The 60948-nt window shown below is 43.1% G+C and overlaps 1 pseudogene and 4 gene segments (V, D, J or C); 1 reads left to right on the forward strand and 4 right to left on the reverse strand.

The window, feature by feature from the left end:
• Window positions 1–7285: 7285 nt before the first annotated feature.
• LOC132655363 (immunoglobulin heavy variable 3-73-like) lies at window positions 7286–7850 on the reverse strand. The segment is given in 2 exon segments: window positions 7286–7665; window positions 7760–7850. Coding segments are annotated over 2 exon segments (426 nt in total).
• Window positions 7851–18895: 11045 nt separating this feature from the next.
• LOC110542851 (Ig heavy chain V region VH558 A1/A4-like) lies at window positions 18896–20117 on the reverse strand. The segment is given in 3 exon segments: window positions 18896–19035; window positions 19575–19955; window positions 20039–20117. Coding segments are annotated over 3 exon segments (567 nt in total).
• A 12125-nt stretch (window positions 20118–32242) lies between these two features.
• Window positions 32243–32859, reverse strand: LOC110542852 (Ig heavy chain V region 108A-like). The segment is given in 2 exon segments: window positions 32243–32691; window positions 32775–32859. Coding segments are annotated over 2 exon segments (495 nt in total).
• Window positions 32860–52332: 19473 nt separating this feature from the next.
• On the forward strand, window positions 52333–54424 carry LOC132655364 (uncharacterized; annotated as a pseudogene).
• A 241-nt stretch (window positions 54425–54665) lies between these two features.
• On the reverse strand, window positions 54666–60675 carry LOC132655365 (Ig heavy chain V region 108A-like). The segment is given in 3 exon segments: window positions 54666–54716; window positions 60133–60506; window positions 60589–60675. Coding segments are annotated over 3 exon segments (468 nt in total).
• Window positions 60676–60948: the final 273 nt, after the last annotated feature.

Raw genomic sequence — 60948 nt, forward strand, 5'->3', positions numbered from 1 at the left:
CTCACTGCCTGTGCTTCTGGCCTGAGACCCAGGACTGCATGAGAACTGGGCACCTCCTGCAGCACAGGCACTCCTGTCCCCTGGCAGAACATTTATGTCTGGACTCCCACTGATGTCCCATCCCTGTGTCTCTTGCACAGTAATACACAGCTGTGTCCTCAGTGGTCACAGAGCTCAGCCTCAGGGAAAACTGATTTGTCTACTATAATTATAGTTATTCAGCTCTTGAGGGATGGGTTATAATAGGTATCTCCAGCGTAATCAACGTGACCCATCAACTCCAGCCTTTCCCTTGATGCTGATGAATCCAGCTACACCAGTAACCACTGCTAATGGAGTAACCAGTGACAGCACAGGTGATGGACAGTGGCTGGGAGGGCTTCAGCAGAGCAGGCCCTGCCTCTGTCAGTTGCACCTGGGACAAGACAACTGAAACAAAGAACAGCAGAGAGTCAGAACCTCAAAGCTGGGGACCCGGGTTTTCCACTGCATTGCTGTGGAACTCACAGCTGGGAACCATCAGCAGGAAAAAGAAGACCCACAAGTGTGTCATGTCCTTGGGGAATTCAGTGCCTCCACAGAATGTTCTCCAGGGGGTAGAAGGCTCTGAACTTGAGCAGGTACTTGGCTTCTGGTAGCACTGCTATGAATTTGCATGTGGGATGTTCCTATAAGTGAATATATACTGGTGAGTTGTAAATCCCACTTTGATTGTCGTGGGAGGAAACTGCAAGGCAGTTTCTCCAGGAGCTCAGTTCTCTATGATCAGTTAGTTTCACAGGCTCTTGACATTCAAGGGTGTGATGAGAAAACTGGTTTGATCTGGAGCCAGAGGAAATATCTATACATTTAATAATAAATGTATCAAAATTTGCCCTTCATATAAGGTCTTCCAGACTGCCAGTGAGTGGCCATATTGGAAGCACCAGCTAAACATTTAATGTCATTATATCTCCTGGAACATGGAAATGAATGGAGGACTCAATTCTGTGTATTCTACACAGGCAAAGATGTCACAGTTCTGCTCAGGACACAACTTACTCTCAGGCTACTGACATGAGCTGCCATTACACCCAGAGTCCTCCCTACAGCACTGACTGTTCATACACAGTCCTATGAGGGCCATGTTCTGGCTACTACACGCTCGTACTGCACTTGGCTGTCAGCACTATACACTGAGCTGTAATAAAGGAGAGAGACAGCAGCAGAGAGTGCAGAATTATCAGATCAGCAGTGGTAGAATGAAGTAGATCAACACTACAATGGAGAACAATAAAGTACTCACATAAAAAATCCTCAAAATTATACACAAATAAATAAATCCGTGCTGGTTAAAACTGAGGAAGAAGCAGAGAAGGTGTTGGAAGAGGAGGGTAGGAGGAAGTGGAGGAGGGGGATGATGGTAGAGAGGGGTTAGTGTTGTGAGGAGTAGGATGAGGAGGGTGGAAAGAGAGGAGATGGGGGAGGATGAAGGAGAACATCTCCAGGACAACGTTCACAGCTAAGTACTGGGCATCCTAGTGAAAGTGTGCGTGGAGAGAGGATGACACCCAGAGACACAGGACGTTTCTGTGAGGTTATTCTTTCCTGGGAATACAGACCCTACACCCATAGGGTCTCACCACAGGAATGTCTAAGCAGGAGCTGAAGAAGCTTTGCAGATTCATAGCCAACGTCTTGTGCCTCAGCCATGCTGAAATTTGGGCCCAGATAATTGCTTTTCAGGGCACTGTGCTGTGCACTGCAGGGTGCTAGGAAGCATCAGAGGTCTCTATCAAAGGAGAACCAATACAACCCCACAGTGATGCCAAACATGCTAATCTACTTCTATACATTGGCCGTTATCCTTGTGTGCAGAGTGCCATCCAGAAGGCAGCTGCCAAGGTCCACAGACCGGTGGTGTCCACCAGAGCCACCCAGAAGGCAGCTTTTCTCTTACTGGGCCCTTCAGAGAGATGCTTTCCCTTCACCACTAGGTAGTTCAAAGCCTTCTCCCTCAGCTGTGACCTCCCTCCCTTTCCAATCATATCGTTTAGATTTTCTCATCTCAGGTGGTATTCTCCATGTCCTTGCTGAAATAAGTGAAACCACCCAACTATCAATTAAGTACATCACCTACCCAGGGAGTATTTACAGATGAGGTTAAACCATGCTTACCAGGATGCCAGGAGAGTGAGACACATCTAAAGGTGGAAGGAGTGTGCAATTAAGACTGAATTGTTTAGTATCACAGGCTGCCAGTTTGTAATAACCTCAACAGAATAACCAATTTTATTTAAAAACTTATACACTGAAGTCTGTCTTGGGACCCTTAGGTAGAGGCAGAGAAAAGTGATGCTATGAGCAGAGAGAGAACTGAGTTGCCAATCTCTATTCCTGAGGTCAGCAGGGAGAGGACAACCAGGGGAGCAGAAAGTCCTCTATAGACTTTTATTAGTTTCCTTTCTGAGAATTGCATACAACAGCACTGCCTCAGCAGCGCTTCTGCCCCCTCTTCCTTCCTCCACCCCAATATTCATGATCGTTTAAAATTTATGTTGTATGTGCATATGTGCTTGTGCACTCATGATCATATAACCCACTGAGCTTATTCAGCTTTTGCAGCGTTTGTCTGCCTGAGATTGGAGGGCTGATTACTTGAGATTGGAAACCCCATGAGGGAGTTTCTCCATGAGAGCAACCGATTCTCCAACCCTTGGGAAGGTTTCTACTGCACCAGTACTGGGGTTTCTGTTAGATGATTCATGACTCCTGCTGTGAACGTTATCCCCACAAAGGCTGTAGCATCTTTAAAGTGTGTTTCTAGCGAATAGAGAAGCAATGAGCATGGCGGAGGAAGGGTCTGAGAAATCTGATGTGGGAGTTCCTTGCTCCTATTCCAAGGAATGTTATGGCTGAGTCATACACTCCCTTTACTTGAGAATTGTCAGGGTTCTCCATGCTACTTTCTAGTGAATCAGTGTTTCCCATTCCCACTGCCTAAATCTTGAACACTTTTGTTTTCAGATAATTTCTGGATCTGTCGTTTGAACTTGGGTAAAACCAAATCTCAAAGTCATCCTTTCATCACAAACACTCTGGAATTGACTTCCTCTGCTTGGTGTGTCCTGAGCGCCCCCTGATGGTCCTGAGTTCCCTTGCAGGGAGAATCCCACAAGAGGCTGGAGCTGCCTATTGGCTACATCTGTGTAGGGGGTCTAGGTACAGCCATGCACAGCCTTTGGTTAGAGCTTCCGTCTCCACAAGCCCCTCTGCACCAAGGTTAGTTGCCTGTTGGTCTTGTGGAGCTCCACTCCCTCCGGGTGTTTTAATCCTTCCACCCACTCTTCCACCAAACTCCCTACACTTAGCTTAATGTTTGGCTCTGAGTCTCAGCATCCGTTTCTATCCTCTGCTGAGTGGAGCCTCTCAGAGGACTGCTATGCTAAGCTCCTGTCCGCAAGCATAGCAGGGTATCATTAATAGTATCAGGGTTTGCCTCTTTCCCTGGGGTGGGTCTCAGGAGGGCTAGGTATTGCTAGACATTCCCCCCAATCTCTGCTTTATTTTTGTCCCTGCACATCTTGTAGGCAGGGTAAATTTGCAGTAGAATTTTTGTGGGTGGGTTTGTGTTCCCCTTCCTCCATTTGGAGTCCTGTGTATTTAGAGAGTGTCCTCTTCAGTCTCACTAGGAGTGTCAACTAGAATCACCCCATTTCCTCCCAGAATCATACCCTGTCTTAGCTCTCCAGCTTGTCACAGAGATGCCCCCACCCATGGTTTCCTTTCTCTCTCTGGACACTCTGTTCTCCTGCCCCCTGCTCTCCCCAGGGCTGATCTCCACCTTCATTTCTCTCAGCTCTGTCTCCTACCTTGTTCTCTCTCTTTGACTGCTTCTGCTGTCTGTTCTAGTTCCCCCTCTGAGTGAGATTTAATCATCCTCCTTTGGGTCCTCCTTGTTGTTTATCTTCTTGGTGTCTGTGAGTTAGAGTATGGTTATCCTGTACTATATGGGTAAAATATACTTATAAGTGAGAACATTCCCTCTCTGTCTTTCTGGGTCTGTGAGTGCTCACACAGGGTAATCTTTTCTGCTTCCTTTGCCTGCATCTTCAGGAACTAACCCTGGATAGTTCCACCTTCAGAGGATTTTCTCAATAGTCCAACAATCGAAGGGGTGTGGTCCATGAAATTGGATCTCAACAGGCTCAGAGCAGCACTGGAGCCTCCTGGAATGTCACTGTTTAGTCCTGTTGGAAGGCTGGAGGAGGTGAAGTCAGAAATCAAGGGTGGATGGGAGCATCAGGAGCAACAATAGATGGAGGAAGCAAGGGCAGGCAGGTCACTCAGACAGTGACTCAGTTTACACATCTGACCACCTGTGGGAAGGCCACTGTAAGGGCGGGTCTTCTCCTCTCAGCTAATTCTCTGGGGAAGTATCCTTGCAGGTGTTCCTCAGAGTGCCTTTCCTGTGTTGATATAAAATCTTTTCAATCGCAAACTGAAACCAACCATCACAAATCCAGGCCTTATTAATTTGACATCAACCATTCCCTCCTGTCACGCTTACATTGGAATCTGACAGTAGAAAGTTCATAATTCTCCTCACATGGCAGGTCTACACACACAGAAGTAAATTGCTCAAATGAATTTTTCCAAAATAATAGGAATGTTGCCTGAAGTACACTTACTCTTTTTAGGTTCCACAAACTAAAAAAGATACTACAAATTTTAAAACCCTTAAGTATCAATATGAACTTGATTTCATAACACAGGATAAAGGACCAGAAGAGAAAAATGTAAACAGATTTCTGCCTAATAAATGTGTATCCAAAGTATAATCATTAGTACAAAAAACAAAACATCATTATTGCCACTTAGAATAGTTGTTCCTATACTGTGTCATGTGACCATAGCTATATTTATGAGCATCTTCTTCTACTATGCATTCTGGATGTTTTTTACCATAAGCAATCACCTCAGGTGTCCTTGCATCTTATCTGGAAGTTTAAACCATAAATTCATTATTAAATTTCTGAGCCAGTTGCCCTCTTACCTAAACTAGGTTTATTGTAGTTTTACACTGAATCAGAGATTCCCACTTAGGATATGTTCTGAGTCTCAAGATGGAAAAGGGTCCCCAGTTTCATGAGATGCTTTTGCCTTTGATGCTGGCTTCCAGACAGAGTCATTTCTGCCTTCATCAGTAAATTCTATATTTGGGGGGAATTGTAAGATATTATTATAAAAAACTTGCATCCAAGATTATTCATTTTCATGATAACGCATGTTTCTACAACCTTAGATATGAATCTGATCACCAGGAAATCTTCAGAAAGAGAGGCACCCCAGAGAAACAGATCAGTTATGTTTATTCCTGTTGTTGGGTTGACCTAGATGAAAAAAAAATGTTCATCTGTATGCTGAGACATACCTACTCATTCTGAGCACCTTTCATTGAAGCTTGTGTCCTGGCCCCCATGATGTCCCATCGCCATGGCTGAAACAGAACGATATGTCCTCAGATCTCGCGGTGTTCAGGATGAGATAGGCACTGCTTTGGGATCATCTCTAGAAATGGGGAATCTTCCTTTCCCAGAGGAAGCATATTCTGAAGTGACACCACTAACTGGGTTTTTAGTGAAGTCAAACAGCTGAAGATCATTTCCTGAGGTGTCAAGACTCAGTTCATACAGTAATCACTGAAGGCAAGTCCAGAGGATGAAGGGGAGAGTCTCAGGGAACTCCAGGCTGCACCAAGCCTCAGTCAGACTCCACAAGCTGCACCTCACACCAGACACCTACAACACCAGAGAATCATGTGTTCACCGTCCCTCTTATTGAGATACACTGTCAGTGCTGATCACTTAATTGGAAGGCCTAGGATCTTGGGAAGCAGCTGTGGCTCATGCCTGGGCTGCTTTTCATGAACACAGTGAAGCCTTCTCTCTATGTCCTTCTGCCATAAGCAAGGAAGTGGAAGCCTTGGGGAGAGGAATAGCCAGGATAAGAGGACCTATCTCCAAATCTTTAGATTTTAATATATGACCTGAAGTAATCAAGGAAGACAAGAAATCTAAAATGGATTGTGATCTTTGTTGTCTTCCAGAACCTGAAGGTAAGTTGATATTTTTGAAGACACCAGGCACTGTGGACAAAGGACTTGGAAGAATATAGCTGAAATAGTCGTGGAATCCTCTTGCCGCGAGGACAAGCTTTCCTAGCACTAGAAGGTCTGTACAGACTGTTGGGGAGAAAAGCGATCAATAGACACACGAAGCCCTGAAGCCTGTGAAATACAGCAAGAGCTGGTCCTTTACCCAAAGTTATAGCACTTTTGTCTTTTGTGTATCAAGAGTTTAATGCCAAAGTCTACTTGGACTTCAGGCCAGTTCAATAGGAGGGAAATAAAGCTGTCACCAAGTACCTGTAACTGGAGAGTTACAGAACTCATTATTACAGTTATTCTAGGCAAAGATAATGTCTTTTTCTATTTTTAATGAAGATAGATTTGTTCACGCCATATATTCTGGTTATGCAGAGAACAAGAGTGACCCTGGGATGTCCAAATACAGCTAAACCTCCTTCAGTGCAAGCCCTACAGTTACGGCTCACAGAATTTCCTGGAAGAGGGGGCAGAGAGATCCCAAGATCCAGAGGACTAAGAAGGCACTGTGAGAAGGCATCTCCTCTGTAACACAGGAATGCTGCACACATGAACTCTCATATTGCTTCCTAATCTAGATGCAGAGTGCAGGGGGACGTCTCACAAGTCCCAACCCCTAAATGAAGAGCTACAGGTAGCAATGGCTGCTGAGAGTGGGGAATCAGTGGCTTTCAAGGACAAGCTCCCTAGTAGTTCATTCACTCCTGAATGGACTGCTCCGAACACCTGTACATACGCAGAAATATGCCTGTGCTGAGTAGACTAAACACACAGGAGCACACTCACAGTAATCTATTAATTAAGGGCGAAGAAGACCTGAATCTGAGAAGTGATGGATGCATGTGAGAGTAAGTTGAGTGGAAACATTGGTGGATACAGTATTCACATAAAAATTTTCTCGAAAAAATGTATTTAGGTTTTTTAAAATATCAAGGAAATCTCAGCTCAGTTCCACTGTCATGCTGAGAGGTATGAGTTCAGTGCTATCACTGAATGGGAGGACCCAAGAATCCAAGGCTTCCTTCCTCTTCCAGAGGTGCAAGGCTGGTTTTTATGAGCAGAAGGAGGTCTTACTTGTATTTCTTATTGATGTATGCTGAGCTCTGAACTGACACCCTTGCACCTGGTGTTGTGCTCTCCCTACCGGTGCTCAGTGTTCCTGCAAGAAGGTTTTTGTCTGGGTTCACACTGAAGGTGCCTCACTGTGTCTCTAGCACAGTAATAAATGGCGGTGTCCTCGGCTCTTAAGCTGTTCATCTGCAGGTAGAGGCTGCTTGTGGAATCGTCTCTTGAGATGATGAACCTGCCTTTCACAGACTCTGCATAGGCTGTTTCATAATTATTAGGTTTGTGCTTAATTCGAGCAACCCAATCCAGCCCCTTCCCCGGGGCCTGGCGGACCCAGTGCATCCAGTAGCCACTGAACTTGAATCCAGAGGCTGCACAGGAGAGTTTTAGGGAACTTCCGGGCCGCACCAAGCCTCCGCCAGACTCCACCAGCCGCACCTCACACTGGACACCTGCAAACACAGAATCCTCTTGGTTAACCATCACAAAGGTCCACGGTCCCTCTCACGTCCACTCACACACTCAGTATCTCTTATCATACATTACCTTTTAAAAGAAGAACAAGGAAAACCCAGCTCAGTCCCAACTCCATGTCGGATGTTCTATATTCAGGGCTGATCAATGAATATGAATCCAGAGCGACCGGCCTTTGTCAGAGCTGTAGCATCACAGCTGGTTTTTATGAGCAGAGGGGAACTTCATTTGCATATCTCCCTGCTATATCATGAGCTGAGGGGTGGGAGCCTTTGAGGGCACAGTTAATGGTGCAGATGTCTGTGATTAAATAAGGGTAAAGTTGAGATTTGTAACATCAAAGAGTCACTATTATCTTGGCTACTTAACTCAGCTGGTAGACAAAAAAATTTTGTGCCTGAGCCCTGTGTTTGAATCCAGCACTGCATGGACAAAGAATGGGTAGATACAGGAGGGTCATATGTGTAGTTATGCTTGGGATACATGAAGAGTCTCAAAGAAGAAATCAGAAGGAAAAAGGAAAGGGAGAAAAATGAATCACGTCTTCATATGAATTTTATTTATAAATAGTAATATAAAATTGCACCCTTAATTTGTTATGCTTTGACATGTCAACTCCCTGATTTCTTAGCAGAAAATATCACACATTTTCCATAGGAAAAAAAGATGAGGTACGTAATTAAAACATTAAAAACAGGGTAGTGCAGAAACTTGGGCAGATGAAATTGAGTGTTGTTTCTGGTGTCTCTGATATTTTAGGGCACATTGTATACAGTTCATTGAATCATGAACACATACATTAAATCGAATTAACCAAATATTGCTGAGGACATAGCTCAACAGTATAATATTCCATCCATAAATCTCAAAGTTTGAGCCTTACAAAAATAAATGAACTTAATTACACAAAGATAAATTCTGAGATTGTTCTTTGATTAATAATAAAAACACTTTGAGACTTCTGTTTACCACTTTAGTCATACAGGGCTGACCTCCCCTTACCTCCATGCAGGCCCAGGCCACCTCCTCCCCATCCCACCTCTTCTGTGTCTTTGCTCAGGTTCCTGGTAGGCCTGTTTCTCTCCATGCCATATCCTCCTGTCTCACAAATCCTTAAAACTTACCCTTCTGTTAGCAACATCTACTTCTGTTCTTTCTCTCACACACACACATAAAAGATCCACATGTCCCTTCAGACTATGAAGGTAGTCCATCTCCTAACAACTCCACAGCCTACTCTCTTTCTATGACCTCCCTCCCCTTCCCATCATGGTGTCTCTGCTCCTTCCCCCATCTTAGGCAGCCATCTTCATGGAATTACTTCTCTTAACTGCTCAGTAGACATTCTTCTTGCTTATCAAGTAGGCTTCCCACTCTCCAAGTTCTTGCCTCCAAGTGCAGCTAGACTTCATTGCTTTTCCAGAATCTTCCATCCCTATACCTCCAACTGTGACTGTACCTTACATGTGCAAGGATCTTAAAGGCCTGTGTCTCCTGACTCTAAAAGCCTCATGACTACACACCCTACAGAGCTTACCCAAAGTAAAGCAACCAGACTTGGAGAGATGCACAAGAATGCAAGATAGAAGAGGACAATCAAGGGGTGATCTGGTCCTTGGATAATGACTGTTCCTATAAACAGTAATCCTGGTTACCAGTGGAACAAAAGAAAATAATATGTCAACTGTCCCATGACTAATTCTTTCCTAAACATTGTCCACAACAACACCAAAAAAATGAAGATGGATTGAACAAAAGGGAAAAAAGACTCAACAAACCATATCAACTGTAGGAGTTTCAGATAAAAATGGAGTTTTTAAAAGTAAGGAAATCATGAAATTCGCAGGTAAATGGTGGGATCTGGAAAGGATCATCCTGAGTGAGTTGTCCCAGAAGCAAAAAGACACACATGGTATATACTCACTCATATAGACATACAACATAGGACAAACCCACTAAAACCTGTGCATCTAAAGAAACTAAGCAAGAGAGAGGACCCTAACTAAAATGTCCAATCCCCATCCGGAAAGGCAAAGAGGATGGACATCAGAAGAAGAAGAAAACAGGAAACAACCTAGGAACCTACCACAGAGGGCCTCTGAAAGCCTCTGCCCTTCAGACTATCAAAGCAGATGCTGAGCCTGATGGGAAACTGTTGGGCAGAGTGAATGGAATTTTAGGTAAGAACTGGGAAATAGTAAGAGCTGGAGAGGACAGGGTCTCCACAAGGAGAGCAACAGAACAGGAAAATTTGAACACAGGGAACTTCCCAGAGACTCATACTCCAACCAAGGACTATTCATGGAGATAACCCAGAACCCCTGCACAGATGTAGCCCAGGGCAGTTCAGAGTCCAATTGGGTTACATAGTAATGTGAAGAGGGACTGCCTCTGACATAATCTGATTGGCCTGCTCTTTGATCACCTCCCTCTGCGGGGGAGAAGCCTTACCAGGCCGTAGTAGAGGACAATGCAGCCACTTTTGATGTGAACTGACAGACTAAGATCAGAAAGGAGAGCAGAACCTCCCCTATTAGTGGACTTGGGGAGTGGCATGCAAGCAGAGGGAGGAGGGAGGGTGGGATTGGGAGGGGAGGAGGGAGGGGCTTATGGGGGGGATGCAGAATGAATAAAGTGTAAATGATGAAAAATTTAAAAAAAAAGGGAAAAAAATAATTTAAGAACCTTAAATGACTTTCAAAAGTGGAGGAAAACATGGAGTTAGTCAATTGGCATGGAGCACGTCTCGCCCCTGGGGGCAATGGTCTCCTGAACCTACTCAGACCTCGGACACCACCACTGCTAGTTCTAGAACTGACGCAGGATGTTCCAACGAGGGGGTTAAGGCTTCTCATAATATTTCCTATAAGCCCACACCTGTTTGTCTATATCCCCCATTTTTATTCATTATTAGCCAGATAGAACCAAGTAATTGTGGTGATGATACTTGCTTTTTTGCCCAATGCTGGAATGCTAGTAAATTTAGGTATGCCCTGGTTACTCGCATGCCTCACTGCGTGCCTTTGCCCGTTGATGCCCCTCACGCTATGACTCTCTTCAGACAGAAAAGGGATCTTGGAACTAAAGCCACCATTGTTACTACCATCTCATTGGCGGCTGTTGAAGCTACCACCAGGGCATTAGCCATGAGTCATCCTGGGCACACTGCTCAGACCCTGAACAATCATTTAGCCAATGTAGCTCATGCCTTAGTTGTATATAAAGGAATTAATGCTCAACTAAAAGGAGGCTTGATGGTGTTCAATCAGAGGATTGACCTCGTGCAGGAGCAAATTGATACCCTATGGCAAATCGCTCAACTTGACTGTCAATGAAAATATGCTGGATTTTGAGTCACTAGCATATAACATGAGAATTTTTCCTGTGCTGCAAATCTGTCTAAACAATTGTCGAGCTATATTTTAGGTAATTGGACTGGAGAATTCGATACTACGATGGAGCAGCTGAGAGTGGCCATTGTCACAGTAAATTCTACCAGAGTGGACGCAGGACTAGCCACAGGATTATCATCATGGATTGCTGCAGCCATGAATCATCTGAAGGAATGGGCGGGCATGGGAGCATTAGCAGGCCTTCTGGTGTTGGTCTCCTTGGTTTGCCTGTGGTATATATGCAAGATTAGAGTCTCACAACAGTGTGATGCAGCCTTGATCATTCAGGCCTTTACAGCCATTGAAGCAGGACATTCTCCCCAAGCATGGTTGGCTACCATAAAAAGCTAAAATGTTATGCTCAGGATGTGAGGCTAAGCACTGCTCTCAGGGTCAGCCGCTTTGGACCCAGAGAAGAGCATGTCTGGTTGCATGCGGGTTGATGCCCCAGGTCCCGCCTCTGAGAAAAAGGTATTAGACGGGTCTGATGCTCTTTGGGTGGATGACACCTAAATGAACATCGGTACAAAGTCCCAATTTATTTCTAATATCAGAGATCAGACCTCTACTCTTGCCTGATGAGTCTAAAACAAAAAGGGGGAACTGTAGAGATCTGCGGAATGCTATGCCTTAAAGATGGAGCTGGTTTCCGCCTTCCACCTTCCCGATGGTGAGTGCTCTCTGTCAAGAACAATTCCACATTTGGCTAAGGCTGAGGATCTGGCTTGCTTCCATGTATGTGGACCTATCTGCATTGCCCACGTGGCACGCCTGGGTTGGCTACCCAGAGGCTATTTAAGCTGTGGGCTGGCTTTCCCCAGGGTCCGAGGATTGTTCAAGGTTCCTGAATAAACTGCATTGAAAAAAAATGGAGTTTTTACAGCTGTAATTCAGAACATCATTAAAAATTATTGTGAAAACAAGAAGACAGCAGAACATCAAAGGGACTATAGAATAGCAATTGGGAACAGGAAAGAAGATTTTTTTTTAGTTTAATAATAATGATGTATTTAGTTTAATAATAAAAACAGAATAAGGAAATAATCTTGAAAATTATAATAAAGCTCAAGTCACCTATAAAGCTATATACATCAGAATAACACCTGAAACTTCAACAGAAAGACTTGCAGTCAGGCAGGCCTTGAAAGATGCACTCCAAGTTCTTAAAGAACATCGGCCAACCCAGACAATTTTTACAGCAAAACTGTATGTCAAAATTGAGGGGAAAATAAAGACTTTCCACATGAAAAAAAAATGGATAAAGAAACGTATATTCTCTAACCCAGTTTCACCAGAATCATAAATAACGGAATGTTCAACCTGAAGAGAATGAACATGGTAATGGTAACAAGAAATTAATAAATAACTCCAGAAGAGTTGATCCAGACTTCTAAGAAAACACCACGAACAACAAAATAACAGAAATTATTACATGCCTACCAAAAATGACAATGTTGGATTCTTTCACAATGAAAAGATTCAGTCTAGCAGAAAGGATGAAAAAAATAGGATGATTCTTGTTCATGTCTTGGGAAACAGATTTCATCACAGCACATGCCCCCTTAGGTTGAGGGCTGTAAAAAGGTACCCCACACAAATGTGATTAAGAAACAAACAAACACGATAATTTTCACATGTGAGTGAATTCATATCATTCCAAAACTAGTTAGTTGAGATAAAAGAGGCATATTACATATGTATACATCTATGTGTATGTATAGTTTCATATATATGTATATATATATGCATATATATATAATGTATACATATATGCTCTTATTTATATAAACTCTCATATATATGGCTGTCAGAATTATGAGCCTTGCAATTGTGTCTCCATGAGACAAGATTGTCAGGTCCTCATTTTCCAGTTGAGGCATTCATTCTTCTCTGCCTTTGTGGTAACTGAGAGGGCCTATGGACAGTATCATCTCTCTTTCTGTAGCTTCCCAGGAGAGCAACATGGATTTTAGGAACTAACTGCAGTGATCTCTATCAGATCTTGTGTCCTTCATGACAAGGGTTCTGACTGACACAGGACATGGTCTCCTGGGGATTGTGTGTGGTTAACTCAAAGGAAAAAACTCTGTGCAGAGTCAGGAAAGATCCTTGCTGGCCGGATGCTACACAAGGCTCTGCACAACTAATTTATTTTGTTTTTCCCTTTTGATGCCTCATGGCAAAAAATATTTATCAGTGCTGTTGATTTTATGAACCTGATGTCATTGTAAAATGGTAATACAGGCTAACAGACTTGTCTTTCTGTATTTAGCCCATGTAGAGTTTGGATGAAATGTTTATTGAGAGTATTAAAGTCTCTCAGCAGTCCCTTATACGGGAGGAAGATTGGCCTAGCAATCACGTGTCACTGTGATACATCATTGCAGATGTAAGGTGGATTTTGTGGAGGACAGAAGCTTTGTTTCTCCTTGAGAAATAGAGCTTGTACCATGTGATGCCACCTTGCATGGGCCCAGCTAGCTCAAAACTAACGACAACCCAACATCACATCTGTCTTAGTCTTTCTGTTGATGGCCACCCCAAATTCACAGGTAAGAGAAACCCTCTTTCCTTTCTACCATGACTGAGTGGCTTATATTTTAAAAACAGAATTTATGATGGTCTTGACAGTCTATATATTATAGAGGACAGAAGAAGAGCAGTGGGCCTTGGAGGACAAGAAATTTCTGTCCACTTTACCTGGTGAAGTAGGCACTTAGTATCATGTGCTCAGCAGGGATCCAGCAGAAATAAAAAGTCCTTGACCCAAGGTCTTACAGCCACTTGGCTGATGCATCCCCAGGACACTGTAGAGTCTCATTCAACACAGTGGCCTGAAGTGCATGATACCAAAACTTCCATTACACATCCTCCTCTTTCTTAACAGAATTGCTTTCCATATACAAAGACTATACAAAGACAGCCCTGATGAGACCTGATAGGCTAGGGTCAGATGGAAGAGGAGGAGGTCCTCAACTATCAGTGGACAGGGGAAGCAGCATGGGAGGAGCTGAGGGAGGGAGAGAAGATTGTAAAGGGAGGAGAGTGGGGTTGCAGCTGGGATACAAAGTTAATAAATTGTAATAAATAAAGTTTTATTAAAAAGTTAAATGTTTTTTTTCTCTAACATTAATAAACTAATGCAATAAGAATAATTATGATAATTATCAAGTAAGAATTACATTTACAATGTCCCATCTATTCATATGTGGAATCCTTGGAAAGAGTTTTCCATTATCTATCCTATCCTGGTGAGTCCAAAGTTCTGTACCTAAATCACTTTCTTATCAACCTGAAAGAAAAATCAATTTCGACCTTAAAACATCCTTTTAGCTTAAAACATTGTCTTTGTCCCTAAACAACTGAGCTTAATTGTGGTAGACTAAGACTGTCTAGTCCTCTACCTCATCAGAGACCTTAGAAGGTAATAATGTTACCTAAGTATGTAGGAAATGTAGAGCAAACAGCTTCCAGAAGGATAGACATGACAGACAGTTGACTTCCTGGACAGTCACCAGATATTTCTCTGTGTCCTTGGATCATTCAAGCTTCAGCCTACTGGCCCAGAATATCTGAAAGGCATTTTTGTTTCACAGGAGTTTTGAAGGCCTGACCACTTGGACAGTCAATTTCCCCGTGCCCTGCTTGCTCACAGTTTGCTCAGACAGCCAGCTATCAGCAGTTGAAGGACAGGTTTTGCTCCAGTGGCTGTCTTGCCACATGTTTTCCTATGATGCCCATCATCTTCTTTGAAGTAGATTAGATGTGCTACCAGGAGCAGATGTTTCTCTCTGTCAGAAAAGCCTTTTATTATTAAAGTATACATAAGTGCAATGTTCTGTAGATCTCTGAATTGTTTGAAAAACTTCTATCTATCTATCTATCTATCTATCCATCCATCCATCCATCTATCTAGAACAAGGTTGCTTGTTTCTAGCTATGTACTATCTAATCTTGTAACCATTTAACCTTGCGAACATATACAAGAGACCAAATAAAGCTCATTTCTCTAAATAACTAAACTAGTATCTAACAAGACTACAAGTAAGATTATTTATAGGAGACTAAGAACTAATTTTCACTTCCAATCATCCTGAACTATTTGCAATAGTTAGCCTTCATAAAACTAGAACTTACACCACATTTTCAAATAAGTTTCATATGTACAATACATTAAACAATGGTTGAAGAAAACAATCTTAAATCTATATCAATATCCAATAATCCATACCAATACATAATATTGGACACTAGTAGATTCAGTAATCTACCTTTTGTCCTATAACTGTACTCACCCTCCTTTCTACCATTTCCTTTTTTCCTCCTTTAGAGGAGATATAAATAAGTGAAAAGGAAAGATAGAGGGGAGAAAGAGATCCCTGATTCCAACATTCAACTTGTTTTTTTTTTTCTGCTTATCATGTCCAATTCATAAACTACCAAATGACCAAAAGCATCCACCCCATGATCGAACATGTGAACTAGCCCTTTTGACTTTCATCTGTATGTATATTCTTGAGGAAACAGTAACTGAGGTAGTCTATGAGACTGAATCATCTGGGATATTTGCTTTGTCTTCATTATTATCTGGCCTTTTGCTCTGAAAATAAACCAACTCTTTTTTTTTTCCCCTTAAACTAATTTTCTTTCAATGCAGTTTATTCAGGAACCTTGAACAATCATCTGACCCTGGGGAAAGCCAGCCCACAGCTTAAATAGCCTCTGGGTAGCCAACCCCAGCGTGCCACGTGGGCAATTCAGATAGGTCCACATACATGGAAGCAAGCCAGATCCTTAGCCTTAGCCAAATGTGGAGTTGTTCTTGACAGAGAGCACTACCATTGGGAAGGTGGAAGGCGGAAACCAGCTCCATCTTTAAGGCACGGCATTACGCAGCTCTCTACAGTTCCCCCTTTTTGTTTTAGTCGCATCAGGCAAGAGTAGAGGTCTGATCTCTGATATTAGAAATAAATTGGGACTTTGTACCGATGTTCATTTAGGTGTCATCCACCCAAAGAGCTTCAGACCTGGCCAATACCTTTTTCTCAGAGGTGGGACCTGGGGCATCAGCCCGCATGCAATCAGACATGCTCTTCTCTGGGTCCAAAGCGGCTGACCCTGAGTGCAGTGCTTAGCCTCGCATCCTGAGCTTAACATTTTAGCTTTTTCTGGTAGCCAACCCAACTCTTAAAGGTAATATTTATAGGTACATTTCTGCACCATGAGGACCCGGTAACCAATAAGATTAATTTGCCTTTCTGAATGAAGATTTTGCATCTTACCCAGGGTTCTCCGTCTTGCTCAGGTTCCTTAGGTGTACAGATTTTAGCATGATGATCCTATATTATATGTCTAATATCCACTCATAAGTGAGTATATACCATATGTGTCTTTCTGCTTCTGGGATAACTCACTCAGGATGATCTTTTCTAGATCCCACCATTTGCCTGATAATTTCATGATTTCTTTGTTTTTAATTGCTGAGTAGTATCCCATTGGGTAAATGTATCACAAATTCTGTATTTATTCCTCAAATGAGGGGCATCTTGGTTGTTTCCAGCTTCTGGCTATTACAAATAAAGCTGCTACGAACATGGTTGAGCAAATGTCCTTGTTGTGTACTTGGGCATCTTTTGGATATATGCCTAGGAGAAGTACAGCTGGGTCTTGAGGTAGTACTATTCCTATTTGCCTGATAAAGTTCAAGACTGATTTCCAAAATGGTTGTACAAGTTTACATTCCCATCAGCAATGATGTAGGGTTCCCCTTTCTCCATATCCTCTCCAGCATGTGATTTCCCTTGAGTGTTTGATCTTAGCCATTCTGCTGGGTGTGAAGGTGAAATGTCAGGGTCCTTTTGATTTGCATCTCCCTGATGGCTAAGGACTTTGAGAATTTCTTTAAGTGTTTCTCTGCAATTCTGTATTCCTCTACTGAGAATTCTCTGTTTAGCTCTGTACCCTGTTTTTTAATCGGATTGCTTGATTTGAATCTTCTTAATTTCATTAGTTCTTTATATATTCTGGATATTAGTCCTATGTCACATATAGGGTTGGTGAAGATCCTTTCCCAGTCTGTAGGCTGTCATTTTTGTTCTGACAGCATTGTCTTTTGCTTTACAGAAACTTTTCAGTTTCATGAGGCCCTTTTTGTTAATTGTTGATCTTAGTGCCTGTGCTGTTGTTCTGTTCAGGAAGTAGTCTCCTGTGCAAATGAGTTCAAGTCTCTTTCCCGCTTTTTTTTTCTAACAGGTTTAGTGTGTCGGTTTTTATATTGAGGTCTTTGATCCACTTGGAACTTCATTCACAAAGGCAAATGAGACAGACATTGGAAGAGAGACAAAACAGGGAACAGGACAGGAGCTTATCACAGGTGGCCTCTTCAAGACTTCACCCAGCAGGGTATCAAAACATATGCTGAGATGCATAGCCAAACTTTGAGCAGAGTAGAGGGAATCTTATAAAAGAAGACAGAAATAGAAACAACTGGAGGGAACAGGAGCTCCACAAAGGGAGCAACAGAACCAAAATATCTGCACAAAGGTGTCTTTTCTGAGACAGATACTACAAACAAGGTCTATGCATGAAGATAACTTAAGACCCCTGCACAGAAGTAGCCAAGGCAGCTCAGTATACAAGAGGGTTACTCAATAATAGGACCAGGGACCATCCCCGACATGAACTCAGGGGTTGGCTCTTGGATCACCTCCACTTGAAGGGGAAACAGCCTTACCAGGCTATGGAGTACGACAAAAAAGCCAGTCCTCATGAGACCTACTAGACTATGGTCAAGTGGATGGGGATGAAGAACTCTCCTGTCATTGGACTGGGGGAGGGGCAAAGGAGAAGAAGAGGAAGGTAGGGTGGTATTGGGAGGGGATTGGGGACAGGGCTACACCTGGGATACAATGTGAATAAACTGTAATTAATTAAAAAAAGATTAGTTTGCTATGCAAAGACATTTATGTCTCAGCTAGAGGGAGGTCTTCCCTGATCAATTCTAATCTTTTTAAGTTTTGATGGTAAACATATATTTCATTCCCTGTAGATACATAAACATAACCAAGTCAACATGTCAAAACTCTTGCAGGTTTCCATTCTGCTGTCAACACATCCTTTATGGTAAGTGGCCTGATTTAATGCTCCAGTTTTCTTTCTATGACCCAGTATCTTTGAGCTACTGTTCTTCCTTTTTCACAAATGTTAAGAAAATTTAGAGTTAACAAAGCATTTTTTAGTCTGTCCCTGGGTGTCTTTACTGTCCATTTTTGTTTAATAAGCATCTCTCTTACATTACAATCAGCTCTTTCTCTAACAGTTGTCCTGTAGGCATACCAGTAATGCATTTAATAAGCAAGTCAGCAACTTCTTTCTTAAACAGAGGATATTGATGAGCAAAGTTTATACAACATCATTTGGTGTATGTGAGAATGTGCTACTCTGAGCTGTAAACAGACCATGGGAGTCAGTAATTAACAATTGAATGCGTAACACCAGACCAAACCCCAACAAAATCCTACCTCTAAGATACCAGCAAAATGTAAAATTCATTTTCAATGGTTCAGATTATGTCAACCTATAATTATTGACAAACACAATCCAATTTCAGTAAACAAGAGAATGAGCATGCAGGGGTGCTAATGCCAGGATTAGGCCTCTTTTTAAAATTTGTTTATTTATTATATATACAATGTTCTGCCTGCATGTACACCTGCATGCTAGAAGAGGGCACCAGATCTCACTGTGCGTGGTTGTGAGCCGCTATGTGGTTGCTGGGAATTGAACTCAGGACCTTTGGAAGAAGTGCTCTTATCCTCTAAGCCATCTCAGACCTCATCTTGGAATCCCACTGCTCTGGCCTCAATGCTGTCTGAGCAGGAGCCCAGCTTGTTGCCAAAGCACCAGACTCCACACTCTGAGGACTCCACAGTATCCTAGGCAGCTCCATATCCAACCCTAAAACAATAAGAAATTTAATTACTGCTACCAAAAGCAATTCATAATCAGGTGGATCAATAAATAAAGAAATAAAATTAGATTGTATAGAAGAGGTAAAGTGTCTCTATGGGGGAGTGGATCTACGGAGGCCATTATCATCAAACTGCCTTTGATTGCTTTAGGAAAATCAAACTGAACTATGAAAGGGGCTTTTCTTTGCTAAAGTGTTGGTGATTTGTTTTTACTGGTCAAATTCATATTGTTATTACTGGCTGAACTAATATTCTAGTTTATTTTATTCTTAGATACCCAAGCAAAAGTTCTAATCTCTTCGATTTAAAAGATATTTATATTGTAGGGTATTGTCACAGTTTTGTTTTATTAAGGAAACACGTCAATGAAGAGGGTGACTGATAAAACTGTAAAAAACTTTAGGAGGGTCCTGAATCAGCATCACTTCATTCTCATATCAGTTAGAAAAGCTGAAATAGACCCTATAAGACCCAGAAGTGACAGAAAAAGGGAAACTCTGATTATTTCTGAGCAAATAATCAAACTTCTCAGTCCCAGGGCAGCTTCCTGCTCCCCCAGGGTTTCTGACACACTCAGGATGTGGGTGCAGCAGTGTGCATCTCTCGCACAGTAATAGACCGCAGAGTCCTCAGCTGTCAGGCTGCGGAGCTCCATGTGGGCTGTGCCGGAGGATGTGTCTGCAGTCAGTGTGGCCTTGCCCCGGAACTTCTGGTTATAGCTGGTATCATCACTTCCAGGATAAATCCATCCAATCCACTCCAGCCCCTGCCCAGGACTCTGCTTCACCCAGCCCATATAGTAGCTGGTGAAGCTGTATCCAGAAGCCTTGCAGGACAGCTTCACTGAGGACCCAGGTCTCCCCACCTCAGCCCCAGACTGCTGCAGCTGGACCTCAGAGTGGACACCTGTGGAGAGAAAGGCAGAGTAGATGGCATTGTCATCTCAGTCCTTGTCTCCTCTTCAGATTTGGAACTGGTGAGTCCCTTACCTGCAGTTACTGACAGGAGGAAAAGGATGACCCAGCTCCATTCCATCCTGAGGGACAGTGCAGCCAGTGACTCTGCAGAGGGAACTGATCATTTGATGTTTTGGGGGCATGGACATCCCTCTATTTACTACCCTAGACTCCCATGATTTGCATATTCATGAGCAGGCTCTTTCTTAGGTAAGGACCTAGTGCAGCTGGAGAAGAAGGAAGTGGGGAACACCTGGGTCAGGAAGCAGGATGCTGAGGTCCAAGTCCTAACCCTGTCCTAGGAAATGCATCCCACACCCTTCCCATCCTTCAGTTATAGTCAATTAATGTTTGCCTTTCCAACAGGTTATATACTGAAAAAGTCACTCAAAAGACCAAAAGTAAACATACTTCAGGAATATTTACACATCAGTGATTATTGCAGCAATATATACAATAACTGTATAATAGAAATGAACTATACATGTGCAAGAGCAGCAAAGGATTTGTCAAGAAATCATTTATATGTATGTTTTATGTATTAAATATTGTTTTCCATGTGTAAATAACATATAATTTATGTGTATTATGGATAAAAATTATAAATATGAATACAACACAACAGAATCCTTGCAGGACAGCTTCACTGAGGCCCCAGGTCTCCCAGGCTCAGCTGGACCTGGGAGTGGACACCTGTGGAGAGAAAGGCATCAGAAAGGATTAAGAAACTTACATCACGTTTGAAGGAAATGGGTGTAATAGGAGATATCTGTATTAATTAAGACCGTCTCAGAAACACAGACATTAAATGACTCTCTCCTTAGTAGTTCTTATATACTCCTTAGTTATCTGCAACTGTGTATGCAAACACGCGACATGAATGAAATCGTCTAGTAGAATAAAGGGAGACTAGGAGGGAAAGGAAATGAATTATGCATAGTGTAAAAAATACACTTGTATGAAAATTCTAAATAAATAAAATTGGCATTTCCATATTTCATACAGATTTTAATTCTTCGGAATTTTCAATCATAAGTAAAATGTTATGACCTGTCTCCACTATTAGAACTCTCACCACCTGGTATACCACAATGGCGCTCTGGTTCCCCTTAGGACCTGCCAGTAAGTCTCTCCTCCAGCAACCTGACCTATTTTGTTTCATGAACAAATAAATCAATGAGTCTAATTAGCACTATTTATATACACATAGATAGTATCTCTAATAAATAGTGAACCTCCAGAAACCTTCCCAAAAATGTAATGATATTTTGTCCATTAGTAATCAAATACCAATAGACCCTGAGATTGGTGTGGACTCTCAGGACTTCCTCCCAATCCATCTTGTAATATATTTTTAAATTATTATACCACCAGTTGGGAATCCAGCCCCCACACTGCTGAGAGGATCTCAAAGATTTTTGCTGTAAAAGCGACTTTTAGCAGGTCTCCGTTGCCCTTGTCATCTGTAAGTCATCTGTAAGTACACCCAGAGGACCCTGAGCACACTTCAGGGAGGGTTGGACACATTCACACTCAAATCTCACAGTGTGTCTTGCAGCCTAGTAGGTAGGCATTTACAACCAGTCTCTAATCTACCTGAGAATATGGGATTCTAGAGTGAATGTGGGGTAAATTTCAGGATTAAGACAGTTTACATGTCTGCCCACTTCTTCTTAAGAAAACAGTGCTTCCGAGTTTTACATCTGTGGAGTTTATTCCATTGTGACAGCAACTGCCCTGTGGTGAATTAAGGACTGTGGCATTCCTGTTTTGGTTTCCGTGGCATTCTCAAGGGAGTGACTTAGGTTCAAGAAAGAAACTAGTGATCTGTACTCACTTCTGCTTTGGAATCCTCAGGGAAAACATTACAACTCCCTTGGTTTGCTGGTTTTCATGTAGGAAGTGAGAGGAGGAACTCCTGCTGGAGTCTCTCTGCACCTGCTCCTCAGTTCTCTGCCTGGTGGGTGCAGTGAGCTCCACCTGCCGATCTCATTCCTCCTGCTGCAGGGACACAAGTCTGGGCTCTGCTTCTAGAGAGCAACTCCAGAGTCTGGCTGCTCAATGGTGTTCTATAAGACATGTAACTTGTGTCTTCACTTCATGACCTTGCTTGAGCTCTACTATCCTAAACACAAGGTAATGGGCCAGGACAGGGGCTTTCTCTTGATAGATATTGCTTAAAGCAATTTGATACAAACTTTCATGTACTATGATCATAATACCCAGTTATCACTTCCTCATGTGAGATGCATGAGAATATATTTGCAGAAAAATAGAAATGTATATTTTTAAAAGTATCAGACACATTTCCTAAAAATAAGATACATGAAAAATGTTGTATCAGTTTAGTAATCTCTAGGAAAATGTAATCTGTGGGGTAACTAAACAATCACACTTTCCTATGAATTAAAAAAAAGTGACTTTTGATCAAATAATCAAAAGGTACAGAATGAATGTTCACTTCTATTCAGTTCAATGTCAGTGAGAAAAAAGGAAAGCCCATGGTAAAGGAAATGCTCAGGTCCACCTTAGGTCACCTGGGGAATGGTAAGAAAATTTCCCTAGCTCCTGACTGTCTCAGCCCTAAACTCTGTTCACAACCCCTCACCCTGCATTCCCACAGTCTGTGAATACCTTCCCATAACTAGCAGCTCCATGTTAGGACTTGGGGCACACACACTCATCATCCCAGGGTCTCAGCTCCAACCTCAGGCTTCCTGACACTTGGGACCCAGAATCAACCCCAGATGCTGCTCCAAAGCAAGTGTCATGAGCTTCTTTGGAAAATGATCCTGGTATCCAGATAGAGTCATTTTGGCCCTCACCAGCAACTTTCTTCTTTTTGTTCTTATGAATTGTATCATATTATAAAAAACTTACATCCAGAAGTAATCACTTTCATGCTAGCACAGGTTCCTACAACCTTAAATGTGGATATGATCCCTAGTAAAAAAAATCAGATGGTGAAATATCCCCAAAGAACATGTCAATTAATGCATATACTGGTTGTTGGGTTGACTCCTTATGTGCTAAGACTCACACTGGTCCCAAGCATCCTTCAGGGAAGTTTGTGTCCATGATCACACAATATACCATCACTGTGCCCGTTCTACAAAAATAGGAAGATATGTCCTCTAATGTATATTATGCTCCTCAATTTTAGGTAGGTACGGATTTTTGGAGTCTCATGAAAAGGCGTGTCTGCCTTTGCAGAGAAAGCACATCCTATAGTGAGACCACTAGCTTTGTTTTTAACTAAACCAAAGCACTCAAGATCCTTCCATAAGGTCTACAGAGCCCAGTTCATATAGTAACCACTGATGATGACTCCAGAGCCTGCACAGGGGAGTCTCAGGGAACCATCTGGCTTCTCCAAACCTCCCCCAAGACTTAACGTTATCCTCAGGCTACACACCTATAAATACAGAGGATCCTGTTGAGGAAATGCTCCCACATGTGCTCTTTTCCTCTTACTGATGTCTACTGTCAGTGTTGATCATGGTGTGTGTCTTTCCTCTGACAGAGCTATGGGGTCAAGGCTGGGCTATTTGGGTGCTGTGCTGCTATAAGCAAGCAAGAAGAAACCTGGAAGCAAGTAATAGCCAGGACTGGAGAGAGAGGTTATGATGGAAGTTTTATTATCTCTCTTTTTTTAAATTTTGTAATTTATTTATTTTTATTAATTTATTTGTTATTGATTACAATTTATTCACTTTTTTTTCAATGCAGTTTATTCAGGAACCTTGAACAATCCTCGGACCCTGGGGAAAGCCAGCCCACAGCTTAAATAGCTTCTGGGTAGCCAACCCCAGCGTGCCACGTTGGCAATGCAGATAGGTCCACATACCTGGAAGCAAGCCAGATCCTCAGCCTTAGCCAAATGTGGAGTTGTTCCTGACGGAGAGCACTCACCATCTGGAAGGTGGAAGGCAGAAACCAGCTCCATCTTTAAGGCGCAGCATTACGCAGCTCTCTATAGTTCCCCCTTTTTGTTTTAGACGCATCAGGCAAGAGTAGAGGTCTGATCTCTGATATTAGAAATAAATTGGGACTTTGTACTGATGTTCATTTAGGTGTCATCCACCCAAAGAGCATCAGACCTATCCGATACCTTTTTCTCAGAGGCGGGACCTGGGGCATCAACCCGCATGCAACCAGACATGCTCTTCTCTGGGTCCAAAGCGGCTGACCCTGAGTGCAGTGCTTAGCCTCGCATCCTGAGCTTAACATTTGAGCTTTTTATGGTAGCCAACCATGCTACCTGCTTCAATGGCTGTAAAGGCCTGAATGGTCATGGCTGCATTACGCTGTTGTGAAACTCTAATCTTGCATATATACCACAGGCAAACCAAGGAGACCAACACCAGAAGGCCTGCTAATGCTCCCATGCCCGCCCATTCCTTCAGATGATTCATGGCTGCAGCAATCCATGATGATAATCCTGTGGCTAGTCCTGCGTCCACTCTGGTAGAATTTACTGTGACGATGGCCACTCTCAGCTGCTCCATCGTAGTATCGAATTCTCCAGTCCAACTACCTAAAATATAGCTCGACAATTGTCTAGACAGATTTGCAGCACAGGAAAAATTCTCATGTTGTATGCTAGTGACTCAAAGTCCAGCATACTTTCATTGACAGCCAAGTTGAGCGATTTGACATAGGGTATCAATTTGCTCCTGCACAAGGTCAATCCTCTGATTGAACACCATCAAGCCTCCTTTTAGTTGAGCATTAATTCCTTTTTGTACATCTAAGGCATGAGCTACATTGGCTAAATGATTATTCAGGGTCTTTGCATTTAAGAAAATAGATATTTTAGCCATGGTTGCTGGCATAGTCCTATATGTCCACATGAGGGAGAGAAAAAGGAGTAAGAATCAGAAATAAAATTTAATTTATAAAAGTACTATGGATAACTCTAAAAAGTTAAAGTTTATTATCAAATGACCCAGGTATACATCTTTGCATGTACACAAAAGACTCCTATTGTGCTATAAGGAAAACTGCTCAGCTATGTTCATTGCCCGTCTACCCACAATAGACAAAAATGAGAAAACCTGGATTCTATCAGTCTGTAAAGGAAAAGAAAATAATAGGGTTTGTAGGTACAAGAATGGACCAGTAAATATTATACTGAATCAAGTAAACAAGACTCAGAAATGAAACACCACAGTGTCTTACTTATATGTGTATTGCATCTCCAAATCTCTAGACTAAAGTATAAAACATGAAGAGACGAGGAAGGGCAAGAAAGCAGAAACGGACTGTGACCTCCATTGCTTTCCACAAACGGAAAGTAAATTCTTCTTCTATTTATTTATTTATTTGTTTGTTTGTTTGTTTTATTTATTTATTTTTTTATTTATTCACTGTTCATCCCAGTCATAGCCCCCTCCTGAGTCTCCTCATGGTCCCAACTTCCAAACCTCTATTCCCTTTCCTCTCCCCCTTGTTATCAGAAAGGGGGAGCTCTCTCCCCTAGCAACTGACCCCAGGCTATCAAGTCTCATCAGGACTGCCTTCACCTTCTCCCTTTGTGCTTGCCTATCTGTTCTCATCAGGACAGCCTGCACCCTCCCCCGGTGCAGTTAGACATGGAGACAAAGTGCCTGTAGGAACCTGGGAAATCTTCCAGAGATTCCTGGGTGACCTGAGGTTGGATCCACTTTTTTCTCTCATGCTAGGCTCTCCTCTCCCCTGGGAAACACAGATGCTGGTGTTTCAAGGCCAACAGTTTGGTTAGTAGTTCACTCTGCCATCACTGCTGTCCTGCTGATCAGACACACTACATGATCTGCACTGCCATCTTAAATCCTCTCCAACCATGTGATCTTCCTCAAAAAAGTATGACTAATTGCACTGCTAAATAGGACGTTAAACAAAACCATTTAATTTTCTGGAACCAGATCAAGCTAGCCACACAGCCTAACACACACACACACACACACACACACAAAATATGGAAGTTTCAGAAAAGCATCTAAGTACTAAATTTCCTGCATCTTTTTCTCCATAATGCCTACCATATATTAGTATACAAATACAACTTACCCTCAAAATTGTGTTAAAGAATCTTTCCTGGCAGGAGAATTACTGTTTGTGTTTCCAGTCATTAGAGAAGTATGATAAATCCTGTCCATTACACACCCATTCACCATATAAAATAGCTCAAGAAAAGTTACAGAGACTTGATTGGAGAGTCATCTCATTATATGAGTAATAGGTGTATGGCAACTATGTAGAAAAGGATACCCTTTGATCGGCAAGATCTTAGGAGAACAGTTCTCACCTCTGCTAGTACAGTCTGTGCATTTAGTAATGGGTTGACAAATGACTGTCCGCTGTTGCTCATAACCAAAGGCAGGAACCCCAACAAACATTACTTATCATCAGTTTATCTGACAAAGCAAGTTCTAAGCAGTGGCCCAACAGCTTGCCAGCCTTCAAGTGGTTAATAACTCAAGAAGCCAAGCTGAAATACAGGTGTTGAATAAAGTTTCTGACATTAATACTCCCACAGGCTTCTTTCCCCCATCACACAAAAATCTACTGAGATCTTTATGACTTTGTTCATTATCTACAACAAGCTATAGAAAAGAAGATAGATAATGAAGCAGCTGCTGCCATCTTGTCTTTTATGTCAGCTTATGAAAATGCAAATATTAATGGTAAAAAGTGTTCTGAGGTTGCTAATACTTCTCATACTATTAATGATTTGATGAAAGCATGCCAAAATTTTGTCACAGAGCAGCATAAGGCTCATATTCTAGCTCATATCTTAGTGGCATCCTACATATTTCAAATATGGGGCAACTGACCATTTCTAAAAACAATGTAAACCAAACTTGCTACTCAAACTCAAGGTGAAAAAAAAATACTATGCCAATAATTTCAGGGGGTTCACCACAGCTCCTTTATTTAATTTGTGTTGGTATAATGTTCTTTTGGAATATATACACTTTACCCTTGTTCATTCAAATACTGATTTCCTTCCTCCACTCTCTGGTTTCAATCCGGACATTGCATTGTGATACTTATTCTAAGCATCACCTGTCTCAACTTTGTGTGAACATGCCAAAATAAAACAACTAGCCACAATTATGAGGAATGAAAAGGAAGCAGGAAGAGAGGGAGGAGCCAGAGGACAGGAAGATGGGAGGCAGAGGAGGAGAGAAGGACAGGAGGGAGCTGGGAGAGCAAAGCTGAGAGAGAGAGATCTTGGAACTATGTGGAAAGATGTACTGGACCTAATATATCATTAAAAGCAAGTATAATGTGGAAAATCTAAATGGTAGGAAACTGTGAGGGCTTGGATGTTTAGGATGGAGTAACAGTTGCCTAGTATTGTGTTCTAGGTTAATTAAATAAATCATCATCTCTGTGTGGTGATTTGGACTTCTGGTCTCTACCTCTGACACCAGCCCTGCGAAACAAAGATCTGCCTAATTCTCATCTGCCCAGCTATACCTTGTAGCAGAAAGTCCCCTGTAGTGGTCTTTTCTAAAATTCTCCTTTATTTGGGTTTTTTTAGGGCCTTACCTCCTTTATACCAATCCTTCAACCTTAAGTAGGAGAGACAAAAGGTTACTGGAGATATGTATCCAAACCCTTTACTCTCCCAGCTATTTAGGGTCAGTGGGTTCTTTTAGGGCTCTATAACAATCTCTGTCAACCACAGACACAGCTAGACATTTCCTCCATGCCACTGCACCTGAAATGTTTCTCTCTGCCTGTCTGCTCCAAACTGCCATATTGTCCATCTCTCGAGTCTCTCCATACTGCTACACACTACACATCAACACCAAACACCACACAGAATCCCTCACTCCATGAAACATGTGGAAGGCCATTACCAGCTGAACTTCCACATGGGACATACCCACATGTGACAATGAGCAGGGGGGGCAAACTATAGCCCAATTACAATCCTACACTTGGAATTGAAACAAAAGCATATTTACATAACATACACAAATACCAAAACTTCCTTTACATATCCCCCTCTTTCTTAAAACAAAATTGCTTTCCCATAGAGGAAGACTATGAAAGACTGTCCTGTTGAGACATAATAGGCTAGGGTAGATGGAAGGTGAGGAGGTCCTCCACTATCAGGGAACTGGGGGAGGGGCATGAGAGGAGTTGAGGGAGGGAGAGAGGGAAGGAATGGAAGGGGATGAGGGTGGAACTGCACCTGGGATACAAAGTGAATAAATTGTAATAAATAAAAAATGTATTAAAAACTTAAATGGCTTTTATTCTAACATTACTAAACCACTTAGAATAAGAATAATTATGATAAATATCAAGTAAGAGTTACATTTGCAATGTTCAGTCTATTCATATTTGTAACCTTGGAAATAGTTTTCCATTACCTATCCTGTCCTGGTGAAGCCAAAGTTCTGTACCTAAACCATTTCTTTTCAACCTGAAAAAAAATCAATCTAGACCTTAAAACATCCTTTCAGGCCTAAAAGATTGTCTTTGTACCTAAACAACTGAACTTAATTATAGAAGACTATGACTGTCTAGTCTTCAATACCACCAGAGACCTTAGAAGGTATAATGTTACCTAAGTATGTAGGAAATATAGAGCAAACAGCTTCCAGATGTACAGACATGACAAAGACAGTTGACTTTCTGGACAGTCACCGGAGGTTTCTCTGTGTCCTTGGGACATCCAATCTTCAGCCTACAGTCCCAGAATATCTGACAGGTGTTTTTGTGGCACAGGAGTTTTGAAGACCTGACCACTTGGACAGTGAACTTCCCAGTGCCCTGCTTGTTCACACTTTGCTCAGACAGACAACCTGCTATGAGCAGTTGAAGGACAGGTTTTGCTCCAGTGGCTGTCTTGCCACATTTTTTTTCGTATGATGCCCATCATCTTCTTTGAAGTAGTTTAGAGGTGCTACCAGGAACAGATGTTTCTCTCTGTCAGAAAAGCCTTTTATTAATAAAGTATATTTAAGTGCAATGTTTTGTAGATCTCAGAAGTGTTTGAAGAACTTCTATCTATCTATCTATCTATCTATCAATTTATCTAGAACAATGTTGCTTGTTTCTAGCTATGTACCATCTACTTAAGCTTGTAAACATATACAAGAGACCAAATAAAGCTCATTTCTCTACTTAACTAAACTAGTATCTAACAAGACTACAAGTAAGATTATTTATAGGGGACTAAGTAGTAATTTGCACCTCCAAGAGTTTGCAATAATTAGCTTTCATAAAACTAGAACTTCACACCATATTTCCAAATATTTTCATATGTATAATACAGTAAGAAAAAGTTGAACAAAACAATCTTAAATTTATATCAATATCCAATAATCCATACCAATACGTAATATTTGACACTAGTAGATTCAAAAATCTACCTTTATCCTATAACCGTGCAGCCTCTTCTTTATACCATTTCCTTTTTTTTCCTCCTTTAGAAGAGAGATAAATAAGTAAAAAAGAAGGATAGAGGGTAGAAAGAGATCCCTGATTCCAACCTTTACCTTGCTTTCTTTTATCCCCTTATCATGTCCAATTCATAACCCACCAAATGACAAAAAAAAAAACAAAACACCTACCCAACTTCTTGGGAATGGTAGTGTCCTATTCTTGCTGTTTGTGGGTATAAAATATTTTTTAGGTACCCTTAAAATTTAGGATATTGGCCAAGTTCTGGAAAAGCTAGCTGTATTTTTTCCTGTCCTTTTCTGTGGATTTTTTTTCCAGTCTCTGTGGAATCAATCATATGAGCTAGCTCTTTTGACTTTCACTTGTATGCAGATTTTGAGGAAACAGTAACTGAGGTAGTCTATGAGGCTGAATCATCTGGGCTCCTTGCTTTGTTTTTATTGTTATCTGGTCTTTTGCTCTGAAAATAAACAGACTCTTTTTTTAAATTATACTTTATTTACTTTGTATCCCCCTTCTAGTTCCCTCCCTTCTCTCCTCCCAATCCCTCCATTCCTCCTCCTTCTCCACACACTCCCCTCCCCAAGTCCACTGGTAAGAGTGGGTTTCTTTTTCTTCCTTCTGATCCTAGTCTGTTAGGTGTCATCAGAAGTAGCTGCATTGTCTTCCTCTGTGGCCTGATAAGGCTGCTCCCCCCTGAGGAGGAGGTCATCACAGAGCAGGCCAATCAGTTCATGTCAGAAGCAGTCCCTGTTCCCATTACTATGGAACCCACTTGGACACTGAGCTGCCATGGGCTATATCTGTGCAGGGGTTCTAGGTTATTTCCATGCATGGTACTTGGTTGGAGTATGAGTCTCAGGAAAGACCCCTGTGCTCAAATTTTTTGGTTCTGTTGCTCTCCTTGTGGACCTCTGTCCTCTCCAGATCTAACTATTATTTCCCACTTCTTTCATAAGATACCCTGCATTCTTCCCAAAGTTTGACTATAAGTCTCAACATCTGCTTTGATAGTCTGCAGGGCAGAGCCTTTCAGAGGCCCTCTGTGGCAGGCTCCTAACTTGTTTCCTGTTTTCTTCTTCTTCTGGTGTCTATCCTCTTTGCCTTTCAGAGTAGAGATTGAACATTTTAGCCAGAATCCTCCCTCTTGATTATTTTCTTTAGGTGTACAGATTTTAGTAGGTTTATCCTATATTATATGTCTATATGAGTGAGTATATACCATGTGTGTCTTTCTGCTTCTGGGAAAGCTCACTCAGGATGAGACATGAATGTCTTTGTTTAGGCAAAACTCTTAAAGGTAATATTATAGTTACATTTCTGCATCATAAGAACCAGGTAGCCAATAAGATTAATTTGCCATGAAAAGACATTCATGTCTCAGCTAGAAGGAGGTTCTTCCCTGGTCGAGTCTAATCTTTATAATTTTTTTGATAACTGTATTTTTCATTCCCTGTAGAAACATAAGCATAACCAAGTTAATATGTTAAAACTATAGCAGGTTTCCATCCTGCAGTCAACATGTCCTTATAGTAAACAGGTTGATTTAAGCATCCAGTTTTTTGCATTTTTTTTTTATAACCCACTGTCTGTGAGCTGCTGTTGCTCCTTTTTCACCAATATTAAGGAAAATTTAGAGTTAACGAAGCATGATTTAGTCTGTCCCTGGGTGTCTTTACTCTCCCTCGTTGTTTAATAGGCCTCTCTCTTAAAGTACCATCGGCTCTTTCTACAACAGCTTGACCTATAGGAATAACAGTAATGTGCTTTAATAGCCTTTCAGCAACTTTTTTTTTAAATGGTCAGAGAATATTGATGATCAAAGTTTATTCAACATCATTTGGTGTGTGTCAGAATGTGCTAGCCTGAGCTGTAAACAGATCATGGGAGTCAGTAATTAACAATTGAATACATAACACCAAAACAAACCCCCAAAATTCCTACCTCTAAAATACCTATAAAATGCAAAATTTATTTTCAATGGTTCAGTTTAGGTCCATCTGTAATTATTTACAAACACAACCCAATTTCAGGAAACAAGAGAATGAGCACCCAGAGCTGCTGATCACAGGATCAGACCTCTTTTTTAAAATTAATTTATTTATTATGTAAACATTGTTCTACCTGGATGTACACCTGCATGCTAGAAGAGGGCACCGAACCTCATTATAGGTGGTTGCTGGGAATTGAACTCAGGACCTTTGGAAGAACACCCAGTGCTCTTATCCTCTTAGCTATCTCACACCTCATCTTGGAATCCCACTGCTCTGGCCCCAGTGCTGTGTGCACGAGAGCCCAGCTTGTTGCCAAAGCACCAGACTCCATACCCTATGGAATCCATAGCATTGCATTCCAGGCAGTTCCATATCCAACCCTAAAACAATAAGAGATTTAATTACTACTACCTAAAGTAATTCATAATTAGGTGTATCAATAACTAAAGAAACAAAATTACAGTGTATAGAAGAGGTAAAGTGGCTCTATAGAGGCCATTGTCAACCAACTGCCTTTGAGTGCTTTAGGAAAATCAAACTGGACTATGATAGGGGCTTTTGTTTGCCAAAATGTTGTTGATTTGTTTTTACTGGCTGAATTAATATTATTACTGGCCGAATTCATATTGAAGTTTATTTTATTCATAGCTACCCAGCAAAAGTTCTAGTCTCTTAGAGTTAAAAGATACTTGTATCACAGTGTATTGTCACAGTTTTGTTTTCTTAAAGAAGCACGTCAATGGAGGGGGTCACTGATAACACTGTAGACAACTTTAGGGGGTCCTGAATCAGCATCACTTCATTCTCACATCCTTTAGAAAAGTTGAAAAAGACCCTATAAGATTAGAAGTGACAAAGGAACACTGATTATTTCTGAGAAAGTCTTCAAGTCAATCTTCTCTCGCCTCTCAGTCTCAGGGAAGCAGCTGCTCCCCCAGGTTTCTGACACACTCAGGATGTGGGTGCACCACTGTGCACCTCTCGCACAGTAATAGACCGCAGAGTCCTCAGCTGTCAGGCTGCGGAGCTCCATGTGGGCTGTGCTGGAGGATGTGTCTGCAGTCAGTGTGGCCTTGCCCCGGAACTTCTGGTTATAGCCAGTATTACCATTTCCAGGATAAATCCATCCAATCCACTCCAGCCCCTGTCCAGGGCTCTGCTTCACCCAGTGCATATTGTTGCTGGCAAAGTTGTATCCAGAAGCCTTGCAGGACAGCTTCACTGAGGACCCAGGTCTCCCCACCTCAGCCCCAGACTGCTGCAGCTGGACCTGGGAGTGGACACCTGTGGAGAGAAAGGCAGAGTAGATGGCATTGTCACCTCAGTCCTTGTCTCCTCTTCAGATTTGGAACTGGCGATTCCCTTACCTGTAGTTACTGACAGGAGGAAGAGGATGACCCAGCTCCATTCCATCCTGAGGGACAGTGTAGCCAGTGACTCTGCAGAGGACACTGATCATTTGATGTTTTGGGGACATGGACATCCCTCTATTTACTACCCTAGACTCCCATGATTTGCATATTCATGAGCAGGCTCTTTCTTAGATAAGGACCTAGTGCAGCTGGAGAAGAAGGAACTAGGGAACACAGGGGTCAGGCAGCAGGATGCTGAGGTCCAAGTCCTAACCCTGTCCTAGGAAATGCATCCCACACCCCTTCCCATCCTTCAGTTATAGTCAATTAATGTTTGCCTTTCCAACAGGTTATATACTGAAAAAGTCAATCAAATGACCAAAATTAAATATACTTCAGAAATAAGTGCACATCAGTGATTATTGCAGCAGGATATAAAACAACTATATTATAGAAATGGACTATACATGTGTCAGCACAGGAATTTGTCCATAAGAAATTATATATATATACATATATATAATGTATTAAATATTTTTATATATGTAAATAATATATAATGTATAGTATATGTAGTAATAAATATAAATATAGCACAACAGGAGTTTTTCATCAACTAGAATAAGAAACTTACACACTATCAGGAAATGGAAGCAATTAGAGATAACCATATTAATTAAGACCTTCTCAGAAACATGGACATTAAATGAATCTCTCATTAGTAGTTCTTAGATACTGCTTAGTTATCCACAACTATATATACAAACACATGATATAAATGAAATTGTCTAGTACAATACAGGGAGACTAGGAAGAGCAAGAAAAGGAAGAGTAGAAGTTATGGGGAAATTATGCATAGTATAAAAAATACACTTGTATGAAATGCTAAACAAATAAATTGGTATTTCTAAATTTCATACAGATTTTAACTCTTTGGAATTTTCAATCATAAGTAAAATATGTTATAATCTGCCATCACCATTAGTACTTTACCACTATGTATCAACACGATGGCTCTCTGGTTCCCCTTAGGACCATCCAATAAGTCTCTCTCCCAACATCCTGACTTTTTTTTGTTTCATTAACAAATAACACAATGATCTAATTGACACTATTTAAATACACAAAGGTAGGACTATCTCTAATAGATAGTGAACTCCCAGAAACCTTCCCAAAAAGTAATTATATTTTGTCCATTAGTAACCAAATACCAATAGACCCTCAGCTTGGCGTGGGCTCTCGGAGTTCCTCCCCATCCGTCCTGTAATATATATATTTTTACATTATTGCACTTTTGTCAGTAGTGAGAACAGGGTACACATGCCCCACGCCACAGATGTGCTACCCTCAGGGGTCAGCTACCCTCAGGGGTCAGCTACCCTCAGGGGTCAGCTACCCTCAGGGGTCAGCTACCCTCAGGGGTCAGCTACCCTCAGGGGTCAGCTTACAGAATTCAAGTTGAAGAGATGTGCTACCCTCAGGGGTCAGCTTACAGAGTTCAAGTTTAAGAGATGTGCTACCCTCAGGGGTCAGCTTACAGAATTCAAGTTTAAGGGAATTTACTGATATTGCTAATCTTGAAACTAGATCTCTTTACCTCGCCAGTCAGTTCACAGTCCCTCCTGTGATGATTTTCTCTGGTTTGATCTGCGTTGGTCTTGTGCTGGTAAATATACCTACTGAGAGTTCTTGTGTGCAACAAAACACATCAACTCCTGGAGATAAAATCTCATGGCCTTTACACTCTATTCTGTATATCTGACATTCTTACTTTTCACTGTTTTGTGATGGTCCTTGATTTCACCGTGAGAGGATATCACAGACTCATTTTTGGAGGAGTTATCTGACAGTCATTCTCAGCACTCTGAGCATCGTGAATGTCTCCATCAATCATTACACACTGCACATAGACACTCTAGAAATCAAGGCTGAGAACAGCACTAATCTATTGTATAAACATAAATATATATGTAACATGACCATTAGCACTACAACTAGGGTCTACTAGACCCTATATCATCATTAGCCATGGGCTTTTGGACATATTTACACGGGATGAAGTCTTTCCTGTGGTTCAGGCCACAAATTCAGTTGGAAAGCAGTTGGTGGCTATGTGACAGCCAGCACTAGTGGGCACTGATGTTTGATACTACACACTACAAGGCCTTGCACTGCTTGAGATAACTCATGTCTTTGGTCTTCCTTCAAGTACACAGACTTTCCTACACTAGGAAACATTGCCAACATGGGGGATTTTCTGCTCAGGTAGAAAATCTTCTGCTACAACTAAAGTCCTTAGCTTACAGAAGATTAAAAAATGTTAAAGTATTATTTTGACCTCAGTCAGATGATGGTAAGGAAGAATACAAATGGGAACATGTGTGTGGTGAAACACTAATCCTTGCTCTCTCTTGATACCAGCATAAAATGTTATACTGACTTTGGAAACTAGTTTGAAGAATTCACGAAAAATAATAAATGAAGCTCTTCTGTGTCCCAGCTACATCCCTCCAGAGCATACACCCAAATGACTCTACATCTCATTTCACAGACACTTGCACTTCCATGTTTACTCACAGCATGTCCTTCATGCTCTGTTCACGGCAGCTAGAGAATGGAGTCATCCTAGATTTCCAACAAAGGACAAGTAGATGGCTGTGTTGGACATTGTGTGTGCATCCAGGGTGCCTCTGTTCTGATATTTCTATATAGTTTGTTCTGCTGATGCTTAGGAGTATTCATCAATCCATTCAATCCCACAACTAGGTTTCTGACTCACCCAGCTCCCCCATACAGAACATGGAGAAGCTATCTGTGTCAAATCCTGTAGGCACCCATGGCTGAAGCTTCAGGAATCCTCAGTGCAGCACCAGCCTTCTTCAGATGAACCTAGCAGTGAACACCTGTAGAGAGGAAGCCATGATCCCTGCAGTATCTGACCCCCTTAGGCCTCCTAGGAATGCACTTACCTGTAGCTGCTGCCACCAGGTAAAGGATCATTCACCTTCAGTCCAACGTGAAACCTGTGTGCTTAGGGACTGTGGAAAGAAGGTACTAAAGTGGTTGTGTAGAGAGTCCTATATTTACAACCAAAACTGTAATTTATATGAGCACAAGGAAGAGATTTTCTTAGATCAAGACCTGATCCTTTCTGATCAGAACCAGCAGAGATCTTCTAAGGTAATCCATACTATGGTGGGGCTCAGGGGTCGGAGAAACTGCTTTTCCTGATCCATTCTGGGACCTGTGCAGACAGAGCTGTGTTTGTATCTGCTGAGAATCCCACTGAGGATCCATTCACCGTATCCATGTTCCTTAATATGGACTGTATTTCAAAGGTTCAAGGGTCACTTGAATCTCCTTAGGGTCAATGATATTGACCATTGGCCATCCTACAACATCAAACACTTACACAGAGCTTTGGAGGTGCTGTTTGTCCTAATCCAATAGTCAACAGGACTGTGAACACCTCTTCTATCACCTGGAAAACATATTTCCCCATGTTGCTCAGGTCCTGAGGCTCAAATATCCTTAACCTTTATTTATAATTCTTTCATGGGCTAGTGTTCTATCAAATGGGATTGGGAATCTGATTTTGGTCTTGGTGACTTCAATGTCAATGTTATTAACTAATAACCTCTCAAGGATGGTAGCATATAGAAGGTACATGCCAAGCTACACCATGGTCTCTGAATGTCATGGTGCAGGCAATGAAATGCACAGGTGTTCGGATTTCTCAGTAAACAGCTTCCTTTTGCCTTAGCTGTCCTTTATTTCTTCGAGAATTAGTGGATCTACAGTGCCCCCTGCTGGTTCTGAGAACTCTCTGCTGTAAGTTCTCACACAGAGACCTCTCACTATGACTCTTCTTTCTCTTCTTTGTAATGTACCTGGTGGAGCTGAGAAGACATTACAAGGATGGATGGATACCTCTGCCTCAGTGTTGTCTCTATGCTCATTCTTTCTCTAGGGGCTCTTACATCTAGCTACAGAGTGACCAGTGAAGTAGTGAATTACCATAGACAGAAAAAGAGACAGGATCCAGAAGACCTCTAAAGGCAATTTCCCCACTGCTCTGGCTGTAATTGAGACAGAAAATTCAACCACCAAGAAGAGAAAGAAATGTTTTATTTACAGATCAGTTCCCAGCTACAGAATTTTTTTCCACACTTCAGAAGTAACCATATTTTAGAAAAATTTGGACTAAGAGTCATTCTGTTTCTTAATTCAGCATTTGCATCACTTGTGGGTTTTATGTTTGTTTATAAAGACATAAAAGGGATGGGCTGATCACTTTTCCACGGAACTTTCTGGATCAAAAATCCTGGCTATGTCCTCAGGGAATTCTCTTCTCTCTAGATTTAGCTTCCTCAAGCTCAGCATCTTCCTATACATAGAGGGTCCTAACTAATGATTTTCAGAGACTTGGATGTACTTGCTATAAGTTTATCGAGTGACAGTTGTGGAGCTGAATAACGCACTACCAGCTCCAAGGAGTTAGTGCAGTATGGTCGACATAGAAACAGCATTCTTCTTTTAGGGCAGCGCATAAACCTCCTTGTTGCAGAAACAGTAAATCCAAGCCCCTTCTGTTCTGTAACACCATCTCTGATAATGACTGTAAGGAATCTTTGAGCTCTCTAATTGTGCTTTCTAATCTTTCTATGTCCTCATCAACAGCTGCCCTAAGCTCATTTAACCCGCTATGTTGGAGGGCTATAGCCGACCCTCCAGCTGCTGTCCCTACTGCTCCTAGCCCGACCCCAAGCATTATGGCTAAGGAAATTCCCAGGTCTCTTTTTGATTCCCAGGTCTCTCTTTGTTCGTATCAGCGGTTCCCCCACAGAGCCCCAGTATTGAAAGGGCTCTTCATACGGGTGATAGGTGACTCGAGGGGTTACCTGGACCAGGACGCAGTAGTCAGATGAATTGACAAGCACCTGAGTACTGACACAGTAGTAATTCCTGTCGCCCAGGCCCACCATCCATCGATTGGTGGTATGAGGTACCCAGACAGACCTGCAACATCACAGGTTTGGTTGCATAAAAACTGATGACTGGGGGGGACTTTACCTACACTGAGTCCTTGCCCTGAAACGGCAGACAGGGAAAGTCTAGCCTCCCTTTGCGTCCAACGGCAGGCTGTTGCCTCTTGGGAGTTACTTATCTCATCTGTAAAGGCAATTCCTTCATAATATGGAGGAGCAATTCCAAAGCATAACCAACAAGACTCAGTAACCTTGGGGTTGGTATTATTTAGGGCCTGAAAGGCCCCCTGTGCTAGGGAAGTAATGTATGGTCCAGGAGGCTTAGGAGAAGTAGAATCTTTACCCATTTTTGAGTTAGGAGTCAGTGAGGGGGTTGCTGGATGTGAGGGTATAGTCTGGGGGTCCGCTTTCACTGGGGGAACCAGGTGAGGGCCAGCTTTATTTGGCCCTACTTCAGCAGATGGGGCTGTTATTTTTAATTTGATGGTGAAAAGTAACCCATCATCATATCTTTCCTTATATATTCGTAGGCCCCAAGTGAACCCTGTCCCCCAGTTAGTTGAAATCTGTTTTCCAGCGTCCGTGAACCGGATTAGCAAGGGGTGTCACCAGGTGGTACATATTGGCTGATTAGTCCACCTATTGTTTGGTCCCCGGTCTGGGGGCTGGGCATGACTGTAATTAGCTTTAACAACAATGTAATCCCAACTGGAGGTAGTCTTCCAGTAAGTATCACCAGTGGTTTCACACCCCCAATTTTTGCAGTAGAAGTCATTTCTCCCCCCACATTTGTTTACCATTTTAGGTTGCTGGTGGGGTCCTGGACATACATAAAAGGTTAGGACTCGCAGCATACTGCGGTGGTTGGTGGTCCCACAGCCCCCCCAGGGATCTAAGCCCCTTCTCTCACTAAAAGACCCACGTCTATGGTCCCCAGGAACCACGTTGGGGTCTAGGTGGCTTTGCAAATCCCAGTTAGCAGGTGCTCCTAGAGCCATTTTACAAAGGTCAGGGTACATGTCCAGCCACCATGTGAAGGGTGGGGCTATCTTTGAAACAGACCAAATTATAATATGTCTGTGATTAGTTACTTCCCAAGTCAAAAATTTGGGCTGGTGAGGACTGGAGCCCAAGCAAGTATTGTAAGTGCTTAACAGAGCCAAAAGCACCAGCAGTTTGTGGATATCACCCACAGCTAACATTCTAAACAACTTTAAGTTTTAAGGGATTGTCACTGGGCTGGATTTTCCAGTCAGAAGTGAAGTCCTCTGGATGTGTGATGCGTGGATCCAAGCAGCAATGCCTTCTACCTTCACAGCCGTTGGGGTGGTGAGCAGGATGCAGTAAGGACCTTTCCACCGGGGTTCCAAATTTTGACTACGGTGTCGCCGTACATAAACCAAGTCTCCAACTTGGAACTGATGTGGCACCTCTAAGGATCCTGCCAACCTTGTTCCAGATTTCTTTTTCTTCTTCTGTTTCTCCACTATAGAAGACTTTCTCTGCTACTTGCACTAAATCCTTCAACGACTTATCCTGCAGACCTTCTAATTTCTGAAGTTTCCTACGAATATCCCTAGCTGACTGATCTATGAAAGATACAGCTACAGTTGCCCTGTGCTCATCTGAAGCAGGGTCATAGGGAGTAAACCAGCGGAATGCATCCATCAGCCGTTCTAAGTAGGCTGCAGGAGATTCCTCCAGCCCCTGGACCACTTCTCTTACCTTAGTCAAATTGGTGGGTCTTCGAGCAGCCCCACGGAGACCCGCCATCAGAGTCTGGCAGTAAACCTTCAAGTGCTGCCTACCCTCTGGTGTATTGTAATCCCAATCTGGACGAGAGAGGAAACCCATTATTAATCTCATCAAAGAGAACTGTAGGCCTCCCATCCGCCCCAGGACATTCTCCCTTGCTTCTAGAAGAACTCGCCCCCTCTCCTCGGTAGTCAGGAGTGTCTGTAAAAGCTGTTGGCAATCATCCCAAGTGGGCTGGTGAGATAAAAGGACAGATTCAAATAAGTCAGTCAAGGCTTGGGGGTTCTAAGAAAAAGGGGGATTGTGAGCCTTCCAATTGTAGAGATCAGCTGTGGAAAAAGGACAGTACTGAAGGGGATATTGCCCATCCCCCTCTGAAAATCCATAGGCTCGCAACGGGAGAGCCACTGAGTCCAGCTGGGTTGCTCTGTGGCTTCGTGTTCCAGCTGCTGGGCCCCGTTCATTCTGAGCAGTGTCAGCTGATGAGTGCAGCGGGACCTCTGGCGGTGTCTGAGGCGCCAAAGGTGTCTGAGGCAGCAGAGCTGAGGGACCTGTGAGGGGACTAGGAAAGTTGCATGCTAGCCCCGCCCTAGGCCCCGAGGGCGAACTGACAGCCTCCCAGGAGACTGACAGGGGAAACGGTAGGAGGTCTGGCAGGAGAACCAGCCAGGGAACTGCAGGGGTAGGGGCCATGGCAGGAGGATAAGGGGGCGGAAGGTCAAAAAGGAGGAGATCTGCTTCTGGAGAAGTGAACACTTTCTTTTTCTCCTCTTCCTTAAAGGCACAAAGAGTTGTCGACTGAGTCTCTGTGGGGAGAACAAAGGGGCGCACCCAGGGGGGTGGATGGCGAACAATATCCTCCCAGGTTAGGACATAAGGTACCTGATCAGGATGGCCCCCTGCGCTTGGAGGGCCTTAGTCTTAACAGCAAGAATCGTGTCAAGGTGAAAGGTGCCCTCCGGTGGCCATCCAACCTGAAAAGCAGGCCATTCCAAGGAGCAAAAGGCTTGCCACTTTGCTTTTCTAACTTCCACTGAGAGGTTATGTGCCCTATATTTCACTTCTGAGAAATGGTCAAGGGTGAGGGATAAGCGTGTAGCCACCGTCTGTCCCATAATTAAATCTTCTGTCAGAAAAGTCAGAGAGGCAACAAAAACAGAGACAAAAAGAACCAAACAAGCAATCAGACAAGGACGCCCGTGATACCACAGTGCCCTAACGGAACGGTTCCCTGGCCGGTCCCTACGAAAATCAGACTCAGACGGGAGGAGGACCGTCTCTGGTCCAACCTCCCAACAAACCGAACCTGGAGCGTCCTCCAGCTTCCTGGCTTTTCGATTATCTGATGCGCCCGTCAATCGAAATAGCCTAATCAGACAACCAAGACGGTTCAGACAGGCGCCTAACCAGAAAAACAGAACAAAACAGAATCTGCAGAAACCTGAAGTCAAACAAACAAAATGACTAACCTGTTTCAACCTGACCTCCGAACCCGGTCTGGTGAGGGTCGGGGAAGGATCGCGTAGGTTTCCCGGCCAATGCACCACCTGCAAAACCTGCACTCCCCGTGCAGGGTCCGTACCGCTCCCTCCCACAAAGTGACTTACAGACCGCGGTTCAATGCAAAAGCAAGAGGCAGTTTATTCCGATCACGATGGGGGTCGTCCCTTCAAAGCAGGAGACGACCCCAAGCATACAAAGCACAGAGTTTTTATACCTAAAAAATCGGACCTTTACATTGATCAGTCAGTAAAAAAGATAGCAGTAATGCGGGCTGGCAGCTGTAGCTGGGAGCTCACAGCTCCAAGGACAGTCCTCCCCTCTTCTCCCATCTCTTGGATTTGTAGCGGGACGCTTACAGCTTTAAGGACAGTCCTCCCCTAAATTCTCTGACTTGTTTTTTTTTTCTTAGCTGGCCCTTATTTAATGTCCAGTTGGTTTTTTTTTCTTAATTTGGGATGGTCCATTTCTCAGTAGGCATGGAGAACTCCCCCTTTCAGTGGACTAGGGGAAGGGGATGGAGGGAAGAGGGCTGGAGGGAGCTGGAGGAATTTAAAGAGGTTGCTCTTGTTGGGATAGAAATTGAAAAACAACTTGTAAAAAACACACACACAAAAAAAGAAAGAAAGAACAGACAAAACCAGAAATCAATAAGATCAACATTTGCTCCTGAAATGTCCCTTTTTTCCTTGTGTGTTCTGTGCCTCTACTGGTTCAGAGACCCTGCAGGGAGGTTTGGGTCTGGGTGTAAGATAAAGGCCTTTCATTGTGTGTCTAGTGTAATGATAAATGGAGGTGTCTTCGGCTCTTAAGGTGTTCATTTGTAGGTAGAGGAAGAATTTGGAATCATCTCTTGAGATAACAAACCTTCCTTTCACAGACTCTGCATAGTGTGCTGCATAGTTACGAGCTTTGTTTCAATTCAGGACACCCTCCTGACCTTTTCCTGGAGCCTGGCAGACCCACTCCATCCAGTATTCTGAATGTAAACACTGAATGTAAACACAGAGGCTTCACAGGAGAGTTGTAAGGACTTTCCAGGCTGCACCAAGCCTCCCCCAGACTCCACCAGCTGCACCTCACAATGGACACCTGCAAACACAGTCTTCTCAGTAAACTGTCACAAATATCCACTGTCCCTCTCACTCACACAATCAGTATCACTTATCTGTAAATTACATTTTAAAAAAGCAGCAAACAAAACCAAGCTCAGTCCCAACTTCATGTTCTGTGTCAGTGCTGATCACTGAATAGTAGGACATGTAAGTCCAGAGCTGGGCGGCTTCGTCAGAGGTGCAGGATCAGGGCTGGTTTTCATGAGCAGGGGGAACATTATTTGCAGGTCTTCCTGGTATATCATGGGCTCAGAGGTGGGAGCCTTAGAGTTAGTTGTGCCAATGTTCAAGGTAAAATAAGGGCCAAGGTGGGATTTAGAACAGCAAATTCTCACTCATTGTGCTGAGGAGTTTGCTCAGTTGGTAGAATGCATATTCTTTCTTTTTTTTTTTTCTTGGTTATTGTTGTTGTTTTGCCTTTTTTTTCATCCCTAGCCTTGTGTTCTCATCCACCACTTAATGGACCAAGAAGAGGTGGAAACAGGAGGATCATATGTGTGAGTTATGCTTGGGATACATGGAAGTGTCTCAAAAGTAAAAAGAACAAAAGAAAGTAAGAAAAAAGATCCACCACTTAATATGAATTTGGGTTATAAATAGCAATATAATCCTCCAGCCCTACATTATTATTGATTGTATGAGTAAACTCCTCTGCTTTCTTAGCAGAAATTATCATATTAGTACATAGGAAACAAAGACAAGATTCATTACTAAAATATGATAATTTTAGGGCACATGTATAAGGTTCAGTGAATCATGAGTATATACATAGAAATGAATCAACCAAATGTGCCTGAGGTCATAGCTCATACCATCTACAAAGCTCAAAATTTGACCCCTGCAAAAATAAAAGAACTTCATTACAGAAAAATAAATATTACCTGAGGTTATTCTTTGATGAATAATAAAAACACATTGAAGACCTGTGTTTACCACTTAGCTCATCGAGGGCTGCCCCCCCAACACACACACACACACACACACACACACACCATACAGGCCGTCGCTTCCCACTCCACATGCACTCCCAGCTCTTCTGTGACTTCTTTAAGACACCAGGTAGGCCTGTTTTTATCCATTCTGTGTCTTTCTGCCCCACAGATACTCAACGACCTGCCTTCCTTTTAGGCAAGAACAAAGTCTGTCTCAGAAAATTACCAACGTGGCCCTTTAGACTCTTGCCTTTCCTGCACCAACAGGTAGTCCAGTTCCTTGCAATTCCACAGCCTGCTCTCCTCCTGTGACCTCTTTCCTTGTCATATCATGTTGTTTTTTTCTCCTTCCAACATCAGAGGCAGTAATAGCCACAGTCTTGCTTTTCCGAACTGCAGGGCAGACATTTTCTTGCTTACCCTGTAGCACCACCCCCACTGCCTTCGACTCCTGCCAGACTTGGCTTCTCCAAAATCTTTCATCCCTGTGTCTCCAGCTGTACCTGTACCTTAGTATAAGACAACTGTCCACCCACCCTCAGACTCTTATACACTCTGTCCCTTCTGACCCTATAAGCCTCATGACTACATACCCTATAGAGCTTTAACCAAAATAAAGAACCTGGAGATACAAAAAAGGATAGAAATCTTAGTGCACAAACAAAGGTAACATAAAAAGCCAAGAAAAATACATCCTCTCCATTTATTTGTTACTAATTCCATAACAATTAAATCCAGTGATAATGTCATGGATGATTTTCTATATAAAATACTTCAAAGAATGATTATATTTATGTTCACAGAACTCAAAGAGAACATGAATATAATTGAGACAACAGCATAATCATATAAAAGAACATAAAAAGAGATGAATGAAAGGAGGAAGAAATCCAGGATATGAAAAAAGCAATTAATAGCAGAAGAAATCAAAACAAAACAGTGCTGGAAATTAAATTATAATAATTCAAAAATACAAAAATCCCTCATGGAAGGACTCACCACCAGATTAAATGTGTCAAGAAATGAGAATCAAGGCTTGCACATATTGCAAAGGTAAGGAATCCTGCAGTGGAGGACAATGACGAAATGTTAACCATGCATGAAGAGAATATATAGTAACAGTATACATCAAAATTGAAGGAAAAATAAAAACTTTCCACAATAAAAATGGCTAAAGCAACTCATGATCCACAGAGAGTAATGAATAATGGAATGTTCAACCTGAAGAGAACAAACACTATCATTGTCAAAGGGAATGAGTAAACAATTCCAGAACAGTTAATCCAAAGTCTAAGAAAACACAACAATATTACAAAACAAGGGGAATGAAGGATACCTTCCAAAATAGTTCTTTCCTCATGTATCTATCTATCTACCTACCTTTCATCTACCTACCTATCTATCTATCTACCTACCTATCATCTATCTATCTATCTACCTACCTTTCATCTACCTCCATATCTATCTATCTACCTACCTATCATCTATCTATCTATCTACCTACCTTTCATCTACCTCCCTATCTATCTACCTACCTTTCATCTACCTACCTATCTATCTACCTACCAACCTATCATCTATCTATCTATCTACCTACCTATCATCTATCTATCTATCTACCTACCTTTCATCTATCTATCTATCTGTCTATCTATCTATCTATCCATCTATCTATCTATCTATCTACCTACCTACCAACCTATCATCTATCTACCTACCTATCTATCTACCTACCTACCTATCTATCTACCTACCTACCTATCTATCTACCTACCTACCTATCTATCTATCTACCTACCTACCTATCTATCTATCTACCTATCTACCTATCTATCTATCTATCTCTTCCATTTCCATGTGGATAACAGCCCTCTCCCTCCTCTCCTCCCAGTGGCGCCCTTTCATGCTCTTCACGCATTCTTGCCTCCCCTTCTTCTCAGAAAAGGGAGCCCCTACACCAGCCATCCCAACCTAACAGTTTGTGTCACCTTAGGTCTCAGCATGTCCTCTTCCACTGAGGCCCCACACGCTGCCTGTAGTCACCCGCGACCACGAATAGTAACTGCCTGCACAAGGGTCTGGGAATTAAAAGAGACAGAGAACACGAAGGAGTGACACCAAGACAGTGCTCTGATCAAGGTGACAACTTTATTACAGAGTAAGCCACTTACATAGGTAAACCACAAGGGACTTTCCAAGTAAACATAGCCAAGCAAAACAGAAAACTTAACCAAGCAAAACAGGTGGCATCTGCTGAAAACAACAAGAATAACGAGTCAGCATGCCTTGCACGCACGTGATCACCTCTGGGTCCAATGGAATGGCTACCTCAAAAAAACACCCTTGCCAGCCCCTCTCTTCACCTGTTCCTTGGGCTCTCCACATTTAATTTATTTACGGTTTCCCTTTCACTGTCATGGTAACAAATATTTAGCAATGTTATTGATTATATTAAGTTGATATAATTTGAAAATAATAATACAGAGGAACAGACTTGCCCTTCTGTGTTTACCTTGATGGTTGATGGTCTCCATTTCATTATCACTTCTATATAGGGGTTGCTATGAAACATTTGTACAGTAATAAAGTCTCTCAGCAGTCCCTTACATGGCATGAAGGTTGTCCTAGGAATCTTGTGTTGTTGGGATACATTACGGCAGATGTAAGTTGGAATTTTGTGGAGGACATAGACTTTGGGTCTGCTTGAGCAACACAGCCTGTCCCACCTGATGTCAGCCCTATGAAACCTGCATGAGTCGAGTCTGCTCAAAACTACAACACATCATTCATAACTGTCTTAGTGTTTGTGATGATGCCCCCTCCCCCAACCACCACAGATTAACTGGTAAGAGAACCTACATTTCACTTTATCCTGAGTGTGTGGATTATATTTAGAAAGAGATACACGGTGGTGTTTTTATCCTATCCATTACAGAGGACTACAGAAGAGCAGTGGGCCATGGAGTATAAGAAATGTCTGTCCACCTTAACCTGGTGAAGTAGGCACTAAGTATCATTTGCTCTGCAGGGATCCAGCAGGTATCAGAAAAGTCCTTGAACCAAGGTCTTACAGCCATATGGAAAATGCATTCCCAGTAAGTTGCAGTGTCTCATGCAACACAGTGGCCTGAAGTGGATGATCCCCTGCCTTCTGGACAATCCCTGCTTTCCAGTTGGAGGAGACAGGAAGGTGTTCTTAAAAGTCACTGATATTTCAGTTTGTAAATTCAACATCGGTTTGCACTGTCTTTAATATAGAATTCTCCTAGAGGATTCAAGCCTGCCATAACACATTCCCCATGAGATTGCATCTTTTTCAGCACAGAACATTCATATTGTTCATAGGAAGGTAATGTCAACTAGAGGAATATGCGAACTTAATGATCTGAACTAAAGAGACTTCTCACTGACATCAAACCTTTGAGATTACCAAGTATTGCAGCATTCATACAAAACCAAATGCTCTATAGAAAATGTCACATCTAATTCACTTGGAGGGATGGTGCTATGACAGTGTAGTTCAGTGTTCTGGTAAGGCAGTAGAGTGTAAGTCTGAAAGGGTTAGGCTAACTTTGTAACCTATATATCTTCTAAAGCCTATAGTTTTGAGTTTTAGGTCCAGGTTAAGCTAAAGCCTCTTAGTACCTTTCCAGAGAATGGAGGAATGTGACCCCATCTGTGAGGACAGATATAAAAAGCAAGCAAGCAATGACCTTCACTCAGCAAAAAGAAGGACCAGACCCTTGTCTTTGAGATAGTATTTCTTAGCAACGAACCTAGACTTCTTCTGAGTAGCTTTTGACCTCCAGCCAAAAGTCTGCAGCCCCTAATCTTCAAGGATGAGCTAACCACCCCCACCTTAAATTGCAGCTGCATCCACACTTGGCAGGACTGGCCAAGCTTGAGCACCTAAGACTAACCAATTATCTTACTTTATAGCTTCCTCATCCAATCCTAAATTGCCAAGAATGCAACTTCAAATCTCCCGCAATTTTTCTTTTAAAAACCTAAAGGCCTTTGTCTCCCAGTGCCACTCTTTGCTGACCAACAGGGGTGACCCCATTGCACAATGGTTAATAAACCTTTTGCTTTTGCAACGAGTCTTGGTCTGGGGGAGTTTCTGGGAAGGGCGAGATTGAACTCCTGAGCTGTGAGACCCCAGGTCCTACAAGTCAGTCTCAGGGGACTGAGACTGGGAAGGAAGAAAATAAGAAACCAGAGAATATAATACATTATCTCAGAACCTATTAGCAGTTAACATGTACATAGGTAAGCCAAAGACTGACCCTGAGCCATGAGACAGAGAAATCTCTCAGACTGACCCTGAGTCAGAGACAGGGAGTCGCTTACTGACCCTGAGCTGGGAGCCAAAGGACTCCTTCCTTAGAAAAACATTGACTCAAGATGACAGGAATAGACTAGCGCAGAAAAGGCTTCCTGAGGGAATTTGCAAGATAGTAGACCTCATACAGCTGCACTAACAGCACACACACACACACACACACACACACCCGCCTTTGAGCTGGAGTCAATGTAAATTCCAGCGCAAATTCCTCCCTCCTAACAGCTCACCTTACCCCTCCCCATTCCCTTCTTTCCCTCTTTTATATTCTGTACTTTGGCTTACAATAAACAGACCTTGACAAGACTTCATTCAGCTTGGTCTCTTCTTTCTCACCCATTTTGCCTTTCAGGTAAGGGTCCCTCTCGAGGCCCACCCAATAACTAGTTCTGCAGGCGGAACATAGGTGAGTTGTTACATGAGTTCTGTAAAAATAGTTTTATAGTATATTGAACCAGCTTAGAGGAATTATACTTATGAAAGAACATAATGAAAAAATATCACTTATACTCTCAGAGGCTAAAGATTTTATGGACTTCCAGTCAGGAGGAGTAATGCACCTTGAGGTCACTTCAGACTGAAGCCTACTACAAGGCTGTGTACACTGTCCCGTTAAGTTGCCTTGGGCGAGAAATGTCACTACCAGCCTTACCTGCCTTGGATTCCCATGTAATCAACTTTTAGAACCTAAGGTAATGCAGAGTTTTATTCCTAAGGTGTTTGTTATTTCACATTCCTGAATCCAGACTATTGCATGTATGCTTTCGTATACCTTATTGCATCCATTTACTGAAAATAAATGATGTTTTGAATAAATCTTTTAAAATGAAAGCATAGAATAGTTGAACAAAACATATCAATATTGCGTGGGAAACAGGGATTGTTGTAACACACAATGCAGAAAGAGAAAGAGTGACAGAGACAGAGAGAGATGAGAGAGAAATAGATAGAATAGATAGAGATGGAGACATAGATTCAGACTCATATAACAGACCAATGTACAGGGACAACAGATGACACAGGGAGAGTGAAGTCGAGAACTCAAATCTGGACCTTCTCTAAGTGGAAGTCTTTGAATTCTTTCCTTCATGTGATGGGAAAGCTTTAGGAAGACCTCTGGGCATATAATTAATGCGTTTAAGCCAACACAGTTTAATATCTTTTGTGAGAATAGCTAATGCACTAAATCTACCCATTTTGTTGCTCTGAGTCGGGAACATTTAATGTAGTAGTGAAGCATTTTCGAGCTCTAAGTGTTTTAGAAGGAAAGCTTGGACTCATGATGAGGAAGATCCGTTGTTGTGGATGTGAGTTTGCACAGCCCTATCATCAAAAGCAACAGGAACCTTGATATCTCCATTAAGCCACTCCCTCATCTCACGGGATAGTAGACAGGTGCTTAAGTGAAGGAAAATTTGGAATTTTCAGGTCAATGGAACCAGAAGGTGGATCTATGCCCTGATAGTGACCATGTTTTCTGTTCCTCTTTCTCATCCTGTGTCTAATTCAGTGTGATATTGCTTCATTGATTTTACTTCAACTTCCAACAAACAGGAAAGATCTGGGATTTCCATGGAGCATAACAGGCCTCTGGCTTCTCTCTTTAGCTATTAGAATTCTATAGCTGTGGGGATATTCTGTCCCTACATTTCCTGCACCTGCATAGCAGATACATGTTACTTAAATAAATTGGAGCCAAAGTGTAACTAAGATAAACTCATCAACTATTGACTGTTACTAGGAAAAATCTATGGTGTCCTGATGATAGGGCTCATTTGGGATCTTGGGCAAGAAAAAATAATGATAAATTGTGCTGGTTTACAAGACTATTGATATTAAACCATTATTCCTCTGGCTAAGCACCAGGCTTAGCCAGGCCTATGCTTTTGTATCCTCATCTTCTGTGTCCAGGCAAAACCACCCCATTAAGGGAAAGTGATCAAAGAGCAGGCAACAGAGTCCATATCAGAGACAGCCCCTGTTCTCCTTACTAGGGTACAAACATGGAGAATGAACTTTCTATGGGTTATATCTGAACAAGGTACCTAGGTCCTCTCTATGCATGGTCCTTGGATGATGCACATTTTTGGCAGGTGCCCCTGGGCCCAGATTTCTTGGCTCTGTTGGTCTTTTTGTGGAGCTCCTATCCCCTCTGGATCCCCTTCCATCTCCATCTGCTCAGTAAGACTCTCTGCATTCTGCCCAAACTTTGGTAGTGAGTGTCAGTATCTGCTTTGATCCCATGGTGGGTGGAGTCTTTCCAAGGAAATCCATGGTAGGCTTCCTTTCTTTTCTTTCTCTTCAACTACTTCTGCTGTCTATTCTATTTAACCTTCTGAATGAGAATGTAGCATGATCCCTAAGGTGCTCCTTGTTTCTTAGCTTTTTTAGGTCGGTGAATTATAGCATCGTTATCTTGTTTTATATGGCTAATATCTGACTGTAAGTGAGTACATAATATGGTTATCATTCTGGATCTGATTTACCTCACTCAGGATGTTTCTTTTTTTTTGTCCAGATACTTCCATTCACCTGCAAATTTCATGATCTCCTTGTTTTTAATATCTAAGTAGTATTCCATTGTGTAGATATACCAAGTTTCTTTATCCAGTATTTTTTTCTAAAATCATTTTAAATTTATTTTTAATTACAATTTATACACTTTACATCCCAGCTGTATCTCCCTCCCTTGTCACCTCCCAATCCTGCCTTCCCTCCCTCTTCTCCTCCCATTAACCTCCACAAGTCCACTAATAGGAGAGGTCCTTCTCCCCTTCCATCTGACCCTAGCCTACCAGATCTCATCAGCACTGTCTGCATTGCCTTTCTCTGTGCCCTGGTAAGATCCCCTCAAGGGGAGGTGATCAAAGAGCCAGCCACTGAGTTCATGCCATAGACAGTTCCCATTGCTAGGGAACCGTATGGAGACGGAGAGGCCATAGGCTACATCTGTGCAGGAGTTCTAGGTTATCTTCATGAATGGTCCATGTTTGGAGTATCAGTCTCAGAAAAGAAACCGCGGTGCAGATTTTTTGGTTCTGTTGCTTTCTTTGTGAAACTCCAGCCCCTCCATGTCTTTCTATCCCCCCCACCTTCTTTCATATAAGTCCAGCACTCCGCCCAAAGTTTGTCTATGAGTCTAAGTATCTACTTCAATACACTGCTGGGTAGGGTCTCTCATAGGACCTCTGTGGCAGTCTCCTGTCCTATTCCCTGTGTGTCCCGTTTGCCTTTCTAAATGAGGACTGATCATCTTACCCAGGGTCCTCCTTCTTGTTTAGCATCTTTATGTGTAGTGATTCTTAAGTTCAGGGGCATCTGCATTGTTTCCTCTTTCTGGCTATTCCAAATAAACCCACTATGAACATGGTTGAACAAATGTCTTTGTTGTATGGTGGAGCATCTTTTGAGTATATGCACAGGAGTGGTATTCCTGGGCATTGTGGTATAGCTCTTCCCAATTTTCTGAAAAAGTTGTAGATGCATTTCCAAAGTGGTTGTACAAGTTTGCACTCCCACCAGCAATGGGGGAGTGTTGCCCTTTCTCCACAATCTCGCCAACATGTACTATTACTCTAGTTTTTTAGCTCAGCCATTCTGATGGGTGTAAGGTGGAATCTCAGAGTCATTTTGATTTGTACTCTCCTGCTTACTAAAGGTGATGATCATTTCTTTAAGTGTGTCACAGCCATTCAATATTCCTCTGTTGATAATTTTCTGTTTAGATCTTTATCTCGTTTTTTAATTGGATTATTGGGTGTGTTGGCATTAAATTTATTGAGTTCTTTATGTATTTTGAATATTAGCTCCCTGTCAGATGTAGGGTTGGTGAAGATCTTCTCCAAGTCTATATGCTGCCATTTTGTTCTATGGATAGTGTTCTTTGCTTTACAGAGGCATTTAAGTTTCATGAGCCCCCATTAATTAATCTTAGGGCCTGAGATGTTTGTGTTCTGTTCAGGAAGTTGTCTCCTTTGCCAATGAGTTCAAGTTCCTTCCCCAGGTTTTCTTTTCATACATTTAGTGTGTCTGGTGCTTTGTTGAGAGCTTGGATTTACTTTTGTTCAGGGTCATAGGTATGAAACTATTTGCATTTTTTAAATGTAGATGAGAAATGTGACCATCCCAAATTAGAAAGAAAAACAACTGGATCTTGAATAAGGGCCAGCTAAGAAAGAAAAACAAGTCAGGCGATTTAGGGCTACTAAATCCAAGAGATGGGAAAGATGGGAGGACTGTCCTTGAAGCTGTAAGCGGCCCGCTAGAGCTGCCAGCCACATAACTGCTATCTTTTCTGCTGACTAATCAATGTAAAGGCCTGAATTTTTAGGTATAAAAACTCTGTGCTTTGTATGCTCAGGGTCATCTCCTGCTTTGAAGGGACGACCCCCATTGCGATCGGAATAAACTGTCTCTTGCTTTTGCATTGAACCGCTGTCTGTGAGTCTCTTTGGGGGAGGGAGCAGTACGGAGACCCTGCACCAGGAGTGCAGGTTTTGCATGTGGTGCGTTGGCCGGGAAACCGACGCTGCCCTTCTCTGACCCTCACCAGACCGGGCTCGGAGGTCAGGCTGAAACAGGTCAGTCATTTTGTTTGTTTGATTTCAGGTTTCTGCAGATTCTGTTTTGTTCTGGTTTTGTTCTGGTTAGGCGCCTGTCTGAACTGTCTTGGTTGTTTGATTAGGCCATTTCAATTGACAGACGCATCAGATATCGAAAGGCAGGAAGCTGGGGGACGCTCCAGGTTCCGTTTGTTGGGAGGTTGGATCAGAGACGGTCCTCCTCCCGTCTGAGTCTGATTTTCATAGAGACCGGCCGGGGAGCCGTTCCGTTAGGGCACTGTGGTATCACCCACAAGGGCGTCCTTGTCTGATTGCTTGTTTGGTCCTTTTTGTCTCTGTTCTTGTTGCCTCTCTGACTTTTCTGATGGAAGACTTCATTATGGGACAGACGGTGACAACACCCTTATCCCTCACCCTTGACCATTTCTCAGAAGTAAAATATAGGACACATAACCTCTCAGTGGAAGTTAGAAAAGCGAAGTGGCAAGCCTTTTGCTCCTTGGAATGGCCTGCTTTTCAGGTTGGATGGCCACCAGAGGGCACCTTTCACCTTGACACGATTCTTGCTGTTAAGGCTAAGACTCTCCAAGCACAGGGGGGCCATCCTGATCAGGTACCTTATGTCCTAACCTGGGAGGATATTGTTCGCCGTCCACCCCCCTGGGTGCGCCCCTTTGTTCTCCCCACAGAGACTCCATCGACAACTGCTTGTGCCGTTAAGGAAGAGGAGAAAAAGAAAGTGCTCACTTCTCCAGATGCAGACCTCCTCCCTTTTGACCTTCCGCCCCCTTATCCTCCAGCCATGTCCCCTACCCCTGCTAGTCCCCTGGCCAGTTCTCCTGCCAGACCTCCTACCGTTTCCCTGTCAGTTTCCCGGAAGCTGTCAGTTCTCCCTCAGGGCCTAGGGCGGGGCTAGCATGCAGTTTTCCTAGTCCCCTTACAGTTCCTTCACCAGGAGCTGTTGGTCACTGTCGGCACTGCAGACACTGCCAGAGGTCCCGCTGCACTCACCAGCTGACACTGCTCAGAATGAACGGGGCCCAGCAGCTGGAACACGAAGCCGCAGAGCAACCCAGCTGGACTCGGTGGCTCTCCCGTTGCGAGCCTATGGATTTTCAGAGGGGGATGGGCAATATCCCCTTCAGTACTGTCCTTTTTCCACAGCTGATCTCTACAATTGGAAGGCTCACAATCCCCCTTTTTCTTAGAACCCCCAAGCCTTGACTGACTTGTTTGAATCTGTCCTTTTCTCTCACCAGCCCACTTGGGATGATTGCCAACAGCTTTTACAGACACTCCTGACTACCGAGGAGAGGGGACGAGTTCTTCTAGAGGCAAGGGAGAATGTCCCGAGGGCGGATGGGAGGCCTACAGTTCTCTCTGATGAGATTAATAATGGGTTTCCTCTCTCTCGTCCTGATTGGGATTACAATACACCAGAGGGTAGGCAGCACTTGAAGGTTTACCGCCAGACTCTAATGGCGGGTCTCCGTGGAGCTGCTCGAAGACCCACCAATTTGACTAAGGTAAGAGAAGTGGTCCAGGGGCCTGGAGGAATCTCCTGCAGCCTACTTAGAACGGCTGATGGAAGCGTTCTGCCGGTTTACTCCCTATGACCCTGCTTCAGATGAGCACAGGGCAACAGTAGCTGTATCTTTCATAGATCAGTCATCTAGGGATATTCGTAGGAAACTTCAGAAATTAGAAGGTCTGCAGTCGTTGAAGGATTTAGTGCAAGTAGCAGAGAAAGTCTTCTATAGTCGAGAAACAGAAGAAGAAAAAGAAGAAAGGAAACAGAAAGAACAGGAGATAAGAGAGAGAGAGAGAGAGACAAGAGGCAGGATAAAAAATTGACTAAGATTCTGGCCACTGTAGTTCAGGAAAGTCGTACTAAAGGGAAAGAGTTCCTGGCAACCATAAGGGCCCTTTGTCTAAGGACCAGTGTGCCTACTGCAAGGAGACGGGACACTGGAGGAGGGATTGCCCCAAAAGGAAGAAGAAACAGCTGAATTCTCGAGCCACAGGGACCAGGGTCCTGACCTTGAACAATGACAGCAATTAGGGAGGACAGGGTTCGGTTCCCCTCCCCGAACCCAGGGTAACCCTCAAGGTGGAGGGGAAGCCAGTCCATTTTCTAGTGGATACTGGCGCTCAGCATTCAGTTCTGTTGCAAGATTCAGGGGCTAAGAAAGAAAAAAAAATCATGGGTTCAAGGGGCCACTGGATGTAAGCAATATACATGGACTACCCGAAGAACAGTGGACCTTGGAGTGGGCCGGGTATCCCACTCATTCTTAGTCATGCCTGACTGCCCATACCTGTTGCTGGGACAGGATATCCTGACCAAAATAGGAGCCCACATCTATTTTAACCCAGAAGGCCCACAGGTTACAGATAAAAGAGGGGATCCTATTCACGTGCTTACAATTCACTTGGAAGATGAATACCGGCTATTTGAAAATTTAAAAGAGGGGGAAAAAGACATTGACTGGTGGGTAAAAAAAATACCCTGAGGCCTGGGCTGAAACAGCTGGGTTGGGGAAAGCAAGAAAGCAACCGCCAGTCCAGATAGAGCTAAAACCTCAGGCAGCGCCAGTTGCAGTGCGGCAGTATCCAATGTCTAAGGAAGCCCATGATGGGATTCGCCCTCATATACAGCAACTCCTGGACCTAGGGGTTTTGAAAAGATATCAATCTGCTTGGAATACTCCATTACTGCCGGTCCGGAAGCCTGGGAGCAACAATTATCGGCCTATACAAGACCTGAGGGAAGTTAACAAACAGGTTATGGACTTACATGCAACAGTCCCCAACCTGTATAACCTGCTGAGCTCCCTTCCCCCTGACAGAGCCTGGTATACTGTTCTAGACCTTAAAGATGCATTCTTTTGTTTTCAACTTAGCCCTGCCAGCCAAGACATTTTCGCTTTTGAATGGAAAGATCCCGACTCCGGGGTCTCGGGCCAACTAACATGGACTCGACTTCCCCAAGCATTTAAGAATTCTCCTACCATATTTGATGAAGCCCTGCACCAAGACCTGCCACACTTCCGGGCCACAAATACTCAGGTAACTCTTCTCCAGTATGTGGATGACATCTTACTAGCTGCAGATTGTCAGAAAACCTGTCTCGAAGCCACCGGCCAACTGTTACAAGAAGTGGGCAAACTCGGCTATAGAGCATCAGCAAAGACGGCCCAGATATGCCGGAAACAAGTCAGTTACCTGGAGTATATACTGAAGGAAGGAAAAAGATGGTTATTGGAGGCTAGAAAAGAGACTGTTTCATATTCCCCCTCCACGAACTACAAAACAACTGAGGGAATTTCTTGGTACAGCGGGGTTTTGCCGATTATGGATTCCTGGGTTCGCTGAAATGGCAGCCCCTCTGTATGCCCTTACAAAGGGCAATGACTCTTTTTCCTGGGGAAAAGATGAACAGGCTGCATTTGATAATATTAAACAGGCTTTAATGTCAGCTCCAGCCTTGGGACTTCCTGATGTCACTAAACCTTTTCATCTCTATGTGGCCGAGAACCAGAAAATGGCTAAAGGGGTGTTAACTCAAAAGATTAGACCCTGAAAGAGACCGGTAGCTTATCTATCTAAAAAGCTTGATCCAGTAGCAGCAGGATGGCTGACCTGCCTTCGGATAATAGCAACAGTCGCCCCATTGGTAAAGGATGCTGACAAGCTGACCTTGGGACAAGATCTTACTGTTGCCCTTGAGAGTGTTGTCAGACAGCCACCTGATCACTGGCTCAAGAATGCTCGCATGACTCATTACCAAACTTTGCTTTTGAATAATGACAAGATTACTTTTGCCCCAGCAATGGGGCTAAACCTTGCCACCCTGTTAGCAGATCCAGAGATTCAGCCCCCAGAGCATGATCGCTTGCAGGTGTTGGCAGAAGAACAGGGATGGCGAAAGGACTTAAAAGACCAGCCTCTGCCGGATGCAGAGGTGACATATTACACAGATGGGAGTAGCTTTTTGGAAAATGGAAAAAGAAGAGCGGGAGCAGCGGTGGTGGATGGACACAAGGTAATATGGGCCCAAGCGCTGCCTGAAGGCACCTCTGCTCAACGGGCAGAACTCAAGCCTTAACTCAAGCATTAACTTTGGGAATAGACAAAAAGATAAACGTCTACACTGACAGCAGGTATGCCTTTGCTACGGCCCATGTGCACGGGGCCATCTACCAGCAGAGAGGCCTATTGACGTCAGCCGGGAAAGAAATTAAAAATAAAAATGAAATCTTGGCCTTGCTCAATGCCTTACTACTGCCCACCAAGGTAAGCATAATTCACTGCCTGGGACATCAGAAGGAAAATTCCAAGGCAACAAAGGAAAATAACATGGCTGATCAGGAGGCTAAAGCAGCTGCTAGAGGAAGTCCTGCTCCAATGATATTAACTACTGAGTTGCCAGAGAAGGAACAGCTAAAATACTCAGAGGACGACCTGGAGCAAATACAGAGAAAACAAGGGACATTTGATGCTAATATGGGAGCATGGATTGACTCCTTTAAAGGTAAGATCATTTTGCCACAGGAAGATGCTAAGAGACTAATAACGCAAATGCATCAATGGACTCATTTAGGGGCAAAAAAATTGACTGAAATTGTTCTCCAATCTCCTTACTGAATACTAAATCTCACTGCTCTAACCGAAAAAGTGACTCAGACATGTACCCCTTGCCAAAAGGTAAACATAGGGAAGAATTTCCAAAGCTCGGGAAAATGGCTAAGGGGAACTAGACCTGGAATGCATTGGGAAGTGGACTTTACCGAGATCAAGCCGGCCAGGTATGGAAATAAATATCTTCTAGTCTTTGTAGATACCTTCTCAGGATGGGTGGAAGCTTTTCCCACCAAGAAAGAGACTGCTCTGGTTGTAACCAAGAAGATTTTAGAAGACATTTTTCCTCGGTTTGGAGTTCCAAAGGTAATCGGGTGAGACAATGGGCCGGCCTTCGTTGCTCAGGTAAGTCAGGAGGTGGCCAGATTTTTGGGGACTAATTGGAAATTACATTGTGCTTATAGACCCCAAAGTTCAGGACAGGTAGAAAGAATGAATAGAACTCTAAAAGAGACCCTTACTAAATTGACCATGGAGACTGGCGGTGACTGGGTGGTACTCCTCCCTCTGGCTCTTTTTAGGGTCAGGAATATTCCTTCCTTGTTGAATCTTACGCATTTTGAACTATTGTTTGGAGTTCCTGCACCCTTGACTCTCCTGGGAGACCCTCTTGACATAACTAGTGATAACTCTGACTTGTTGTCCAGGTTAAAGGGACTGCAGCTTATTCAAAAAGAAATCTGGAACAAGGTTGGCAGTGCATATGCGCCAGGATCCTTAGAGGTGCCACATCAGTTCCAAGTTGGAGACTTGGTTTATGTACTGCAACACCGTAGTCAGAATTTGGAACCCCGGTGGAAAGGTCCTTACTGCATCCTGCTCACCACCCCAACTGCTGTGAAGGTAGAAGGCATTGCTGCTTGCATCACACATCAAACCTGCTCCAGAGGACTCCACTTCTGACTGGAAAATCCAGCCCAGTGACAATCCCTTAAAACTTAAGCTTGTTAAGAATGTTAGCCGTGAGTGATATCCACAAACTGCTGGTGCTTCTGGCTCTGTTAAGCACTCACAATACTTGCTTGGGCTCCAGTCCTCACCAGCCCAAACTTTTGACTTGGGAAGTAACTAATCACAGACATATTATAATTTGGTCTGTTTCAAAGATAGCCCCACCCTTCACATGGTGGCCGGACATGTACCCTGACCTTTGTAAAATGGCTCTAGGAGCACCTGCTAACTGGGATTTGCAAAGCCACCTAGACCCCAACGTGGTTCCTGGGGACCATAGACATGGGTCTTTTAGTGAGAGAAGGGACTTAGATCCCTGGGGGGCTGCGGGACCACCAACCACCGCAGTATGCTGCGAGTCCTAACCTTTTATGTATGTCCAGGACCCCACCAGCAACCTAAAATGGTAAACAAATGTGGGGGGAGAAATGACTTCTACTGCAAAAATTGGGGGTGTGAAACCACTGGTGATACTTACTGGAAGACTACCTCCAGTTGGGATTACATTGTTGTTAAAGCTAATTACAGTCATGCCCAGCCCCCAGACCGGGGACCAAACAATAGGTGGACTAATCAGCCAATATGTACCACCTGGTGACACCCCTTGCTAATCCGGTTCACGGACGCTGGAAAACAGATTTCAACTAACTGGGGGACAGGGTTCACTTGGGGCCTACGAATATATAAGGAAAGATATGATGATGGGTTACTTTTCACCATCAAATTAAAAATAACAGCCCCATCTGCTGAAGTAGGGCCAAATAAAGCTGGCCCTCACCTGGTTCCCCCAGTGAAATCGGACCCCCAGACTATGGCCCCACGTCCGGCAACCCCCTCACTGACTCCTAACTCAAAAATGGGTAAAGATTCTTCTTCCCCTAAGCCTCCTGGACCATACATTACTTCCCTAGCACAGGGGGCCTTCCAGGCCCTAAATAACACCAACCCCAAGGTTACTGAGTCTTGTTGGTTATGCTTTGGAATTGCTTCCCCATATTATGAAGGAATTGCCTTTACAGATGAGATAAGTAACTCCCAAGAGGCAACAGCCTGCCGTTGGACACAAAGGGAGGCCAGACTTTCCCTGTCTGCCGTTTCAGGGCAAGGACTCAGTGTAGGTAAAGTCCCCCCCAGTCATCAGTTTTTATGCAACCAAACCTGTGATGTTGCAGGTCTGTCTGGGTACCTCATACCACCAATCGATGGATGGTGGGCCTGTGTGACAGAAATTACTACTGTGTCAGTACTCAGGTGCTTGTCAATTCATCTGACTACTGTGTTCTGGTCCAGGTAATCCCCCGAGTCACCTATCACCCGTATGAAGAGCCCTTTCAATACTGGGACTCTGTGGGGGAACCGCTGATACGAACAAAAAGAGACTGGGGAATTTCCCTAGCCATAATTCTTGGGGTCAGGCTAGGAGCAGCAGGGACAGCAGCTGGAGGGTCGGCTATAGCCCTCCGACATAGTGGTTTATATGAGCTTAGGGCAGCTGTTGATGAGGACATAGAAAGATTAGAAAGTACAATTAGAGAGCTCAAAGATTCCTTACAGTCATTATCAGAGATGGTATTACAAAACAGAAGGGGCTTAGATTTATTGTTTCTGCAACAAGGAGGTTTATGCGCTGCCCTAAAAGAAGAATGCTGTTTCTATGTCGACCATACTGGAGTTGTCACTGAGACCCTAGATAAGGACAAAGAGGGCTTAGAAAAGAGAAAGCGAGAAGGAGCCCAAAGCCTAGGATGGTTTGAAGGATGGTTTAATTCCTCTCCATGGATGACCACTTTAATCTCCACCTTGCTAGGCCCTTTGCTAATTTTTCTCCTGATTGTAACTCTTTGCCTCTGCATTCTTAACAAGCTACTCAACTTCCTGAGAGAAAGGATCAGTACCGTTCAGGTCCTTATGCTTCGACAGCAGTATCAGCAATTAGAGATGCAGGCTGAATCTAGCCTGTAATTTTAGGGTTAAAATTATGCCAAAGAAAAAGGGGGGAATGAGAAATGGGACCATCCCAAATTAGAAAGAAAAACAACTGGACCTTGAATAAGGGCCAGCTAAGAAAGAAAAACAAGTCAGGTAATTTAGGGCTACTAAATCCGAGAGATGGGAAAGATGGGAGGACTGTCCTTGAAGCTGTAAGCTGCATGCTACAGAACCGGGAGATGGGAAAAGATGGGAGGACTGTCCTTGGAGCTGTAAGTGGCCCGCTACAGCTGCCAGCCACATAACTGCTATCTTTTCTCCTGACTAATTAATGTAAAGGCCTGATTTTTTAGGTATAAAAACTCTGTGCTTTGTATGCTCGGGGTCGTCTCCTGCTTTGAAGGGACGACCCCCATCATGATCGGAATAAACTGCCTCTTGCTTTTGCATTGAACCGCTGTCTGTGAGTCTCTTTGGGGGAGGGAGCGGTACGGAGATCCTGCACTGGGAGTGCAGGTTTTGCATAGACATCCAGGTAGACCAGCACCATTCCTTGGAGATGCTATCCTTTTTCCATTATGTGGTTTTGGCTCCTTTACCAAAAATCAAGTTTCTGATATAGAATGACTATTTCTAAACCAACATTCTCTCATCTCACTTTCAGGGCAGCTTCCTTCCCCTCTAGGTTTTCTGACACACTCAGGATGTGGGTGCACCACTGTGCATCTCTCGCACAGTAATAGACCGCAGAGTCCTCAGCTGTCAGGCTGCGGAGCTCCATGTGGGCTGTGCTGGAGGATGTGTCTGCAGTCAGTGTGGCCTTGCCCTGGAACTTCTGGTTATAGCCAGTATTACCATTTCCAGGATAAATCCATCCAATCCACTCCAGCCCCTGTCCAGGTTTCTGCTTCACCCAGTGCATATAGTAGCTGGTGAAGCTGTATCCAGAAGCCTTGCAGGACAGCTTCACTGAGGACCCAGGTCTCCCCACCTCAGCCCCAGACTGCTGCAGCTGGACCTCAGAGTGGACACCTGTGGAGAGAAAGGCAGAATGGATGACATTGTCATGTAGTTTCTGGCTTCACTTCAGGGGTGGAACTGGGGAGCCCCTTACCTGTTGCTGCTGCCAATAGGAAGAGGACCCAGCTCCATCCCATGGTGAGGGCCAGAGTGTTCACTGACTGTGGGGAAGACAACTGAGAGCACTTTGTTATAGGATGGGGTCATCCCTGTATATTACAAACGTATGCTCACCTTATTTGCATATTCATGAGCACTGTACTTCTTTGATAAGGACCTAGCGCAGCTGGAGAAGATACTGAACACCTGCATCATTTGGCAGGATGCTGAGGTCCAAGTCCTAATCCTCTACAACATCAAGTCACAATCTCTTAATCTGAAAATAAAATTCCAACACTTATTACTTTTTGCTGCAAAAGTGATTTACAGGTGGTGGTAGTGATGAGTATAAGGG

This window comes from Meriones unguiculatus, chromosome 7, assembly GCF_030254825.1.
Source record: "Meriones unguiculatus strain TT.TT164.6M chromosome 7, Bangor_MerUng_6.1, whole genome shotgun sequence".
NCBI lineage: Eukaryota > Metazoa > Chordata > Mammalia > Rodentia > Muridae > Meriones > Meriones unguiculatus.